This window comes from Alosa sapidissima, chromosome 2 (assembly GCF_018492685.1).
Source record: "Alosa sapidissima isolate fAloSap1 chromosome 2, fAloSap1.pri, whole genome shotgun sequence".
In the NCBI taxonomy this organism is placed as follows: Eukaryota; Metazoa; Chordata; class Actinopteri; order Clupeiformes; family Clupeidae; genus Alosa; species Alosa sapidissima.
The window spans coordinates 33,942,839-34,008,194 of record NC_055958.1 but is presented as its reverse complement, the minus strand read 5'-3'; the positions used below and the strand labels follow the sequence as shown (position 1 = coordinate 34,008,194).

The 65,356-nt window shown below is 42.8% G+C and overlaps 3 protein-coding genes across 6 annotated transcripts; 1 reads left to right on the top strand and 2 right to left on the bottom strand.

Moving 5' to 3' along the window:
* Positions 1-5,583: 5,583 nt before the first annotated feature.
* On the bottom strand, positions 5,584-23,832 carry LOC121692947 (UDP-glucuronosyltransferase 1-6-like). 2 transcript variants are annotated; one of them, XM_042072017.1, is made up of 5 exons: positions 22,950-23,832; positions 9,491-9,622; positions 8,107-8,194; positions 7,730-7,949; positions 5,584-7,611 (listed from the first exon to the last, which is right to left on the bottom strand). In XM_042072017.1, exons 1-5 carry the CDS (start codon positions 23,817-23,819, stop codon positions 7,326-7,328), a joined length of 1,596 nt encoding a protein of 531 aa, XP_041927951.1. In that variant the 5' UTR covers positions 23,820-23,832; the 3' UTR covers positions 5,584-7,325. The 2 variants fall into 2 exon arrangements, with proteins under 2 accessions (XP_041927951.1, XP_041927960.1); XM_042072026.1 differs by lacking the exon at positions 22,950-23,832 and adding an exon at positions 16,639-16,826.
* Positions 23,833-27,540: 3,708 nt separating this feature from the next.
* On the bottom strand, positions 27,541-28,620 carry LOC121697164 (UDP-glucuronosyltransferase 1A1-like). The gene has a single exon (XM_042078536.1). It carries the CDS (start codon positions 28,618-28,620, stop codon positions 27,682-27,684), a length of 939 nt encoding a protein of 312 aa, XP_041934470.1. The 3' UTR covers positions 27,541-27,681.
* A 5,719-nt stretch (positions 28,621-34,339) lies between these two features.
* Positions 34,340-44,503, top strand: LOC121693252 (carboxypeptidase O-like). Of its 3 annotated transcripts, none has more exons than XM_042072578.1 (9): positions 34,340-34,558; positions 35,317-35,377; positions 36,268-36,369; positions 39,186-39,293; positions 39,487-39,603; positions 40,604-40,697; positions 42,275-42,477; positions 43,063-43,147; positions 43,980-44,503. In XM_042072578.1, the coding sequence occupies exons 2-9, from the start codon at positions 35,369-35,371 to the stop codon at positions 44,255-44,257; spliced, it is 996 nt and encodes a 331-aa protein (XP_041928512.1). In that variant the 5' UTR covers positions 34,340-34,558; positions 35,317-35,368; the 3' UTR covers positions 44,258-44,503. The 3 variants fall into 3 exon arrangements, with proteins under 3 accessions (XP_041928512.1, XP_041928504.1, XP_041928494.1); XM_042072570.1 differs by lacking the exon at positions 34,340-34,558 and adding an exon at positions 34,565-34,784 and having other exon boundaries at positions 43,066-43,147; XM_042072560.1 differs by lacking the exon at positions 34,340-34,558 and adding an exon at positions 34,565-34,784.
* Positions 44,504-65,356: the final 20,853 nt, after the last annotated feature.

Genomic DNA, 65,356 nt, shown 5'->3' with positions numbered 1-65,356 from the left:
CAAGTGTAGTAATGTGTGTTCAAAAGAGTGTGTGCCGTATAGGATCTGTGATGTGATCAGGGATGTAGTTCATTAGATGGACACTCAGTGATGTAGTTCTTTAGATGGACACTCAGTGATGTAGTTAGATGGACAATCAGTGATATAGTTCATTAGATGGACACTCAGTGATGTAGTTCTTTAGATGGACACTCAGTGATGTAGTTCTTTAGATGGACACTCAGTGATGTAGTTCATTAGATGAACACTCAGTGATGTAGTTCACTAGATGGACACTCAGTGATGTAGTTCACTAGATGGAGTTCATTAGATGGACACTCAGTGATGTAGTTCGCTAGATGGACACTCAGTGATGTAGTTCATTGATGGACACTCAGTGATGTAGTTCTTTAGATGGACACTCAGTGATGTAGTTCATTAGATGGACACTCAGTGATGACAGAGTTACAAGATGACAGTGTGGTTACTTGTGACTTATAGACACCTTGTTCTATTTTAGATTATTTGTTCACATTACTAATAAATTGTAATGTGTACATGTATCCCAAATAAGTTTATTACAGGTAGTTTTATCATGTTAAGAAGTTATTTGCACACATCACGCATGGAGCCTTTCCTGCCTACTGCTTATTTTGAACCTGAATTTCAGGATCAAAGTCTGTGTGGGGAGAGAGTCTGTGTGTAATCCACTGATCTGGGTTCAGCATGTGTCTCTGGAAGGAGACACCCACAACTGGAACTTTGAACTGAACTCCAGCAGTGAACAAGGAACTGGTCTAGCAACTAAAGTTGACCAATCAGAATGCATCTTTACCATAGTCCCTCTCTCCGACTGTCTGTCACCAGAGCAGGAAGTGAAGTTGTGTGACAGGTTGATTCTCTTGTCCTCCACTAAACGCTCTCCTGTGGAATACTTTTGAAAGAGAGAAGAATCTGAGTTTGTGACACGTCTGCTCTGACTGCTGAAAGTGAAAGTGAAGCTGGTGAACCAGAGGACAGACAGAGCAGAGAGTTTACAGTGAAGACAAAATGGAGCTTCAGCAGGGTCTGAGGTGCTCTGCAGTCTGCACAGTGAGAAACTCAAGCTCTTCTGTCTGGAGGATAAACAGCCTATGTGTGTGGTGTGTCGAGACTCAAAGAAACATAAAAGTCACAACTTCAGCCCAATAGATGAAGCAGCACTTGACTGTAAGGTAAGGATCTTACTCTGATAAATGATACAGTTCTAGTACTCTAGATGAACAACAACAAATCTTGATATTTACCCTGGACATAAAGTAATACAGTGAGCCTATCCAGTGTGGATGATTCATGGCAGGAGGTACTGCAGTTCCTTTAATATAACAGTAGATGGCGGTGTCTGCTGTTTTGTGTGTTGGGCGTTGTGGGCTTTTCCCCTGTGGGCTGGTTCCTCTGTGCTCAACACTCCCACTCTGACTCTCACTGAGAATACAGCAGTAAACTTAAGGAAGCCCTCAAATCCCTCCAAATCACCACTTCCACTCCCAATGTCTCTTATAGTCATAGTCATTACCAATAACAAAGTGAGTTTTTTTTGGTACACTTTGTAGAACAGTGACACCTTCACTTGAATGACCTTGCAGCTATGGGAGTACCTGCAACCATAAAGGGGGCTTCACGGCATGCACTTCACTCGCCACTAGGTTGCTCAGCACAGCGGCTGACCAGTTCTTGCGCACGCAAGCCATTGAAAATAATATGTTCCATAGTGCAGCGCTGCCGTTTGCACGTGCAATGTGAATCCCGCTTGAAGAGTACACAGATAAGTACAGATAAGTAAGATGAGGCCGCCAGGATGGAGTGCTCTAAGGAGGAGTATAGACACAGAGGAACCAATGAGAGAGAGAGACAACGAAAGAAAGAGAGAGAGAACGAGAAAGATTCTCACAGCACATAACAGGGACACATTCACCCTAACATCCTATAGTGCACACAGTTACCCACAAGCCCATGTTGTAACATTTAATCCCATGAGCACATTTAAGGATGCTATGACAGAAGGTGCACCAATTCTACTGCAGTGTAGCTGGTGATATCAGGCTGCTGTATCTTCCCCTGATGGGTGTTCTGTGATTGGTGGCTGTACTGTTGAGGTCTGATAGCTTGGGGGTGGTGAGGCCAGTTATTTTTGCAATGTGGGTTGGCTGCAGTTAGCATACTGAAGCAGCAGGGGGAGCAGTAGAGGAGAATGGGTTGGATATGCTCTGGTACAGCAGTAGCAGGTGACAGGGGGGCAACAGAAAGGGCTTTGAGTTTGAGACGGAAGAGAGTCACTGTGGGCAGTGTTTATGGGTGTCAGTGAGGAGTTGATCAAAACTCAGTTTATTGTCCAGGGTGAGGTGTCTGGGGTATTTGAAACACCATTTCAGCAGATTGGTTATGAATGCAGGTGGGGTTGTGGGTGATGCAGATTGGTTATGAATGCAGGTGGGGTTGTGGGTGATGTTATGGGCTGGTCTGTGTTTTCTGGGGGTGTTGATGAGGAGTTCTTTGCTTGGTTGGAGTTGGACAAGTGAGAGCCTTGACACACATCCAAACCTCCTCATCATATGCACACTGACCCTTCTTCACTACAGGTAGAGTGTGTTTGATACCACATCATTAGTTCATGCCATTGGCATCCTGCTACATGTAACCATAATCAATAAAGTGATCATCAAGGAACAAGATAGATAGATCTGATCAACATTGGTGCAGTGCTATATAAAGACATACTACATTGTGTGTGTGTGTGTGTGTGTGTGTGTGTGTGTGTGTGTGTGTGTCAAGTCAAGTCAAGTCAAGTTTATTTATATAGCGCATTTCATACACAGAGGTCATTCAATGTGCTTTACATAAACAAAACCAAACAATAATAACAAATAAAAAGCATAGAAAGGCAATATAGTCAAAGAATAGTTAAAAGGTAAAGATTATAATAAAAAGAAAACATAAAACACAAGGTAAAATAATTTAAAAATAAAGGATAATTAGTAAGCAAAAAACAAAGGCAAAAGTAGTAAAAGATAAAGTAGAATAATTATCAAGGCAGATTCAGAATTTGTAACTCGGCACAGTTAGCAGAAAGCATCTGAGAACAGTTTGGTCTTAAGTCTAGATTTAAAACTGGCTACAGTTGGGGCCTTTTTGATGTCATCCGAAAGTTGATTCCACAGCTGAGCCGCATAGCAGCTAAAAGCTGCTTCACCATGTTTAGTTCTAAAAGTAGGTTTTACTAGCAGGTTTTTCACCTGGGACCTGAGAGGACGAGGTGTGTACTGCTGAAGCATGTCTGACAGGTATTTAGGTCCTGCTCCATTTACTGATTTATAAACAAGCAATAGAGCTTTAAAGTCAGTTCTGTGACTTACTGGAAGCCAGTGCAAGGACTTAAGAATTGGAGTAATGTGGTCAGTTCTTTTAGTTTTTGTTAGAATCCTAGCTGCTGCATTTTGTATCATCTGAAGCTGTTTAATAGTCTTTTTTAGGAAGGCCTGTGAACAGTCCATTGCAGTAATCAACCCTGCTGGAGATAAATGCATGAATGAGTTTTTCTAAGTCATATTTTGACATCAACCCTCTGAGTCTGGCAATATTTTTGAGGTGGTAAAAAGCTGATTTAGTTGTCGCTTTCATGTGGCTGTTGAAATTTAGATCACTGATACAATACACTGATCACCTCAATTAATACACCAAGATTTTTAACTGTATCCTTTGCCTTCAACCCTTTTGTGTCAAGGAGAGTGGCAACCCTAAGTCTTTCCTCCTTTTTACCAAATATAATTACTTCAGTTTTTTCTTTGTTCAGCTGAAGAAAATGTTGAGACATCCAGGTGTTGATTTGTTCTATACACTGACACATAGATTCAAGAGGACCATAGTCGTTTGGTGACAGAGCTAAGTAAATTTGTGTCATCTGCATAGCTATGATATGAAATCAAGTTATTTTGGATGATTTGTCCAAGTGGGAGCATATAGAGGTTGAATAATAGTGGCCCTAAGATCGACCCCTGGGGAACACCACAGGTCAAGGACGTTGGTGTTGAGGTACAGTTTCCGATGGCAACAATGAAGCTCCTTTCTTGTAGATATGATTTTAGCCAGCTGATAACTATGCATGTAAATCCAACCCAGTGTTCTAGTCTGTGTAGGCTAGTTCAATCCCTGACCAGTATAGGAAAAGTGGGTGGGGGAAGTGGTTGAGCACTGCTCTCCCATGCCCACATCCACGGCTGAAGAATCCTTGAGCAAGGCACCTAACCCCTCACTGCTCCCCGAGTGCCGCTTAGCAAGGCAGCTCACTGTTCCATGTTATTGTGTTTCACCTCACTGTGTGTTCATTGTGTGCTTCACTAATTCACAGATGGGATAAATGCAGAGACCAAATTCCTTGTATACGCAAGTATACTTGGCCTATAAACATGATTTACATTTACATGACACCTTACATTATCCAAATTCTGTCTTTGGGTTGACCTTTAATAATTCTATGAAAGGTGTCATATCTAAGAACGACCACACACGTTTAAAATGGGCATTACATTCCAAAATCAAAACATTTAAGAGCATTACTCTGGCAGTCCAAAGGTTGCAATTCTATTAGCTTTGTGATTGGTAAATAGGTGGAGGGTGGTGCAGCAGCCCAAAGCACAAACTCAAAATATAAACAGTATTTGCAGGCTGCAAATGAAAGTTTGAAATGTACGTAAATATCCTGGCTGTACCATTGTTGTCAGTGAAGCCAGTATTTGAAAATAACATGTTTCTTTAATCTCTGATGTCATATCATGGTCATTTTGATTTAGTGCCTTTACAGCACGTTTAATTATGTATTAAATGCAAACTACCTATTGAAGCTATAATTTCCCCTCTGAAACTAGATGATGAACATGAAATGTAAACATGAATGTCAAGAAGCTTAATGTTAATTTTGTCAAACACAAATGTTAAAATGTTGTACACTTTGATGAACATTAACTGAAAGAACATTAACTGAAAGAGGTAGCAAGTTACATTTAAAGCAACTTACATTATGTCAATTTAATATGACATTTTCCCTGGAGCAACTTGGGGTTAGGTGCCTTGCTCAAGGGCAGAACAGCGAAGGCCAAGAAGTGAACTACATGCAACTATGCTAGCCCATCTCCTTAGCCACTACGCTACCCCCCCCCCCCCCCCCTCCCTCCCTCATGGTATTGAGACAAATTTAGAAAACACATAAAAACTGTATATGTATATGTGTGTGTGTCTGCGTGTCAGTGAGTGCTAGTGTATGTGATGACACCCCCATTATTCCAGTAACACCCTCCTCTCCTGTGAGTACACTCCTGTACAGCTGTGATCCCTTCATACTGATGACTAAAGAACATTTCACTGTTACTACTTCTCCTGCCATTACACCTGGTAACACCCAGTAGCGTGCAGTGACCATACATTTTGGTAGGGCAGAAAGCTTGTCTGACTTTTTTTTTTTAAAAAAAGCTAAATGCAAAGTTTAAAAAAATGAGAATGAAAGAGTCAAAATGTTCCTAGGTTATGATGATTTACCTGAAATGCATTTGATCAGAAAAGAGATCAATGGGATGATGACAAAACCAATTTAATATCAAGATTTACACAAGAGGTAGAATAGGCTGTTGTCCCAGTTACAGTGGCTAAGATTCAGACGTCCGCGCAGCCAAGTAACCACTGGCTCATGGGTAACATAGTCAGTTTCAATGTCATATCTTGTGGACGTTTTCTTCATTTAAAGCACAATCACACTATGAAGTGTTCTGATGTTGTACTTTACCAGACAGCTCACATATATTAGTCTTTACCCATTGGCAACTCTGATTAAAGCCCCCCTTAGTAGGATGATTTCCCCCCTCTGCTGGAGAAGTTGTGCATTATGCTTTTTCAAACTGTGGAAAAAAAGTAACAATAAAGCACAAGGATTTGTTTACAAGCTAGCGAAACTGATAGCATAAGTTCGGCAGAACAATGTGGATGTTACAAGGTAAGAAACACGATTTAAAACAAGTTTCTTATTTCTCACTTCTCTTAACGGGACGGTAGTCAGATGTCCCAATGTTGCAATTCTGGTTTTCCGCCTGGGACGCTAGGGGAAGCGGGGAAAGTCACCATTTTTTTACCAGAACAGGTCATTTAACCATCCAAATGATTTCTAAACGGCTTTGTTAAGTTGAAATAGTTGCCAAGTTCCACAACTACTAAAGTATAGTTGGACTTTCCCATAGAGTTTCACTTTCAAATATATTTTTTTGATAATACATCAGGCTGCAATAAGGCGATAGGCGGTGTTAACCTGTAAATAAGTCTGTTTCCTCTGCCAGTGCTATTCTACGTTGGCGCATTGCATTCACATCACAAAAAAAAAAAATCAGGTAATCTTATGACATATTATCTCATAATTACGAGATAATTATCTCATAATAACGAGATAATTATCTCGTAATTACGTAATTACGAGATAATTATGATGACACATTTCCAATTCTGCCCCCACTTGTGTGTGGCAATGACATGGTCTAGCTAGCTACATTAGAGATGATAGACCTATCAGCTTCCCAAGAGAAAGTCTGAAGCTGAAGTTCCTTTCAAACCTTTACTTAGGATTCACTAAGCAGACCAACAGAGTATATCTCAGTTGATTCCTTCGATGTTTTGTTTAAGAGCAATCATGTTGACTAGAATTTCAAGTTACAGAAACTAATGTGTTAGCTTATGGCTAATGTATATGAGAAATCCCATAGATCATGCTAACGGTTAGCATAATCGATAAAAGTAAATATTTAGAGCCAACTTCAGTCCATTTACGAAAGGGTAACATAAGACGAATTCTTTGTTTACAACTGACTATTTTCTCTCAATATAATATGTGTAGGAAAATATGTGACTGTTTAACTCATCAATGCCACTTGAACAAGTAGCCTAGCTGCACAAAATAAACAATAGGCGTGCGTGTGACAAAGTGGATACGCCCTATGCGTAGTAGGCCTAGTACCTCCTGTCAACGTGCACATTGTATTGCCTTTGGCCGTTGTTGGCGATTTGACAGGCTTATTTTTCATGCCACTTAAAGACATGTTAATCTCTCAAAGTACGAAAGTCATTCAAAGCAGGAAATCAGTAGGAAATATGTGCTTGTTTTTATTGAAAGGCTGTTTAGATCCTCAGCACTGATCCTATCCTTATCTCATATCAGATAGTTATCTCGTAATTATGAGAGAGCCTGATTTTTTGTGTGTGTGATGTGAATGCAATGCGCCACTGTACTATTCACCTTCAAGTAAAACAAACAAACAAACAAAACTACTTCTCAACTATGCTCTCTTATTTTTGTGTTGTTTCCCGTTTCCTGTGCACTTCCTAAAGCAGAACATACAAGATTTAATGGTGACAAGAACAACAGTGAGTATGGCGGCTGTAAGCAACGCGATCACATCAAGGCTGTGGTACTGGACCCAGTTCAGCTCGTGGGCAGTGGATCGCAAGTGGTCCGCTCCTTTGTGTCTCATTACAAACTCGGTCCAGAAGACGGCCAGGTCAAGAGGTTCAATCGGACGGTCCTTGTGCACAGCTGACAGCTTCATCATAGTTGCCTTGTAACTAGAGAATTCAGGGAAATAGTGCTTTTTATACAATGTCATATCATATCAATCCATCAAACGGAGAATTAAGAGGCTTCAGTAAATGGCAATTTACAATCAAACGCATCATACTGTACCTCTTGTCACCAATGACTTTGTTGAGTGTTTCCAACACTTTGGCTGTGGTCACATCAGCAATGGTCAAAGACTCCGCAACACCACGCGCAACCATGCGCTGGGCGTTGTCACCCTGGTCCCCAAACAGTGGGATCGTCACCATGGGAACACCGCTATATATACCCTCGTAGATGCCATGGGACCCTCCATGTGTGATGAAAGCCTTCACCTTCGGGTGACCTGAATTCACAGACACAAAATGGTTGCTCAACAAGCAAAATAGAATATGACACCATAGACTAACATTGTACGGGTCAAAATAACACATTGTTTTATTTATTTATTTCAACAGCAAAGCTTTTTTCAAACAGACAGAACTGCATTGCATAGAACAAACCTAAAAGGTCATTTTGAGGCAACCACTTCATGAGTTTGACATTCTTGGGGGCATTCTCAGGCACGGGTCCAGTGTACCTCCACAAAACCTGGAAGGAAGACGACAGAACTCAAACCATCTAAAGACACAAACGCCCTCTTTAGGGAACAGTTTGTGCTGTTTGATTGTCATACAGCACATCTCTATTCTTATAAATAACATTGTGACACAAATGAACACCAAAGACATTTACTGTCATTAGTGGGGACAGAATATCTTCAACAAACTTGTGTTCTGGATAAATTAAAAAATGTTCAAGTTACAGCATGTTTAGAACTGTGTGTTTACAAATAACTATGTGTTCCCCATGTGTGACCTGCGTGTGTCAAACTTGTGTTCTGGATAAATTATTTATCATGTGTTCCCCATGTGTGACCTGCGTGTGTCTGCATTGTGAGCCGAGTTTCAGTGAATGTCTTTCCTTTTGTTGCATTCCTGATGTATGTACCCTTCAGGCGCGCCTGCAGGTGTACGTCCATACGCACTGTGCGTACCATCAGGCTACTCAACAGCAAGAGGAAATTTCCCTTGTGTGTGCATTCACACCAAATTGGCCCACCATACCTTCCCAACTATGGACCGTATCCCATTAGCTGCATGCCATCAGGCTGCAATTTACAATTTTCTATTACATAAAGTTAGTGAAAACGTTGTCAAAATTAACGCGCACACATTTTGTTTGAGCAGGAGAGAGAGAATACGCACGCAGGCATGCAACTAGGCAACTTGTTGTTTTCTTTTACTCGGCTATATATATATATATGGTTATCAGCACACAATGATGAGCTCCATCATGGATATCACAAGTTTAAACAACGAAAACAGAAAGGATGGATGCAGCAAAGCTAGAGGAGTTATTCCAGATGGGCAAGAACAGGCAATTGCTTGTCAGAACGTTAGACTGCATTAGACAGCTGTTTAAAGTCAGACGTCACGGTAAGCTAGAACAAAACTAAAGGTAACTTTAGCCTGTATAGGGCTTTATCAAGTTGTCCAAACGAATAGGTCATTGTATACGTTGTTGTATTATTACATGTGAATGTTGCTGTGCTATGTAGGCTACTATTTTGCTGACCAATGCACGGACCTAAAACCGGGAAACGGACAAATATTGTCCATGCGTAATTAATTTTTTTTTGTGATGGGTGTGCGTACCATACCATTAATTCCTGCAGGCGCCCCTGGTACCCTTTATCCCATCCTGTGCCAACCTACAGCCAGTCAGTGTCAGCATGTGTTTGAATGTTTGTGTACGTCAATAAACACAAACTACAGTACATTAAAGCTAGCAGACTAGGTGAACCCAAAACAATGATCAAAAGTAAATCTGCTAAATGCCCCTCACCCTCTGTGGAATCCGCCGGAATGCCTCGAAGAACACTCGGGCCTTCTCTTCTGGCATCTGGGACACCATTGAGCCCAGGGTGAAGATCACAAAGCCGTGCTCTCCAGATCCATTCACAAACTCCTCCACCTCCTGAGAGGAAAACACAACACAGATACTGTTCACAAAACCCAGATCCATTCACAAACTCACAAACCCCACACATTCCTCCACCTCCTGAAATTAAAACACAATACATATACTCTTCTCCAGACCCATTCACAATGTTCTGCACCTCCTGAAATGAAAACACAACACAGATATTTTTCACGAGCCACAGGTTGCATTGGGGAATAGAATGACCCGTTTACCAACAATTCCACACAATGTCCTAGATATAGCACAACATGCATTGACAAGATATGCACATTTAACACTACAATACATTAAGAAAGGAGGCCCTCTTGGACATTTGATAATGCAAATATCTAATACTGTACTGCGAGTCAAACATACCAGCCCAAAAGAAAAATATTTCTCTGCAACGTGTAGGGTTGTGCTGGATTATACAACGGCATTGAGCGTGATTCAGCCAATCATAATCAAGGATCGGAAGTGTCTGTTTTAGAACTTTTGTTTGGCTCTATGGTTAAAAACCACTTGTCAAAGGCAAGGCTGAGCATTTCTCTTGGCACTGTTAATCCCTCTATTTAGACCATGTTGGACATCAGTGGATACTCGATGTTAAAGTCCCTCATGACCTAACAGCTCCCCGTAGGTGAGCTCTTTCTCCAGATAACAATTCAACAACTCGTCAAGGGCGTACACAAACATACACAAAAACATGCATGCTCATTAATGAAGGAAGCTTTATTACTCAAGTCCATGAATACACACATAAGACAAGACAGATAACATACACAGAATATATATAGACTTTCTTCAAAAAAATCCTGAAGACCCAGCTCTTCAGAGAACATCTCCACCCGTCTAGAACTGACACTTAACTGTTTAAAATCAGCACTCACTGATGCACTTATTCTTACTGTACTCTACCTTTTCTTAAAATTGTCCTATAATTGTTGAGAGAATTGCTGTATAGACTTAAACTGTTTACCATGTTGTTAGTCGCTTTGGTTAAAAATGGTGTTTTATGCCCCCAATGTCGTCTTCCAGGCAGCGCTGCCACTGCTGACTTAAAGGCACCTAACCCTTACCCTAACCTTAACCCATGCTTAACCCTAATGCTTTCCAGGCAGCGCTGCTTTGAAGACAACGTTGGGGGCATAAAATACCAAGAAACAAAATGTGTCAGCCAAATGTAATGTAATGTACTAAAAATAAAAAATAAAACAGTTCACATATTTCAGCCAGTACACCCTCTGGATGAGTAGCTCAAAATGGGATTTGAGAGTGCCACAATACCATTTACAGATCCCTCCAGACGTTGCATAAATGTAAACATTACATTTCTTAAAAGCGGTTTGAATGTGCTCACTCCTGCAGTGGCAAACATTTGACTGGGCCTCACCTCTATGGAAACTTTTAGGAGGATTCTCATGGCATCATTGTACGCAACTTGCAGATTCTGCATGCTGTTTTTGTAGATTGACTACAGATGGGCCGTGTAAAGTGGTGTGTAGTATGCTTTAAATTAAGCCACTTTTACTTGTGTAAAACAGAAGCTGAAATTGCGTGCTATCGTGTTGGCCTGAACATATAACTTACAACGTTGTCTGTATACATATATTCATCATCCATTTGATCGGTTTTAAGATGACCAAGGTATTTAATATTTTTTACAGTCCTCAAAACTGTTGCCAAATACAGGAATACAGGAAAATTGAGGCATTCTTCCTGCTTGATTCTACATATTTACTGTGAACAGGTAGCCTGGGTTTTCCCATGCTACCTTACGCGCGTGATTTTATTCACGCTGCTAGGCAGCCTGGATTCTATGGACTTCGTTTTCACCTCAACGAAGGAACCAATCACAGAACGGAGGGAGGGCAGCAAGATGATGACGACACACCAAAGCCGTTATGAGCTACGTACAGACGCATTTGATAGACATTCGTAGCGCCCAACAAACGGCTCTGGGCATTCGTAAACCACGTTTCAAATACGAGAAAATGAATGCCTAGTTCCCAGACGCCATCTCAATGAGATGAGGTCTGACGTTAGCCAGGCTAGGCATTATAAATCATATTTTATGTGACCTGTACAAAATTCCTGTGGGAAATTAGTCCTCTGCATTTGATCCATCCGGTAGTGTACACACGTACATACACACAGTTGGAGCAGTGAACTCACCAGGAGCGCGCACACACACATACACACACGTACACACACACCTGGAGCAGTAGGCATCACTTCATCCGTCACCCGGGGAACATTTGGGGGTTAGGGGCCTTGCTCAAAGGCACCTCATGTGGCGATTCACTCTCCTCTCCCACATGAGATGGTGGTGGATTTCCGCAGGTCTAAGCCCACTCTGCTACCAGTCTCCATTAATGGGGTCAATGTGGAGGTGGTAAGCACCTACAAGTATCTGGGTCTCCACCTGGACAATAAACTGGACTGGTCAGCCAACACTGATGCACTCTACACGAAAGGACAGAGCAGGCAGTACTTCCTGAGGAGGCTGCGGTCCTTCAATGTGTGCAGCAAGCTCCTCAGGATGTTCTACCAGTCTGTTGTGGCCAGCGCCCTCTTCTATGCAGTGGTATGCTGGGGAGGAAGCACAAAGAAGAAGGATGCTGGGCGACTTGACAGGCTGGTAAGGAAGGCTGGCTCTGTAGTGGGAGCTGAACTGGAGTGCATCACTTCAATATCTGACAAAAGGACCCTGAACAAACTGATCAACATCTTGGACAATGAATGTCATCCACTCTACAGCACTATTAAAAAGCAAAAAAGGTTGATCAGCTGGAGACTTCGCTCACTGCCATGCACAACTGAAAGGCTGAGGAAGTCATTTGTCCCCAGGGCCATTGAACTGTTCAATGCCTCACTAATGGGAAGAGGAGAGATAGACTTCTCTGCTTAGTCTGTCTGCCTCTCCACCCTCTCCATATTTGACTGCCCACTACTGCTTTACTACTGTTTTACTAATGTCCACAGCCTAATGTTTTCACTACTGTTTTACTGCTACACTGTTTTTCATGCTATATTAGCACACATAATCAATGGCTGCGGTCAGGCTTCTGCTACAATACTGAATGAATGAATGGCTACAACCCTATTACCTCAACCTGTTCTTGCACTGACAGTTTTTTTTATATTACCTTGTCAACATTATACTTTACTCTCCTATTTGTCCATATTATTTATGCTGGTCTCTAGACCTTATTCTTGCACTGTTGGACTAATGTTGGACTACTTTTTCCACCTTCACCATGACACTCACTCTCTTGAGCACCTTGCCAGGCAAACATAACTAAAGGACTATGGTTGGACTACTTTTTGCACCTTCACCATGACACTCACTCCTTTTAGCACCTTACCAGTCCTGGCCCTGTCACTACAAGCGTCTTATGCTTGATCACCCTCAAGCACATTGGACTTTTTAAATGTAATTTATATAGTATATTTAGTATTTAGTTTTGTTAGTTTTCTTATCTTTCTTACCTTCTACTGTCTTTATTGTACAGTGGAGTTTGGTTATATGTTTATACTTATACTTATGTTTACCATTTCTGCTGTAAGTGCATGTTGTGTGTGATGTCTGTATGCTACTGAGACCCTTGAATTTCCCCTTGGGGATCAATAAAGTATCTATCTATCTATCTATATCTATCTATCGACTCTTACCCTTCAGGGGTCAAACCGACCAGTCTACAATCACAAGTCTGATTCCCTAACCCAGAGGTTCTCAACCTTTTCGGGGCTAAAGCACACCAAAGATCAAACCAAAACATCAATGCACACCGTCTTATGGTTACTGATTGTCACACACATTATTATCTAGGCTATCTAAGTATGTCACACACATTATTATCTAGGCAATAACAGGAGTGTTCATTCTCATGCCCATATGTTTCTCTATACAATGTGTTCATGAGCTGAGACCACAGTAATAGGCATATGCTCACATGATGTTGATTAAGCTTCTTAATCAAGAAGCTGTCATTTATTTATTTTAAAAAGCCCTCTAGCCTATTTCATGAGTCTGTATGAATCAGTGGTCCCCAAACTACGGCCCGCCACCTCATTTTGGGTGGCCCCCCAAAACATGTCTGTGGTATATAGCATCTGGCCCACACGATAGTACGACATCGTCAAACTATAACCTCCGTAATTTCCCCCATTCATTCTCTATGGCGAGTCTTAACAGTACACGTGTAATACTCTTTTTGTCCACTGGTGGTTTTGGCGCTGTTTCACATTTACCATCGAAAACGGAACTAGATGTACCGCAGAGCGGTACAAAATATGACCGCCGCCCAGTCCAGCACATTTTTTCCACAAAAATAAGTCACGCTGAAAGGCATATATGATTCTAACTGTCTCACTGAATATCTGCTAGACAACAAGTATCTGGTATCTGCTAGACAACAAGTACCAAAACATGATTAGTTCATAGATTTCACATGTAATATACATTTTATACAACCCCACCCCCATCTTGCCTGTTCATAATTCTGAGAAATTCTTGAATTGTGTGCATGTGTGCGTGTACATGTTTATGTTTATGTGTGTGTGGGTGTGTGTGCGTGCATGTGTGTGTTTGCCTGTTTATGTGCCTGTGTGTGTGCATGTGCATGCATATATATGTCTACTGTGTGAGTATGTGTCATATGTAGGATTACTGTGAATGTATGTGTGTGCGTGTGTATCTGTTTATGCACATGTGTGCATATGGAATGGGTTTGGGAGGCAAACATACGCAAAAAATTGGTCATCCTAGGCCCTACGGTTCTCAAGATATTCACAGAAAACTGTGTCTGCCCTACCCTCCTTTCGGGGGGTCCAGTCCAGCGGGGGGGCTACAGATCAAAACGAAAACAGGAGGTTCCATGCTATCCATATGGGGTTACATGCCCACTAAGTTTCGTGTACCCCGGTCTTTCAGTGTCCCGGGAATCCTTGACGGAAATTTGGGCATGCGAAAAAGAAAAAAAACCTATATGACTGCCGCTTCGCTGCGCGGCGGTCATAATAAGATGTAGGCTTACCTACAAACAATGTAAGAGGCCTATGCTGACTGCATCAGTGCTCAAAGTATTCTAAACGTTTATCAAATGAATTGTTAACTAGATGTACCGCAGAGCGGTACAAAATATGACCGCCGCCCAGTCCAGCACATTTTTTCCACAAAAATAAATCACGCTGAAAGGCCTATATGATTCTAACTGTCTCACTAAATTGCATTATCCACACTCAATTCTCACTGATATCTGCTAGACAACAAGTACCAAAACACATGTACAATTCATTTTATACAACCCCACCTCCATCTTGCCTGTTCATAATTCTGAGAAATTCTTGAATTGTGTGCATGTGTGCATGTACATGTTTATGTTATGTGTGTGTGTGTGTGTGTGTGTGTGCGTGCTTGTGTGTGTGCCTGCGTATGTGCCTGTGCATGCAAGCGTACATATGTCTACTGTGTGAGTATGTGTCACACGTATGATTACTGTGAATGTATGTATATGTGTGTGTGTGTATCTGTTTGTGCACATGTGTGCACATGAAATGGGTTAACATCACCCCTGGAGGCAAACATACGGAAAAAAATGGTCATCCTAGTCCCTACAGTTCTCAAGATATTCACAGAGAACTGTGTCTGCCCTACCCTCCTTTCGGGGGGTCCAGTCCAGCGGGGGGGCTACAGATCAAAACGAAAAACAACGGTTCCATGCTATCCATGTGGGGTTACATGCCCACCAAGTTTTGTGTACCCCGGTCTTTCAGTGTCCCGGGAATCCTTGTTGGTGTACGTCACTAAATGTACACATACATTATTTTATTGTAAGGCCCCCCATGAACGAAAGTACACAAAACTTGGCATGCATTCGGAGGGTGTCATAATGATCCTACACTTTTAATTCCGTGCAGTTTTGACCTTGTCAGCCAGAGATATACCTAATTTTTTGCTTTTTAATTTTTAACTAGGTGGCGCTATACATGAAATAAGTGGTAATGGGATGGGTTGACATGCCCCCTTAAGACCAACATACATAAAAAAGGTGGACCTCCTAGGCCCTACGGTTCTCGAAATATTCACAGAAAACTGTCTCCGGCCACCTACAGGCCAGTTGGTGTATAGTAACATAAATTAATTTATTGTGTGGCCCCCCATGAACGGAATTCCACGAAACTTGGCGTGCATACAGAGGGTGTCATAATGATCCTACACCTCCAATTTTGTGCAGTTTTGACTATGTTAGGTCACAGATACCTGCGATTGCAACACCTCATTTTTACTTTTTTGTGTTTAACTAGGTGGCGCTATACATGAAATGAGTGGTTATGGAGTGGGTTGACATGGCCCCTTGAGATCAACATACAAAAAAAAATGGTCCTCCTAAACGGTTCTCGAGATATTCACAGAAAACTGTGTCTGCCCTACCCTCCTTTCGGGGGGTCCAGTCCAACGGGGGGGCTACAGATCAAAACGAAAAACGATGGTTCCATGCTATCCATGTGGGGTTACATTCCCACAAAGTTTCGTGTACCCCGGTCTTTCAGTGTCCCGGGAATCATTGACGGAAATTTGGGCATGCGAAAAAAAAAAAAAAAAAAAAAAAATATGACTAAACCTATATGACCGCCGCTTCGCTGCACGGCGATCATAATAACTAACTAACTTCTATTCAAGTCATATTTCTGGGACTTCCTGGGATAATTATTTCTATTTTTTATTCACTTGTTCAAATTTTCTTCCAAATTCACAATTCACAAAGTTCTCATCAGGTGAGTGAAAGTTTGAATGGTGGTCATTCGAACATGAAGTGCTGTTTTTGCCAGCAGTTCATAAAACTCTCATAGAACTTTAAATTATTTGTAGGATATTGCTTGTTCACAACTTGAGTAGCAGTAGAGGCATCAGTGATCATGTATTGGCGCAGGTATTCCTCTACGTCCATGTCAAAGCTTTCATTGGAATGTGGTACAGAATAGGTCAGAGTGGTGGTGTGCTCGGAGGGGCCCAAGCTGAGACTGACCTCTGGGATCACGACCACCACCTGGTGACCTCTCCTCCCCAGTTCCTCCACCAGAGGTTTCATTTCTCTCCAGGGACTGCCGTCTACTGGCATCACCAACAGCTTCCCACCCTGAACCGAGCCCAGGCACAGGAGAGTGATCAGCAGCGCGATGACAGCCCGCCTCATGGATGTATGCACAGCAGCCATGGACAAGTCCCCAATGACTAAGAAATACCGTGTGCTTACTTTGTCTGCTGTGAGCTGGACTTTGTATCCTTTCTGATTAATCATCACACAACAGTGATGACAGCCAGCCATATAAGAAGAGAATTGCTCTTTAGTTTGTATGCCATGGTTGACCTCCCAAGAAGTTCAGGGGCACCAAACTCTGAAGTTACCAAGTTTACTCTCTTACCTACATATGTCAACATCAACATTGCAATTAACTTGCAATGTTGCTGTCCCCTTGCCCGGATTTCTGGCCTGTGCATCCTAGCGACCCACTACTTGCCCTATGACACTTCCTAATCCCTATGGACAATTAATTTCCAACACTGGACTATTTGAACTTCCTGACACTAAATGGGATTCATGCATCATCATACTGGTTATGTAACCATCCTACCTCTTTGTAACACATACTTCAGGTGGCTTTAAACAGCATGTTCTATTCTCTACACTTACTGTAACTAACTCTATTCACTTGTACAGACCTTACTGCCCTGTAACTGACCCTAGGCAGATGAGTTGTGGATCTGCCCGAGGTTTCTTCGTATATGTATCTCCAATTCCAGGGAGTTTTTCCTCGCCCCTGTTACTCATGGGCTCTCCTTGAATGTTTAATACTCTGTAAAGCGCCATGAGATGTGTAATGTTTTGGCGCTCTATAAGTGAAATTAAATTATTGGAGGCACTCCAACTTTCAACAACTGAACGGAGTATAATGGAGTATTGGGCGCTTTGGAAACTTAATAGTGAATGTAGCGATGTCTAAACAACAGAAAAGCTCATCCAAACGCATCCAAGATAGGGAAAGACTTTGACCACAAGAAAAGGTGCGATATTTTGAGAAATTACGGTTTATTGGTGGTGCAGATCCCTACGAGTTGGGTGAGGGAGACGCAGTACCAAATCCAACCACAAGCGCCTCCTTTCCTCTGATAACTTCTGGCATTCCTCCCTGGTTTTTAATGACTTTTGGAAGTCGAAAATAATCCAAATGTTTTACTCTATCTGACCTATTGGTACAACCTAAAACACAGCAATAATTAACCATTTTCCTTGACGACGTACAGAATCGACTTAAGTGCCTGTGCTTTGTTGTGATGTGGAGTATCTCTAATATGGCGACTTACAGTCTGATGATGCGTCGTGAAAACCCTCAATTGGTTAACAGTGTCGGGGGTGGAATTTCAATGTTAAAACAATGTCACAACAACGGCAGCCCCTCAAGTAATTGTATATCTATACATATAACATGACATTTATAGTCATGTTCTGCGACAATGCCAACGATTAGTTGCAATGTCGACTTTAATATTAGGTAAGAGGATTTACAACATTGAAACACTGTCGCAACAACGTCAGTCCATGACTGGCTGTTTGCAACTGCAGCAGCGATTGTCAATAATGCAACAATTTGGGTTTTATTAAGTGATAGGCCTACCTTATACCTGCATTTGTTTGTAAGACAAGGATACCCCTCACAGCCTCTTATGACAAGAGGATTTACAACATTGAAACACGGTCACGCTAACGGGAGTCCACCGACTGGCTGCATCAATGACTATATGCACACAATCATGATAGGCCTATGTAGCCTCGCTATATTAATTTAATCAGCATGGCACAGTGGGCATAATTCCAACAGTTGACAAATGGGCTATAATAAGAAAAATAAACCTGTAACTCACCCATTACAGCAAAGTTCAGCGAAGTTACTCACGATTGCTTCCTAGCAAAAGATTAGATCAGTGATATTTAACCGGGGGTTCGCGACCCCTAGGGGGTCCACGGAGGTACTGCAGGTGGTCCGCCAAATTATTTCATCTGAAGCATTGTTTTTCCTCTTCAGAAAAAATAAAAACGTCCTATTGGCTACATAAACATAAACAGAAAGTAGAAAAGATGCTTTCTATTTGTTTATAAAATATCATATCAGGGACATTCCAGGATTTTGGTACATTTCAGGGGTGGCCACTTCTGAAAAATTGATCTTCAAATTGATCATTTTTAGTCATATATTTATTAACTACAGGTAATAGACTATCAAAAAGTTTGATTCGTCAAGCTCAGGTATCGAAGCAGTTTTTTTACATTAGATGCTTATGTTGGTATGCAACTTACAGTAACAGGGTTGCAAATCTAGGCTAAGTTGTGGTTTACCCCAGGAACAGGTGCTAAGTGCTAACTGTAAAATTTAGCTATGTATACAAGATCAGGGACAAACATGGTTATATAAGTATATAAAGTAAATTTTGACTCTACTCAATATTAGTCGTACAATATGAGTAACAGAGATGCGTTCACTGAGTGAAGTTTATTAGCAGATGCAATTTTGTGCAAAAAAACGTAGCCTGCTACTGTACTTAACCAAGGAACCAAATTAAACACGCCAGCGAGGTAGCTCGCCCCTACCTTCAGTAGCCTATTCCCAGATAAATTCCACGCAGTGTTTCGTTTTTGTTTGTGATACAGGCAATGCTTTCAAGCCCTGTGTTGCTAAAATACCTAGGCTGTGAAACTAAGGTCTAGCTAGCCTATTGGTGGGTTTAATTGAATTTGAGTAACAGGATACGCAACCATTTACATCTGGAGATAGTTTGTAATTCCTGTAGAGCTCATCAAAATTATAGAAATGATACAAGACACTTATCTCCTACAGTATAATCCAAGATAGATTTTCTTCAAGTTTTTGAGCATTTATTTTACCAAATGACATGGAAAACATAATTCATTTCATCCACATATTCTTATGCACCATGAACGTTCAAAGAAATTATGCCGGAATTGTTTCAAGGCAAACACTGAAGTGTAGCATTCGGGTTATGCTCGCATAGCACACCAATTCAAAAGTAGCCTATGTGTTTTCTGTCGGCTACGTGTCCAGCTACTGTAGGCCTATAAATTAACAGAATATCAAACCGTTTTCAGTAGCCTACCACTGTTGCAGATATCACATAGGTACCCCTTACATGTTTGTACAATGTTGCATATTCCAACATAAGGAAGCAGTTAAGAAACTTCTAACTCCCTGTCTTAAACCAACGTGATAACAGCTTCAAACAAGCGGCCGCAGCAATCGTTGATGTTTTTTTTAAAAACCCCGGCTTCTTCAACAGGGTGCGCTATTGTCATCGTGTAAAGCCCGCCTCAAGGGTTCTGATTGGTGCCTAGATCTAGGAAAATTGGAAATAGGCTAGAATGGGTTCTTGGAATTGGTCCTTTAATTTAGGCACAGGTGGGCTCTAATCAAGTTGTAGAAGCATCTCAAGGACCATTGATAGAAGTAGGATGCACCAGAGCTCAATTTCAAGTGTTCAACAAAGGGTCTGTATACTTATTTTTTATAAATTTACACTCCAGTGTTGGAGCATTGTGTGTAGATTGATGAGAAAAAAAAAATTGAATCCATTTCAAGATGAGTCTGAAATATAACAAAATGTGGAAAACTTGAAAGGGTCTGAATACTTTCCGGTTGCACTGTATATATGGATGGATGGATGGAGCCTAGTTGTAGGCTTAGGCCTAATGTTTAATGTGAAATAAAATAAGTAGCCTAAAAGGCAACATTTGAAATGAGGAGAAATCAGGGAATTGGGGAGAAAAACTGAGTAGCCTTGACTAATCTTAACGTGTACTTAAAATACAATTTCAGCTGAGACAAGGATGGATATTCCACAGCTGGTTCCTTGAACCCATCAATCAGCAAGTTCAATTTAATTTTTTTTATGTTGACCCGAAATCCTGGAAACCCAGGAACATCACATTGTTGGACGTAGGCCTAACTAGATTGTGGTGGATTATAATTATATTATATAATACGTTTCTTGTACAAAATGCTATTCTGTTTTTACCTGGGTAAGGCCACTGCACATCCAAATGCATAGTAGCCTACTGCCGTTTCCTCAGCCGATTTCGCAAGGCCCACCAGTCCGCCCCAGCTCAAGCCGGTCCGGGCTTTCTACTAACTGACAGGCAGGTCTTACTGCAGGCCTCCTAGTTCCTCAATCATCCTCAACTGTTCAGCGCCAGGTAGTTACATGCATCGTATTCGCACACAAGATTTTCAGAATCCCCATTTGCCCCATTTCAAAATTACCATCCGCCATCGTTGTTACTTATCAGCTTTGGCCTATAGGACACTGACTGGATCTGCTCCTAGTTATTTTAATTCAATAATCAAGCCTTACATCCCCAACCGCCCACTGCGGTCTTCTGATGAGCGCCTGTTATGTCGACCAGTCATAAAAACTAGGTCTAATTCCAGACTCTATTCCTCAGTGGTTCCATGTTGGTGGAATGAGTTGCCCAGTGCTCTCCGTTCCTGTGGTAGTTTTGGGTCGTTTAAGAGGGGTCTAAAGACATTCCTATTCAACATGTACTTGTATAATATTGTTTTATTTTCATTAGGCTGTTAATTAATTTGACATTATTGTTTATTATTGATATTCTCCTTAATGTAGTCTCACCATGTCATTGTTTTTATATTATTGATTGAATGAACATTATTGTTTTATTATTGCCTTTCCCCTCATTTTCATTGCTTATTTTTTATCAGGCTATTGATTGAATTGATATTGTTGTTTATTATTACTATTCTCCTTATTATATTTGACCAACATTCTAATCTGTTCCCTGTTCAATTTTAAATATTATGTTGTTTTGTATGTATGTGTCGCTTTGGACAAAGGCGTCTGCCAAATCCATAACCATCAGCTTTCTCCACAAAGCGAGAGCCTAGCCTGTTAGCTTAGCTTAAACAAAAAGATGGTAGTCATATCTTTTAGTATCTACAAGTTAAGTCCCACCCACTTATCTGTAATAGGTCTGTAGCATGAGTAGGTCCCACCCCCTGGAAATATGAGGAAGGAGTGTTTGTGTCTCACCCCCTCTACAAAGATATGGGACTTCCTGCTTTCAATGATGCAAAATGACGATTTTTACATCATTGAAAGCAGGAACTGCAACATTGAAATCCGTATTTCTCCCGTCACAGGGGAAAATGAGGGAATGATGCACGACCATTCAAAAGCACGACTGGGCTCCTAACGATATAAAGCTTAATGCAAATGGGTGAAGTGTCCCTTTAAGGTCAGAGGTTAGGGGTGGGGCTATGTCATCATAAAATTGTCAATGAGGCACCCAATTTAACATAGTTATTTACCCAGAAGCTCTAGTCGGTTACCGTAGCTGAACTGCTGAAAACGCAGAAAAACGCAGTACTGTGACAACACACTGTAATCTAGTCACAACGCAAGAACTTCAATACAGTGGCATAATGGAAACAGGAATTCTGGCAGAAGTAAATTGGGTGCTTTACCGACTCTACGTCTACACGGCAAAAGTTAGCCAGCACCACTTCGGGATTTCCCCCTTCCCAATCCGATGGCTGCCATTACTACAGTTGATGTAAACCCTCTGGGCAGAAATAAAGGTCTACAACCGGACCCCGACGCGCAGCGGAGGGGTCTTGTTCCGCCCTGAAGGGACTTATTTTCACAGTAATGACCGGTGTTCTAAACATTATCCCGCTTATTATATGGCTACTTGCCAAAAACGAAATAATAAACTCCCCACGATATGACTTTAGCCTACATAACCTAGCCTATTTGTTACCGTTCATCGTGGCATTTGCTGAGAAACAAATAGTTCGCAACACACGCTGCTGAACTTGAATCAAACATTCTTTAGAACACAGCTGATCAACCGTCTGCTTTCACGTTTGAATGAAGTTCCAGTCCTTGCGTAGTGATATGAAAGACGTATCGTAAGCACAAAACCCGTTGCCATTGACAGCGGTAATTATATGTTTGCAGCGGTAATTACATGATACTGTATATCTTACCGCTAGAACTTTGGGAAATCCCATTCAAGTCAATGGAGCGTTCTACTAGCATTGTGAAGAGCCGTATAATAATCTAGGTTAGCTGACGAGTGACTCTCAGTGATGGTGATGTCCGTGCACCACGTTTTGTTAACATAAATGTCCCCACCCATGGTCTTAATGGAGTCAGCAGCTGTTCTAATGCATCTCTGATACATTAAATTATGTACACATAAAAATGGCCTGAAACTAATGGGCCATCACCAGACCAAGTCAAACTTACCTGTGGTAGCGGTTTTGGCTTTGTAGACATAATCCCACCAATCATGATCATGTTGGGCATCAGAGGCATGGGGAACTCATAGGTAAAGTCAAACCGAACAAGCCAAAGTGCTGCGTTGCTCGCCAGCTCCACAATGGACGTGTCCCTCTGCAGGATATCAGAGGCCACCTTGTTTGCATGAATGTGGAGACGACTGCAGGCCGCAGGCTCCAGTAAGGACCTCAGCAGGTTGACGGTCCTCTCCCACAAGGTCATGCGATTGCTGTAGAGTGTGTAGCGTAGAGGCAGGTATGAAACAGGGTGAGGACATCTTGTAGCAATAATGTCAAGGGGACAAGGATAAGGACCACTCATGTAGATAGACGGAATGTCCAGATAAGCCCCAACGATGATTCCAACAGGCCAAAAAGGGTCAATGAGGAGAGCATCAAACTCATAGTCCCGTAAGGTCTGGATCAGCTCCTTGTTGTACAGCATGCTTTCACAAGCCATCATGGTGTAATTACTCAGCATTTGCAGGGTGTCCCAGTAATTCCTAAACCTTGCCACAGCAGTGGAGACATCAGTGTTTATTAATTGGAGCAGATCTTCGTCTAAGCCTGCGTCAAAGCTTTCCTGGGTGTATGGTACGGGAAAGGTCAGGGTGGTGGTGTGCTCAGAGGGGCCCAAGCTGAGACTGACCTCTGGGATCACGACCACCACCTCGTTACCTCTCCTCCCCAGTTCCTCCACCAGGGGCTTCATGCCTCTCCAGGGACTGCCGTCCGTTGGGATCACTAACAGCTTCCCACCCTGAGCAGAGCCCAGGCACAGGAGAGCGATCAGCAGCGCGATGACAGCCCGCATCATGGATGTCAGCACAGCAGCCATGGAGGAGTCTCAAATGAAATACAAATGCCATTTGCTCCCCTTTCAGTGAGCTGGACTTTGTATCTTTTCTGGTTAAACATTACACAACAGTGTTGACAGCCAGCCACAAAGGTAAAGGGCTATACATCAGGGCATTGTACAACAGGGAAATGTATTATCTGATCAAACACCACATACATTCTAAGCCATCTGCTTGTCCAAATTGATATGAACCCATCCAAATATTAAATTAAATAATTTATTATGTCTAATTGTGGAGGCAGAATGCCCAAACCAATGACAGGGCTAACATTCAACAGTAGTTGTTGTGTCTAGTTTTGATTAACTGATTCAAACTCAGAAGAATTTCGACAAAGCACAAGGATACTGCAGAAGGTGTAGGCTTTCATGCATTCCTGTACCCTGGAAATCCAGAGTTCTCGCGAGAGCACAATCGAATTGTCTCTCCGAGACACTCTGGCAATGAGCAATGATGCAAGTTACTTTTCCCCCTTGCATTCCGGGGAACCAGCTAAACTGATGACAAGACAGCGCTGCAACGTTGGTGTCTAGTGTTATCCAATTGTGTGTAGTGATATTTTTAAATGCATGATTGTTGCCACCCAAGGGCGTAGGTTTGGTCCGAGCTTTGGAAACCCCCCCCCCCCCCCCCCCCCCGCAAAGAAAAGCCACTCCGCTCTTTCACCAGCCACTATAGATATATAAAATGATTAAAATGTGCTACTGTCCAACTACTATCCATGATTAAAATGTGCTACTGTCCAACTTGATCTAACTATAGCCTACATAATCTGATTTTAATATGTACAGATATATAGGCTATATTTAACATTTAACATTTTTCTATTTGGTCTGTTATGAAATCATGCATTGACCCATTTAAGCACAGCTCAGTTTTAAGACACTTAAATACATGCATGCTTAGCATTTTGTGAAAAGAAATCATTAAGGCTACATTGACAAACTCTTAACCGTGAGCTGCCGGTATATTCTCTGATTCTAATAATTACAGATATCTAGGCGATGTAAGCACAGCTCAGTTTTAAGAAATGCTTAAAGCCGAAAGACCATGTTGAATTTTGCTACAATTTATTTCAAAACCGGATTACTCTGGAACAGCTAACTATACACGGGAATGCATTACACCTTTGTGTTCGGTAAGGTCTGCTGTTTATGCTGATATATGGTTTGCCATGTGTTGCGTGAAGAGTGTGTAGGCCTACGATATTCCACCGAGACAAATGGATGTGGAGATGGGCGCAGATAATAATTATTAAATCTCTTGAAGTTATTTTTCTCGCAAACTGTTGATCACAGAACATAGTGGCTAGCTCCGTTTAAAAGCTGAGAAAAGGCTCTATCACGTGACACATTAGATGAGTAGCCTACTTCTCGAGGAGTTCAACCGAGAAGAATGGGTGAATTTGGACGCACTTCATATGCCTTAGTGAAGTGAAGCTGAAACGCTGCGCCATGCTGCGCAGAAGACTGCGGCTCAGTGGTAGTTACACTGCAAAAAACTGCTTATCTAATAAAATCTAACCAAGATTATTAGTCTTATATCAAGATAAAATTAACTAGTTTGTATTGTTTTCAGTATACAGAGACTTACCTAGAGCTTTCTCGTGAAATCATTTGACTTAATTTAAGAAAAGTTTGACTTATTTTAAGACATCTCATCCTGAAAACAAGCAAATTTTTCTGCCAGTGCGTTAAGCAAATTTGTCCTAAAAACAAGCAAATTTGTCTGCCAGTGCGTTAAGTAAATTTGTCTTGATAAGACTCCTTAAAATAAGTCAAAGTCTTCCTAAATTAAGTCAAAATGATCTTTCGAGAGGGCACTAGGTAAGTCTTTTCATACTAAAAACAATACCAAATAGATGTTTTGATCTTATTATAAGATTAATAACACTTGGTTAGATTTCATTTTTTGCAGTGTATGTAACGTAAGCGTAATTTACATTTAGGCTACTGCACATTACAAGATCTGTACGAGATGATCCGCAGCATTGAAGTAAGAAATTATTTAACTCTTTGTGTAGCGCATGTGAGCGCTTTTTTCCCCATTTCAACCTGAATATTGGTGGGGACATTTCAGTCGTAATTTGACATTGGTGTGGACACGTCCTTCGGTCCCCACGCAAATCTACGCCACCCCTAGAGTTGGGCCATTACATTGTTCGTGGCCAGACCCTAATCTTTCTAGATTACCAGGGTCTGGATTTTCCAGGCTACCATTCCTAAGCATTGGTTCATGAAGCACGCTAGCTGTACCCTGTTCAGTGTTGGGGAGTAATGGAATACATGTACTGGCGTTACTTATTCAGAATACAAATTATGAGTAACTGTAGTCTGTTATAGTTACATTTTAAATAGTTGGTATTTAAAATACAGTTACATTGTTGAAATCAATGGATTACATGAAGATACTTCTGTTTCACAACTTTATTCACTCTCTAAATAAATGAAGGCAACTCCATGCATTCCCCAGAAGCCCCTGAAAGCAATCTATGATGAAATTGTTTCACATGTTTAAATCCAAGCCCTGCTGTCTTGCACTAGTCTCACATTGCACCCGTCAAAACGCAGCCAGCACGCATTATGGACGCGCCATAGACCCCGAAATGAAATTATGTTTGCACAGCTAATTAGGAGTAAAGTAAGTGCAGGTAACTCCTGTTCCTCACTGATCATAGTTGTTGATGTCTGTTCAAAGGATATATTCCCAAGTATTAATAGCTTATTTCGGCCAATCAGTTACACAGTTTGCTAATTAATAAACAAAGCCTAGTGTGTTAGACCTACAATAAAACCCATCTCTAAAATAGGCACTGCATTCTGAATTTTTCATTCTAACTTAAAATATCTTAATGGCTTTTTTTTATAATTAGATCTACATTTAAGTTTCAAAATGAATTATGCTTAGGCCTTCATTTTATTTAATCCCTGCTGAGCAGCTGCTCCTATGGGCCACCCATGTCTTGGCTCCGAGCCTATTTGTGTCAGTTAGGCCAGTCTTCAGTTTTTGTCACATAATAAAGACACTACATATTGGAGGAAGTTACAGTTTTTTTCACTAAAAGCGTTTGTCCAACCAGTTGTCACATTTTCAAAACTCTAAACACAATTACCACAGCATCGGCCTTTTGTGGCCATACCATTCACACATTTCATGTTGTTTTCACACAATATGCAGTCAGTGAACACATTTCCACAATGCTTACATTTACTTACAGTTTTTTTACAACTGTTTAAACACATTTTCAAAACTCTGTGTCTATTTTTCAAAACTCCACACACAAAACCAACAATTGCTCACACAAAATGCAAAATGCCTCAAATCTCCAGCAAAATGACAGGTCTATAGAAAAATGTTTTACTGTACATAAAGTCGACTTTTTGTAGAACATTCCTTTCAAAGTATTTGCATTGGTTCTGAAATCCTCTAGGGCCAGATTGAAAGGCTCCATACCTACTGTACATAGAGTACTAAGGCAATGACCAGATGGTTTTCCGTAGAGTAATGAGTGTTTACACATGTGAAGAGAGAGAGTGAAGCACTGGTGATTTAGTGTGGCATTTTGATTGGTTGTGTTTGAAAAATGAAATCAAGTTGCTTCCTGTTCTGTGTTGTGTGTGGTGTTTTGCAAAATGTGTTGTAGTCGATTGAAAACTGAGTCAAACACTGAGAATTAGTGTATGGTTTTGCAGATTTGGTGTGGGGTTATGATGTTTGGAAGACATGTTTAGAAAATTGTGTGACAAGCAAAGATTTAGTGTGTAAGCATTTGAAAAAAACTGTAACAGACAAGCTATCGGACAAACGTGCCATAATGGTCAAAAGCACACACGCATGCACGGATTACTGGGAAACAGTAGGGTGGAGGCCTACTAAAATTCGGAAAAAAATCAATTGAAATAACCTCAAAACAAGGGGTAGGGGTTTAGGCTTTTCTGCTTTCATCCCACCAATTGCAATCATGTTGGGCATCAGAGGCAAGGCGAACTCAAAGGTGAAGTCAAAGGTCATCAGCCACAGTGCTGCGTTACTCGCCAGCTCCACAATGGATGTGTCCCTCTGCAGGATATCAGAGGCCACCTTGTCTGCATGACTGTAAAGACGACTGCAGGCCACAGGCTCCAGTAAGGACCTCAGCAGGTTGACGGCCCTCTCCCACAAGGTCATGCGATTGCTGTAGTGTGTTAAACGCCGTGGCAGGTATGAAACAGGGTGAGGACATCTCGTGGATGTAATGTCGAGGTGACAATGGAGAGATGATTGGATGTAGATTGACGGAATGTCCAGATACGCCCCAACGATTACTCCAACAGGCCAAAACGGGTCGGTGAGGAGAGCATCAAAGTCATAGTCCCGTAAGGTCAGCATCAGCTCCTTGTTGTACAGCATGCTTTCACAGGTCCTCATGGCAACATGACTCAGCATGGTTATGGTGATCCAGTAGTTCTTTAACTTTGCCACAGCAGTGGAGACATCTGTGGTCATTAAACGGTTCAGGGATTTTTCCTGCTCCTTAGTCATATTCCCTTTGGTATAGGGCACAGGAAAGGTCAGGGTGGTGGTGTGGTCAGAAGGGCCCATGCTGAGACTGGCCTCTGGGATCACGACCACCACCTGGTGACCTCTCCTCCCCAGTTCCTCCACTAGGGTCTTCATGCCGGTCCAATGGCTGCCGTCTGCTGGTATCACTAACAGCCTCCCACCCTTAGCAGAGTCCAGGCACAGGAGGGCGATTAGCAGCCCAGGGAGGGCACTCCAGACGGACTTCAGTGCAGCAGCCATGGCTAAGTCAGATTGGCGTGCAACTGTGGCAGGTCAAGAAGACTTTCTATGCTAGGCTTCTGGGGAGAGACTCATGGTGACTCAGGATTTCCTCACTGACTCACAATCATACTTACTGTGAGGTGTGTTTACCTTTCACCAGACTGGACTGGGCGTCTTATCAGATTAATCACCAGGTAACAAGGGCACAAGAAACACGTTGGGAAAATGGAACAAAGGCTATATTGTTATTTAATTTCTACTTCTGAAAGGGGAGGGCAGTTTGGTGGATTTCTATGACTTAACGAATGCATGTATGGTTTTTATAAACTTTGACATTACTGCAATTATTATGAGACTTCAAGGCCTGTACACATCTTAAACAGACCAGACCAGCAGTCAAGAAGTGGGGTGAAGGAGTTCACAGTGACACCTGGCTGGATGGTCGAGGAGGTGAAGGAGTTCACAGTGACACCTGGCTAGATAGTCGAGGAGGTGAAGGAGTTCACAGTGACACCTGGCTAGATGGTCGAGGAGGTGAAGGAGTTCACAGTGACACCTGGCTAGATAGTCGAGGAGGTGAAGGAGTTCACAGTGACACCTGGCTAGATGGTCGAGAGCGAGAGGATGATGTAATTGGATGATGTAATGGTGGTAACAGCAAGGCCAAGTAACAGGTGGCAAGATATGAAGCCCTGTTACAACTGGAAAAAAACAGAATCTGGGAAAAACCCAGAAGAAGACAGTTGATGAGACAATGGGTTCCACCAATAGTCGTAACCCTGGTGGATGCTGATTGGCCAACAAGTGTCTTTCGAGAGTGGCGAGAGGAGAGAGCCCAAGGTTAAGGAGTATAAAAGATAGGCCGCAGCCATCTTTTAGTCAGATGTCATCGGGGGGCCCCACCTGATGACATCTCACATCACCCTATTGCTTGACACCTGGTCTGGACATCGTTTAGGCTGGACTATCACTGCAATACGGTGAATAAAGATCAACAGTCTTCAGAGATCTCCTGTCTGCATTGTCTCCTTCGGACGCCTTGTCCCAGAGTGCTAATTAATAAGTCGTTAAGTGATAAATTGTTCATTGGATTCGGAAATGGACCGTTTTTTCCACGACAGCAGCACAATGCGCTCGTCACGGAGGATGAGAATTGCGTTGGCCGCTTACGTTTTAACGCGTATCGACAATAGGACAGGCTGGTAATATTATGAGAAACCACGATTAATCTGACTCCATGAAAAATAAGAACTCGATATTGAACTAGATGTACCGCAGAGCAGTATAAAATATGACCGCCGCCCAGTCCAGCACATTTTTTCCACAAAAATAAGTTACGTTTGTCAAATTGTGTTCATTTCCTACTTTGTTCCTTTTTTTGTGTTTGTAATAGTGTTGCAGGGTGCACCGATACTACAAAAGTATCGCAATACCCTGAAATTAAAAATGGCACGATACCTAATTTTATTAGTATCGATACTTTTAAGAATGACCGTGTTCTTTTGAACTAACATGCGTGGGTGCAAGGCATGCTTTTAGTGCCTCCTCCCCTAAAACCTGTGCGTCATTTCTCCTCACACACGTATGCGCAGCTGTCGTGCCATAAACAGCGAGACATTACTGCTAGTTTAAGTGCTGTTGTAACACATAATAATATGCTAATATCAAGTTGATTTGGTCACTTGCATCTTTCAAGTTTGTGTTGCTAACCTACCTAGGCTATGTGATTTGGGGGGTTTAACGTCATTTAGAAATAGGCTACGCAACCATGGCAAACTTTTACATCTGGAGAGAGCTCCTTGCTAACTATCCCGCTAGCTCAAGTCATGTCTGTCATTCATGGAATGGTCACTAAAAATCATTAATGAACATTGCAAGACACTCTTCTATGATCCCAGAAAGATTTTCTTCGACTTGTTGATATTTTGAACATTTATTTTATCTAATGACATAGAAAACATAATGAATTGCATCCACATATCCAACAACTAGTATGCACAACTATTATTCACTAGCCTAAAACCGTGAGGCTGAAGGTTACTCTCACGTATTTCTTAAAAAAAGTGACTCAATTACACCTATACACAACCAATGTGCATTCAATTAGCCCTACACACCACATTAAAGAATATGCCTAAGTGTAATACTTTAAAAATCAATATGAAGTATACAAATTACATTTTTTTTAGCCACTGATAATTATGCAGATTAAAATATATCCAAAATATATCAAATAGAAACATATGACATAAGCCATTATTTTCTGTATGTGTTTGTGTGTGTGTGGAGAGTCCAGCAGAATCTAGGATGGCCACTGGTGTGGTGATCACACTATATTCAATATTACTGATGACATGGGTGGGGGCCCCCAAATCAAATACATTTTTTGAAAAGTATCGAAATCGCAATTGTTGACCTGGTATCGGTATCGAAACAACAATTTTGGTGTCGTGACAACACTAGTTTGTAATTGAGTGTGTGCAGTGTGTGGTTGTTTTTGTGTATTATGTGTGCTTCTGTGTGTGTTTATTGAGTGTGTGTGCCTGCATGTCAGTTAGTTTTTTTGTGTGTGTTTTTGTTTTGTTTGTGTGTGTGTTATATGTAGGTGTGTTTGTATGTGTGGGTGCATGTGTGTGAGGGTGTGTTTGTGTGTTTATGTGTTTGTGTGCGTGTTTGTGCGTGTCATGTGTGTGCGCATGTGTAGTGTGCTATTCAACCACTTTACCAATAACCTAGCCCATCTGTTACAATAATGCATACATAACTGGTTCCTTCCTTCTAAATACTGTATGGGGCTAGTGAATCACCATAATTTAACAATGTTAACAAACATCAAATGTAAAGTATACTTATGCTGAGTAAAAAGGGGTAGGCTGGGTGAGAAGGGTTAACCCTTTAGGCGCCAGAGGTTTTTTTCCGAAACGATCAATTTTGACATCTTCATTTCAAAAGGCTATATCTTAAAAGTGATAAGAGATAGAGACTTTCTGTAAATTAGAGAAATATTAAGGATGACCCAAAGTTTATGTAGAGATTAAATGTTTATATCTAATTTGCATATAATGACGTCATATGGTGGCGGCCATCTTGGATTATAAAATTTTCATGAAAAGTCGCATGTTTGAATGGTAAAATGCACCACTTCTTTCCCCCCAAAATGTCCCTCACCTTCTGTATGCTATATTGCACAATACTGAATGCTCAGGTAAATAGTAAGTAGTGAACAAACTGTGTAAATCATTACTAATAAATGGCAGAAACAAACCAAATGCATGTAGCGGTAGACTGGCCTTTTGCTGTAGAGATTTTCCATTTACTACATACAGTAGGCACTCTGATTCCATGTATGGGGCACATATATATTATTCAGATGACACACAAACACAAGTAGACAAGACCTGTTTAGTTCAAAAGCTCATTTGCCACGGCAAGGCACAGATCAGGAGTGAGATGACGAGACAAGACAAGAGACAATGTTAGTATTTTTTTTTTGTTGTTGTTTTTGTTGATGTTTTTTTGTTTTTTTTCTTAGCTGACAAAGACACACACATCACAAGGACATGAACACACAAAAAGGAACACATAGTGTACTGTATGTCCTAAATGATCAGGGAAGTAGATAGCAAATCAACCGTGTAAATCATTACTAAATGGCTGACATTTTTTTTTTATGTAGCAGGCCTTTTGCTGTAGAGATAATGACTCCCTATCCCTATCCATACAGGGCCGGCATTCCCATCATCTTGTGATAGACTATGCATGACCTAATGTGTGTGTGTGTGTGTGGGAGAGGGAGAGAGCGTGTCACCACCTCCACCATGCGAGCAGCATGGCCAGATCTGCCTCGCGCGCGCCGAGTGGAGAGAATTTGCGCAGCTCGGACTAGGCCTACTGTCATTCTCATTGCGACTCCCCACACTGCCACTACGTTCCCCCCTAACTGTCCTATGAGCACTTCGACCTCGTCTAACATACCCAGTGGCATTAGACAAAGGCTTCACCACGTTACTGTCGCCGCGATTGTGGAGAGGCACACGTTCATAAGACAGAAGCTAGCGCTATGGACATTATGCTACCTCCATTATGCTACCTCCAGCCTCGTTCGCCACACCACTAACACCCTGCTAACTTCCCGATGAACACTCCGAACCCGTGAAACATTATTCCCACCAGTGACATTGGGCAAACGATTCAACGTTTGTGCTTGGTGTAAGCTAAACTATGGAGTAAACTCTCACTTTGTCCAGCTGCATCATTGCAAGGCAGGGACGCATCTGAAGCCTCACTAAACGAATCACCGTCATTTTCTGAAGGCAGATATTCCCCTTCAGAATCAGGGTCCGCGGAATAGAAGACCCAACACTTCATTTCAGGTAAACTTTTTTGATGCCATTAGACGATAATCTAATGCAAATACTCGCTGACGACAATATCGCTCTGACAAAGTGGCTCACACGCACACTAGCTCCGGTATTTCACGCACTGATTCAATGCGCTGTAGCTAGAAAGTTTTGTTTAAAGCGTGCCCTTTTTTCGACTCGGGGATGACGTATGACATGTCTGCCATCTAGTGGAGTGGAAGTTGAACGAAATATGACACCCTATTTGACTAAATCGGACGTTTTATTCAGTACGCATCTTGTCGACTATAGTCGACTGTGGCGCCTAGAGGGTTAAAGGAGAATTCCGGTGTGATATTGACCTAAAGTGTGTTGAAACATGATAAGGGATCAGATTCCAAAAATAATTCAGTGGAAATGCATGGATTCCAGTTGCTGCTACTGGAAGAAACTGGAATCCATGCATTTCCACTGAATTATTTTTGGAATCTGATCCCTTATCATACCTGTTCATTCTTACTCGTCGCTCGACTTATCGTGACTAAATTCAAGATGGCTGCAAACGCTAAACTTCATGAAGATACTGTCTGTATAAATCGTCTTGTAAGTAAACTACCAGTGCTTTTTCAAAGTTCTCAATGTCTCGTTTAAAATGTCAGGGCCCTCGGAAGTCTACCAATGAAGTGTGGAGATACATTGAGCCTCGTAAATGGTGTAAAACAGTGATTTATTTGCATGGCTAGCCCGATGCCGAAGCACCACCATTGAAAAAGCTGTTGATAGCATCGGCTAACTAGCGCCAGATGTTGGAGTGCAGGGGACAAGCCGAGATGGGCTATGAGACATACGTTCACACTCGGTATCATGTTTCAACACACTTTAGGTCAATATCACACCGGAATTCTCCTTTAACTATGGAGTGGACCCAGGCAGATCCAGGTAACTGCTACCTGAATGTGCTACCTCCTATCTCTCCTGTCTTCCGGGGCACATGTGGTAAGTTTGGTGGTGTGGATCACAAATTGGCTGGTGTAGCCAGCGTTAGACGAATGCTCCCACAAGTAAAGTATGCTATGTTGCGTTCACCTGTGCTGTCTGGTCAAAGCATGTATAAATGCTATTATACACAGTATTGACAGGTGTGTTGACTCACCTGTGAACATAACGTTCACATTGTGGGACAGCGGCTTCTGTGCATGTGTGTGTGTGTTTGTTGGGAGTGTGTGTGTACATGTGTGTGCAGTGAAGGTAATCTTCCATTACCGTGATCAGGGTGGTTGCACGCCTCTGGCTTGGCGGTGTCCCCAGCGATCGGCAGAAAGGTTACCCCAGCCTCCAGTCCCACTGCGAAAAAGCTAAGTATCCATTGTAGCATAACAATACTGGTTAATGCAAAGTGATTCACCCTGATGAGATTGTGCCAACCACAGTTCTCTCTCTCTGTTTCTCTCTCTATTTCTTTCTTTTTGCAAATACACGTCTATTTGTGCATATCTTTTCGAGTATGTACAAACCTTTTAGAGACAATTCTACCCCCATATAAGCAGGCCTGTGATGTTTCACAAGACAGATGCAGGCAGACAGGTGTCATGATAAGCGATACTCACGAGTTCTGGGTAAGGAGGAAGGGTAGTAACCTTCGTCCCTTTAAAGTGTGTAATCTAAGGTGATCTAATCTAAGTTTACGATCTTACCTGACTATACTACTACGAAACAAGTGTGACTTTCTGACTTGTGACTTAAATGTGCTTTGGTCGTGATGTGGAAAGACAACATGATGATCACTGTTGGGTTGGCTTTTCTGATTCTGTGCATGCAGAACATAGACTGCACCTCAGACAAGTGAGCCACCGTGCTAATATTCAATGTGTTTTTTTCCCCAGAAGGCATTGATTTTGCATTAATGTAAAAGTATTGACCTTTTGTCCCTTATAGGTATGGTGTATAGGAGTTCTTCAGACTTGAATGTTGTTGTTTATGATGATGATGATGTTCTTGAGGAGTTTGACAATGTTTTATGTGGTATGACTGTTGCTTTGGTCAGTACAAATACATTCACAGCATTCCAATATAACTTTGTGGATTATATTAGAAATATGTAACCCATGTATTATTTATACCAGAGGTTTTTGTCATTTTGTGTATGGAATGGTATACTATACATGGCATTAATGTTGTGTAGCCTAAACACTGTTTTTTTTTATTGAGAACTGATAAAAAGTAGACAGCTGTGCAACACTGTTGTATTCAGCGCCCTTTGCCCTGCCTTTTGTCCTTTGTCTCATGTCATTGAAAGTTGAGTTGACTTGGTTGACAATGGTTGTCTGTGTGTGGACAAATCTTAGTTTTTCTCATGTCATATTGTATTCTATAGGCTTACACAGGATGGAATCACTTGGAATTATAACTACACCAGATACCATCCAATGTCAGAGGTGAGTGGATATTATAATCTTGAAAGCCTTTTCCACAGCTGTCTTCAAGGCTTTACACCTTTTTAACTAAGAATTGCATAGACTAGTAAGCTCAGGCACAATATTTAGAATATATTTTTATTCCATTCCTGCAGAAATAAGGGAAGTCAAATTTCTCAAAATTACCTATTACACATACATGTGATATAGACAACCCAAGCACTGGCATCAATATGCTTCCAAAGATGCCTTGAGTTAGGCCGTGTCCATGTTACTGGGTATTTTAAATAACAGATTTTTTCTCCTTGGCATTGCAAAATAACTACATCCACACGGATACATAGAAACAGCCGTTGAAGGCTGTCAAGAACACGTCAACCAAACAGAAAAGGGAAAACATCACATCACAATCCAAAATCTCTGTTTTCAAAATGCATAAATAAATATCAGTTTTTAAAAATGCCCAGCTACATGTGGACATGGCCTTAGTCATAGATGTTCTATTGGTCACCCCCACAAGTCATGAGAAAGTTGTGAAGTTAAAGGTGCAGTCAGCGATTGCGCATAATGTCGCAACTTGTTTATGTTTATATTTAAATTTCTTAGCGGACTCTTTTGTCCAAAACTTACATTATAATTTAATCAACTCCCAAACAAAACCCACCAGGGAGGTAGCTCACCCCTCCCTTCAATATTCCTATAGAAACTCTACAAGTTTTCAGAGCTTGGGCTGCCTACAGCGACCATTTTTTTTTACTGTATACTCATGGGATGGCAAGGTAGCAGATTGTGAGAAGATTTCCGCGGAATGTGATAAAAAATGCTATGGGCTTGAAAAAAATGCTATGGGCTCGAAACTGCGTACAATCGCTGACCTCACCTTTAAAATCCCCCCCTCTTCGTCCCCTCAGATCTCTGATTGGATGGAACGTGTGGCGTCAGAGAATCCAGAGCTGGTGTCCTCCTCTGTGTACGGAGAGACCTTTGAGGGCAGGAACATCACATTCCTCAAGGTAAGATGTTTGTTCCTGTTCCAGACATTCCTCCTGTGTCTGATTAATTTCCCCTCATGGTTTCCATCTCGGCTTGGGATATTCCCAGTATTCAGAGGTGTAAAATCAAAGTCCTGTTAGACAAGCACCCCCACTTGGCGGCCATCTTGCAATCCACTTTGGGCAGTTATCGGGCAGTTATTTTCCTTTTCAAGTGAATGGAGAGGCGTACAGAAAGGGGCAGGATATATGTAGGCTACAGTAGACCAGGGGGTCCCAAATGTTTCCACGGCAAGGCCCCCCAAATACCACTAGGTTCTGGCTAAGGTCCCCCACCTTTTGTAAGATGTCTTATTAAACCAATCGGCAATACTATGGCAAATGTAAAAAATAAATTAAGCTCATCCTCTATCCATTTAGCCACACGTACTTCAGCTTGATGAAAGCTGTCACTACACTGTTATTCACATTTAGCCACGGCCCCGTTTAAACTCACTCCCGCACAACAAGACCAATCAAGTCCATTTGCCTCAGTGTATTCATCCAAAACTTGAAAAATATCTCTCCCTTTGGCTATACTTTCAAAAAGGTGTCAATTTTAGCAGAACTAGCCAGTTAAGGGACTGTTTACCTAAATTTACCTTTGGTTTACTTTTAGTTTACCGTATAGCCTAACTTTAAACAGTGTGCATGCTTAACATAGTACAGCACTTGTGCTTCATTCATCCACACATCCAGCTCCTAACGTTTTGACAAGCATTTCTACCAATTGACCTTGTTCCTGCCCATCTCTAGGCCAACTTGGAGTGAATATACAAACTGGGGAAATTCTTTGTCTACTCGTAGCTGAGTAGCCTGATGGTAGGCAGGTGTGCACATAGACATACGGCCGAACACTGCAAGTGTCAATGAATCATGCTCTCACAACAACCACGCCGTTAACATCACTCTAAGTTCGCATTCAAGAAAGCAAAACGATGATTTGAAGACATCTGTTTTGCTGGAAGGGCAAGGGGGGTAACAACAGGACAACACAGAGATAACATAAGAGACCTCGAGCAGATCCACGACTCAAGGGCCTGACCCATCTGCCTAGGGTCAAATACAGGACAGTAAGGTCTGTATACATGACAAATGCATATGATAGTCAGGTGTAGAGAATAGGACATGGTGTTTAAAGCCACCTGAGGTGAAAGTTACAAGAGGTGGGATGATTACATATCCGGTATGATAATGCATTAATCCTAATTTAGTGACAGAAAGTTCAAATAGTCCAGCATTGGAATTGCAGGGGAAAAGGAGTTGTCAAGGGTCATGTGGTGGGTCGGCAGTACGGGCCAGGAATCCGGGCAGAGTCGTCATAGGCAGGTGGTGGGTCGCTAGGCTGTACGGGCCAGGAATCCAGGAAGGGGGACAGTAATAGGGCAGTCAAAAGGATGGGACTTCAGGTGAGAGAGGTGAGAGGAGGGCCAAGCACACGGATGGCTGATGACTGGTGATGATATACCTCACAAGTGAGGTAAGGGGGGAAAAAAAGAGATATAGAGTGGGTTAGTATTACTGAAAATCAAAATGGTTAATGTCAATAAGTAATCAGTGGTACTATATATTGTTACAGTATATCATAGTGAGAATATGCAAGAGAGGGAGAGTTTAGAGAGAGAGAGAAGGGGAGGGGGGGGGGGGGGGGGGGGGGGTTGTACGGCGTGGCACATGAAAAGTCCATGACAGCACTATGCTATAGCAGACATCCCAACTTGCAAAAAGTAATTTCAGGGAGGCATCACGAAGCCCCCCCCCCCCCCCCCCCCAAAAAAAAAAAAAAATACTGACAATAATGTCAGTACAACAAATAAGGAAGGCCTATAGATAGAAATTGTGAAAATAAAATATGTAGATTTTGGTAGTTTGGTCTTTTCATGTAGCCTTGGCAACTAGCCATCTAGTAGGCTATAGGCCTGAATAATATGCACATGAATTGACACTTGTTAAACTCACCTCAACATGTCTTTTGCAATCATTTAACCAGCTGTGGGCAATGCTAAAGTCACTGTTTACAAACAGTGCAGCGTGCAAGACTAGGTCCATCATTATGTTTTACTCTTATGAGACAAGGGTAGCCTACACTTTGAAATGGGTCTTACATTTTCCTTTTTTTGAGGCACTTACTCTACCATGACACTCCTGTTTCTACTGAACTGATTAATTAAGTTCGGGAGAAAAGACATAAAAGCCCGCCTATACTGAAAACTGATTGGTTGATTTAGCGAAACAGGCCAATCAGGATGCTCTCTGTCTTTGATGCGCTCAGACACACACGCACCACCTCTCTCTCTCTCTCTCTCCCCTCGTGTGCGCGCTACACTCAGATGCATACCCGGTCTCGCATGCGCGCTCTTGATCTATCACTCTAGATTCCGGGAGATTTTATCTAATTTGCGGGCGTCAGGGAGCCGCTATCAATATGCGGGAGACTCCCGGAACTTCCGGGAGACTTGGGATGTCTGCTATAGCAGCATAACTAAGGCATGGTGAGGGGTAGTCGACACCAGCGCAGGTATGATCAGTGACCACCATCGCACACGTGACTGGGGTGCCAGTCACACGTGGACTCAGCAGGGTGGTCCATTCCAAAAATCCCTGAGGTGGGTGAAGTTCCACACCCCAACATACCTAACATAAATACACCGTAAATATGTGGCAGGACTTTTACTACTTAATGGTAAATAGGCTTGGTTGTTAATTGGCCGCTCTGGGAAATCCCCTGACTGTAGCACTAAGAGTTTAACATCTCTCATGTGTATCTGAAATTGAAAGTATAATGCTTGCTGTGTCAGATTGGCCTAGGCTCAGAGGGAAGGGAGAAGAAAGCCATCTGGATGGACTGTGGCATCCACGCTAGAGAGTGGATCGCTCCTGCCTTCTGCCAGTGGTTTGTTAAAGAGGTAAAACATCGCTACAATGTGGAGATCCTAAGGGAAATTAACAAAAAATGTATTTCTAGATATTCAAAAATACACAAAAAAAGTTGAAGTGTCTGGCGTGAACCAGCAATTTTTGGCCCTATTTATAATGTCAGTGCAGCTGTTTCTTTTTCTTCCAAAGCCAAGACAGAGTTTTCTTTTTTGACATGTTCAGATCTTACAACGGTACCAGACAGATGAGAAGCTGAATGAGATGCTGAAGAACATGGACTTCTACGTGACTCCTGTTCTGAACATTGATGGCTACATGTTCAGCTGGTTTAATGAGAGTGTGAGTGTGAATTCATCATTTTTATGTTCACATTGTGTTTTCACCATTCTCTGTTATATACTGTATGTTTTAGTCCAAACCAGCAATGACTGGAAGGTAAAGTTTTGGGCCCTGTAACTTGAAGCACCTGTTGGCTGCTCGAAGACCATACGTATATCGTAAGCCTACTGTAAACAAAAATACACTTGTAAAATGATTTGTAAGTCTACGTGTAACATAACTCAAGACATAACTGCTTTAGAATACACATAACGTAGCAGCACTATGCTAGCCTAGAAATCTAGACACACCCTAGCGGCAGCAAATTACATTTGCTGCCAGGGCTAGTCTAGCAACTCTCCGTTGGCTTGTGAGCTCGAAAAATTAAACTTCTATCAGGCCAATCAAATCGTGTATAGAGTCGTTAGGTGGGCTTAACATAATGATTGATGGCAGAGTTGCAACAAAAGATTCTAGAATTCTTTGGTTGCAACGGTTTGGCTTGAATTCCCTGCTACTTGAAAACAAAGAAGATGGATGTTGCTGTTGGTGAACAATGTGACACGAGTTAAGCTTTTTTTAAGTTGGCAAAAGTTTGAACTAGCCAACTAGCTCCGCTGGTGGGAAACGCATGGGACTCTTAATGCTGTCCTATTGCGTGCAGAGGGAATTTGAAAGACAACCGATTATCCCGCCCCTCGGACTGAGCACTGCAAACGGTGAGTGCCTAGACCCTACATTTTAATGTGGGTCTGGCTCGTCAGGCTAGCACTATGCATGTTCTGGTTTAAAACTGTTAGCTCTGTACAGGCATTCAAAACCTTCCTTTCCCTTTGCTGCTGCTAGAAACTTGCTAACATGCGAGAGAGAGAGAGAGAGAGAGAGAGAGAGAGAGAGAGAGAGAGATAATAATCTCTAATCAGGAAAATAGGATTTTTTTTTATGTTCCTACCCAAAAAACAGAACTGAATGCTGCATGCATATCCGGATGCCTTTGAAAGGGTATTTGACTGTTCATTAGACTCGACTGTGGAGGAAGTCCAGGTCAATTCCACCAGAGGGCTGTTGGTGCCATGGCGTGGATCTCAACAGGAACTTCAATGCATACTGGGGCAGTGAGTTTCAGCATGACTTAGAGAGAAAAGGACACCCCCATATGCCCATTCTGCCATTACATTAAAACAATTCTGCCAGAAATGCACTGATTAGAAGTTCTCTTTTCATACAATGCGTTTATGTCATTATGTCAGAGAATGTTGTCCATCATTCGTCTCCATGGTTTAAAAAAAATGCCCCATGTAGGGACTAGAGACAGTGTACTGACTAATCTCGTAAATAGGTTCAACAGGAATAACGGACAAACAAAATGACTGCATTTTTATTTTAAGTTAAGCTGTCCATGGTGACACTTTACAAAAAGGGTACACAATTTAGCAATAGTTAAGTATAAGTTAAGCATTAACAAACACGTAATTCATCATTATTAAGTATGTTTTCAGCATTACTTAAGGATTGACAATGCACACATTAGGAATTCATAATTTATAACAATGTAAAACACACTGATACCCAGGGCACCTGCAAGAATGAATGCTATGGTATGCACACCTATCTACAGACACCTGCAGCAGTCCCGGCGGCATGGGGGGGCTTTGGGGGGCCAGGCCCGTCCTGGAAGTCATCCGTGCCTGCCCTGAACGAGCTTGGCTGCTCCAACCAACCCCAATCCCATAGATTGATTTTGAACACTTATTAAATGTAGGCCTAGCCTATACGTTTGTCAATCTAGCAAGTAGCAAATAAAACTGGTAAAATCTGTATTATTCCGTAGCTAATCAATCAGGAACATTAGGTAAGCCCATCACCTAAATGGAGAGGAGGTTACGTGGCGCAGTCTACTTCACTTCTGCACTAACCCCTGTCATCCGATGACAAATACAGCTTATCGGCTCGCAGGTAGGCTATATCTCATATCGTAGTTAGTAGAAGTATGCCTAGTAGTTTCTGGGTTTGTTTGATAGCGTTAACCTTTACAGTTTTTTTCTTCTGACCTAGTCGGAGAACAGGGAGCTTACCACTCCAGGGCCGAAGTTATCCGTAACTTCGGGGCTAACTCCCTAACACTCTATCTGAAAGTGGTTAGCAAATGAACGAGGATTTTGGTTTTATCTGCGGATTTATTTTTGCATTATTTTGAATATGACTAGCTCCAGTCTCAACAGCACGTCTACTTTTTCCACACGCATCTCAGTTCTAACACACATAGGCCTATCCCCTCTCGCTTTCTCTCTCTCCATCCCTGCGCACAGGGCTCTCTTAAAGGAGCTGCACCATTTTACAACAATTGCATCTACATTTTCATATTGGAATGTTTTGTCAAGTGTAAGCTTAAACTACCGTGATCAATTTAAGTTCCAGTCCCCCCCCTGGAAAGGTGTAATGCCCGTCCGTGAATTTGTGTCTGCCGCCGGGTCTGACCTGCAGGCACGTCCGCTGATAACACCTACTAAATAATGTGGAAAAGCACATTTGTTAATCCTTAAGTAATGTTGAAAACATACTTAATAATGATGAATTAAGTGTTTGTTAATGCTTAACTAATACTTCACTAATGCAAAAATGTTGTACCCCTATTGTAAAGTGTCATTCTAAATGTGAATATCCATCCCTGTGTTGCTTCCCCGTGCCCCAGCTGTGGGGGTGTCCAGAGACTGCTGTCAGAACACGTACTGTGGTTCTGGACCCGTGTCGGAGAAAGAGGCCGAGGCTGTGACGCAGTTTGTGGGCAGCAGGGTGGACCAGATCCTCTGCTTCCTCACCATCCACTCTGCAGGGCAGCTGCTGCTTATGCCTTATGGACACCCACAAATCTCAGCACCCAACTATGATGAGCTGGTGAGACAACAACACACACATACACACACACCCACATATACCCCCCCCCCCCCCCCCCACCAACTTAACCGGACAGTTGGAACTCCGAACCTAGCCAGCTCTTACACTTCTCCCCTCCTAGCATTTTGCACGGACATTATGCAAATGAGCTCATGTCTCAACGAAGTGAAGAACATGCAGAGATTTTGTTCATGTGCGTGTTCAACCACGTTCAACCTGTTCAACCCCACAGAGATTCTGTTCATGAGCGTCGATGTCGTTCACACATACTGTAATGTCCACATAATGTCCACATGTAAGCATCATATCTAATGCATAGTGCGGAGGACATGTCTGAAAACACAAACATGCACACACACACACACACACATGCACACACACATACACATGCACATACAGTACACAGACATACACACACACACACACATGCACATATACAGACATACACTCACATATACACTATAGTGTAAGTGCAGTGTGTGCACACACACACACACACACACTCACACACACACATGCCCACACACAGACATACACTCACATATACACTATAGTGTAAGTGCAGTGTGTGTGCTTCCTCCACAGAAGGCTGTGGGTCAGGCTGCTGCTGCAGCCATGAAGGCCGTACACGGGATGGTCTACCGAGTGGGAACCTCTCCTGAGATACTCTGTAAGGGACTGGCCTCATGTCTGTCTGTTGGTCAAACTGTCTGAATTCATGTCTGACTGTAATTGTGTATGTTAAGCATGTTTTCAATCTGACTATGTGTTACTCTATGTCTGTCTGTGTGTGTGTCTCTGTCTCCATGTTGTTTGTCTGTCTGTCTATTAAAATATAATTTTTTGATTGTCTCTCTATCTGTCAATCTTTTGTACAACTATTCACTCTACATCTATCTATGATCTCCTATATCCCTGTGTGTGTGTGTGTGTGTGTGTGTGTGTGTGTGTGTGTGTGTGTGTGTGTGTGTGAGAAAGCCCACAGCATTCACCACATCTCTCCCTACCACCTCCTCCTCTGTCCTGGTCTCCAGACGCTGTCTGTCTGTATCCTCCCTGCCTGTCTATCTGCCTGTCTGCCTGCCTGTCTGTCTGTCTGTCTGTCTGTCTGCGTGTCTGCTTGCCCATGCTGTTGTCTGTGCGTCTGTCTATCTCTGTGTGTATCTCTCTGTCTGTCTGTCTGTGTGCCTCTCTGTCTGTCTGTCTGTGTGCCTCTCTGTCTGTCTCTGTGTTTATCTCTCTGTCTGTCTGTCTGTCTGTCTGTCTATCATAATGCCTGTCTATCTGTCTGTGTGTCTTAATGCCGACTGTCTGTCTGTCTATCATAATGCCTGTCTGTCTCTCTGTCTGTCTTAATGGCTGTCTGTCTGTGTGTCTGTCTATCATAATGTCTGTCTGTCTCCTTTTTGTCTGTCTGTGTGTCTATCTATCATAATGCCTCTCTGTCCATCTGTCCATTGTAATGCCTTAATGTTTTTCTCCTCCCTTCTCCTGGTGTCCAGACGCTAACTCGGGTTCCTCGCGCGACTGGGCTCGTCTGATAGGGATCCCCTTCTCCTACACCTTTGAGCTGAGGGACACGGGCGAGTTCGGCCACCTCCTCCCCGAGAACCAGATCCAGCCGGCCTGCGAGGAGGCCTTTGAGGGAGCCCGCACCATCATCACCTACGTCCACGACAAGGCCTTCCACAACCGCACTGAGATCGGAGCCGTCGGTGCAACCAGGGCCTTCTGGGCCACCGTACTGGCATCCTGCCTTGCCACCATGTACCTGTTATGAGGGAAACACAAAGATGGGAACAGCCTGGGTGCAGATGAAGAGATGTACTGTGTATTATACAGATAGCTGGACTGACTGATCAGATAGCGATGATGCTGTTTGACTGACCACTGTCTCTGTGTTTTGCCTGTACTGTCTCTCTCCATTCATACATTAAATAAGTATGAACAAATGCTGGGAGATGTTATGGATGAGATTATAACGTGGTGCATATGCTAAATAAAATTGTAAAACATTTCATTCACATTCTGATCCTGATTGGATTGTTTTAACCTTAAAAGAATTGTAAGAATTGTATAGTATTTCAGGACATACAATGCAATTGTAAATACTATAAGACTACTATATAGGCCTTAATGTCATAGATGTATCATACCATATATAACTACTAGAAATCCTATAATTATTTTTTTGCAAGAGAAAGTGGGAACACAATAATCATTATATTTGTTATTTTTCTTATCAACAAAATGTTCCATTGTCAACAAATATGGATGAAAGTATAATAGATCCCAGCCCAACAGCACCTCTCAGTGGACAGCCTGAGGAACCATTCGTCTCTACGAGACCGTCTTGTAGTGTTGCCAACAACAACGTGGTTATTGCCATGATTAGGGACGTGTTCATTTTAGGGGGCAGGGGCTTAAGGGGTAAAAGAGGGCACTTGTCATAATTGTGGATGGGTAATTAATGTGGCAGGAAGGATGGCGGCAGAACGCACATCAACAAAGTCTAAAAGTCTAATCTCCCAACCTCATTTAGCCTAGTTTTAATATTTTATTTTTTTTACAGGAAGCTGTGTGCATACAAGAATATACATTTCCTATTTTAGCACCCCGGAAAAAGGGGTACTTTTCCTCTCCTGGAAAAAGAGGCAGGGCCTCAGTTCCCCTTTGATGTCTGTGTACACGTGCCTGATTGTGGTAATCTTAGACAGCGGGGGAATACTATACTTTAAGTGCGTTGTTAGTTCTACAGGTGGACTTTTGGGATATAGTTGTGAATGTATGTATTCATAGAGAGTGGCTAACAATAAGGTGTTTGTGTGGACTTAAGTCTGTAGCACAAGAAGAGGAATTCCCAACAAGCAAGATTAGGATACTCTTGTGCAAAGTTGGTCGAAGTTGGAGACTACCACGCAAGGAATAAACTACTTTGTGTTGTGACCCCACGTGTATTGACGTGCGTAACATTACCTGCACTTTCGTATCGATGTGGGGAAACCGTCGTCTGACTTTAGCTGGGCTGGAATTTCTGTTTCTGTTCTTGCAAAATGTAGAATGAATGCATATCAGATAAGTGAGTTGGCTTGCACATTGTTGATGTTTTTATTGTTATAGTATGTACCGATTTTGAATGCATTTATTTCATATTTCTACCATTACAAAAGTAACTGTACTTCTTCAAGTGTCAAAACGGCATCATTTTTTGATTGTCTCTCTATCTGTCAATCTGTTGTACAACTATTCACTCTACATCTATCTATGATCTCCTATATCCCTGTGTGTGTCTGTGTGTGTGTGTCTGTGTGTGTGTGAGAATTGACCACATCACAGCATTCACCACATCTCTCCCCACCACCTCCTCCTCCTCTGTCCTGGTCTCCAGATGCTGTCTGTCTATCATAATGCCTGTCTGTCTATCATAATGCCTGCCTGTCTCTCTGTCTGTCTTAATGGCTGTCTGTCTCCTCTTTGTCTGTCTGTCTGTCTATCGTAATGCCTCTCTGTCCATCTGTCCATTGTAATGCCTTAATGTTTTTCTCCTCCCTTCTCCTGGTGTCCAGACGCTAACTCGGGTTCCTCGCGCGACTGGGCTCGTCTGATAGGGATCCCCTTCTCCTACACCTTTGAGCTGAGGGACACGGGCGAGTTCGGCCACCTCCTCCCCGAGGACCAGATCCAGCCGGCCTGTGAGGAGGCCTTTGAGGGAGTCCGCACCATCATCACCTACGTCCACGACAAGGCCTTCCACAACCGCACCCTGACAGAAGGGTCAAGAGGAGGAAAGAGAGGAGGGAAGATGAGGGGAAGTAGATAAGTACAGAGGAAATGCAAGACAAAGACAGAAGTATAACATATATTTGGAGGCAGATATGAGCAAATGCAATAAGTTCACTCATATGAATATTTTGTTATTCAGACCATATGATCTGATGGGAAATATGAAAAATATGGAATAAAGCAAACATTGAAATATTGCCAGAACAAAATTAAGATTTAATAGATCAAATGCTGTGTCCATTGTACTACTGATCTGAAATGGTATCTGTGGGAAATCAAACTGCTCCTGAGGTCTCTGACAATGAATGGGTTCTCATGTGATTTACGTCCTCCTAGATATGCATGTGTTGTACATCATTGTCCTCAACAGAATCCTTAGCTTTCAATGAGCTCATGTTTATTACAACTGACTGAATCAGACATGAACAACCCAGTCAAATAGACTAAAGATGTGTAAACATCAGGACCTCAGCATGTGCCTAGCTCTCATCTCCCAAGATGTGGAATCACTCTGTCACTAGGGGGCGCTGTTGTCCCTTTCAATGTCAAGCTGAATACAGATTCATCAAAGTGGTTTGTTAGTCATGTTGGCACTGCAAAAAGAAAACACAACAATTGCCTTCAGGTGTCATTGTGATCCTACTCAGCACGACACAATGCCCTCAGTCACAAAGTAATTTCAGACCACAATACAAGGGGCAGGGCACTTCAGTCTGGTTATATGTAATTCTCTACTGGAAGACATTTATGTTATGAGGTTAAGTTGTTGGCTGTGTTCCAGTAATTTGCCTATGACCATTTTTTTCTCAATTTGAACCTCATACCTTTAGAGTTACTTAGGTTTACATTACAGAGAGAGAGAGAGATTTTTTTCCATTCCATTGTGGATTAGCCATAGAATTTTAGAACTTTGATATGGTGGTATTATGATAATGTATTTTGGCATACAAATTTGAAAAACACATTGATGTTGTTGCAGTAATTTGGTCATTTGGAAAACAGGTCACGGCACCGACAGTTCTACAAGTGCAACTGCTTCCGCAATAACCACGAGCAGGAGTTAGTCATGTTCTGACAGCATTGGTCTTCCAGAACAATCCATGCATACTAACCATGAGGGGCTTTGTTCTTGGTGTCAAGGGTTGCTATGCGCTGCAAACATTCCTACTTTCTCACACAGGCATGTAGCTGAGGTGTCAGCTTAGTGGTGCTGCTGAGTAAGGCTAAAAACAAAAAAATGTCCACATTTTTGCAAAATGTCCAAATTGATCATTAAGACTTGCGGTGTGTGAATGTAGAGAGCTATGAGGTAAGGACTCAGGCAGATATGAGGTGTCAGCTTAATGATGCTGCGTAAGTCAGTTATGAGGTGAGGACTCAGTATGAGGTTGTGCTGAGTGAGTCAGTTATGAGGTGAGGAATTAGTGTGCTGAGTAAGTCAGTTATGAGGTGAGGACCCACAGATTCAAGGATTCACATGAACTGCTTCATTTGTTTCTAAAACAAACAAACCATATATCACACATCCATATCTTGCCCTCATGCTGTTTTTCCTCATTCTTTCTGAAATCAGGAGAAACACTTGCACATGACAATCCTCTTCCTTTCTTTTTCCCATGAAGTTACATTGCAGCTTTAAGTCTTGATCTTTTTAGCACTACCATGGATTTCTCCCATTGTTTTTCCTCAATCTAAATTTACTGTAGTAAGTATAAGTATATATACTCTTTTGATCCCGTGAGGGAAATTGTGTCTCTGCATTTATCCCAATCCGTGAATTAGTGAAACACACTCAGCACACAGTGAACACACAGTGAGGTGAACACACACTAATCCCGGCACAGTGAGCTGCCTGCAACAGCGGCGCTCGGGGAGCAGTGAGGGGTTAGGTGCCTTGCTCAAGTGCACTTCAGCCGTGCTTACTGGTCGGGTTCGAACCAGCAATCCTCCGGTTACAAGTCCGAAGCGCTAACCAGTAGGCCACGGCTGCCTCTGTAGTTTGTACTTTCAAGGTACAAAATGCACCTTTAATGTATTTATCTTTCCACTAGGGGGACCTCTTGCACTATGTAAATGTATCTGGTCTCTCTCCCCTGTACTGACTTGTCTCTCTCTCTCTCTCTCTCTCTCTCTCTCTCTCTCTCTCTCTCTCTCTCTCTCTCTCTCTCTCTCTCTCTCTCTCTCTCTCTCTCTCTCTCTCTCTCTCGAGTGTGTCTGGGTGTGGTCCTCAGACGGAGGCTTTGTTTATGGCCTTGTTCCTGAGTCTGAGGTCAAAGTCTCATCCCGACCCACGTATCACTGGGCCCGCTGTGTGTCCTGTCTGGCCGGTACTCTTATGACCTGCCTGATGGGGGTCAACTGTGGACACACCTCAGCGGAGCTACAGTACCCACACAGCCTACCGTGCTCCAAATCTGTACTGGGTGTCAGACCAGGAGAGGGTTCTATAAAAAGGTTCTGACCAGGAGAAGGTTCTAAAATAAAATGGATTCATCGAAGACACCCTGAGTTACTGTAAACAAATCCAAGTGGTGTCATGGCAACCCAATTAAAGGCCTGAGTGATTGGGACACTGGTATTCCTGGTGTGGAATTCAATTAGCGGCCATCGTTAGTGTCACAGTTCTTAAGCTGGCTGTAATGATGGATATTTATGATGGATGGGGAAATATCATTGTGTTTGTTTGTACTCCAATATAAAGTCATTTAGTGTTCTTATAGGCACCTGACTACTGGTACAACCCTTGTTTAACTCATTGTTTTTTTTATATATATTTTATTCTTTTTTATTTCTTCTCCCTCCCTTTTTCTGATTCTTTCTTAGCAGTCTACTAAACGCTCTGAAAATATGCTTAAGTGACTGTGGAGATTGTCAGTGCAGCAGCATCTGTGTGTGTGTGTGTGTGTGTGTGTGTGTGTGTGTGTGTGTAGACTGCTGTGATTTATAACTGTGTGTTGTCTGCATAATGACCTCTCGGAGTCGCCCCTTCTCTGTCACCCACTCCCATGATCCCACGATCCCACAAAACCTGCTCAATACAGATGATCGGCCCCTGACTGATGAGCGTAATCAATACCCCCCTCCGCTCTGGCTGGCTGATCGGGGGCCGTGTGGGCAGCGCCCAGGGCCGATCAATGATGTGGTCATCATGCAGAGCTGGTGGCTGAGACTGCGTCAGTGCAGCCACACACAGACGTCTGTCTTAGGCTAATTTCTGGAACGTTCCTAAGGGTGGAGGAAACGCACTGTAAAACGCTTCGCTCAGTTGGACACACAAAGGCTGGGAGCTACCGATGTTTTATAGGCTATTAGTGGATTAGTAGTAGCATATACTCACATGGCTGATCCTCACTCAAACAGCTCCTTTCAACTTCTTTACCTTCTCTGATTGTAGACTGCAAATTTATTTGGAGGAATATAGGAATTTTAACAGGTTTATCAAGTGACTGTGTTATCAGATTTATGAACGTTTTTCCTGAATCTTTTGGAGGGCTCCTCAGAACCAGGTGGGAAGCTACTGGTAGCTGGCGAGCTACCTGTTGGAGACTCCTGATATAAGCTATGTTGTACGCGCCCACTCAGGGTGTTCTGTTATAGTGGGATATATGACATGAATGAACTGGAATGCCTTTCATTTAGCTTCCATTTGAAGGTTCTGTTACAGAATTACCAGGTCGACATTCCATAGAATAACCAACCAAACCAACATGTTTTTGGTATTTTTGTATCTCAGTCAATGCATTATTGCAAATCACCACACAGCATGGTCTCAACACACTCTTCAAAAATAACAACCAATCAAACAATCTAATTTTAAATAGTGTGTATACCTCTCTCCACGCTAACTAATGATGGGAGAGGTTTACTTCCATTTAGTCGGGACGATTGGTCCTGTTTTTCCCACTTTGGAGGATGTGTTATTAATTTAATAAATGTGATAAATTACTGGAGCTCTGAGCTCCACCAAGGAGGTCTCAGGGAAAAGGGGGAGGAGAGAGAGATGGTAAAAATCTGTCAGATACACTAATTAAATTTCTCTCCTCCATTTCCGCCCTGAGTGTTGGGTAAGATCTTAATTAGGGGAAATGGATAAAACAGAGGAAGAAAGAGAGAGGGTGACAATGTGAGGTGTAGAAAAAGAAAACTCTCCAGCCCTAACAAGACCCATCGGGTCCACATTTGTAATCAGGCTCTGTGTGTGTGCATTTGTGTGTGTGTGTGTGTGTGTTTGTGTGAATGGTATTCCTTTTAAATGTACTTGAATGTGTTTCAAAACCTTTGAACCTTTGAATAGTTTAGCAGAAAGTCATTACAACAGAAACAGCACCCAAAGTTTTCTTTTTGCTTTCCACCTGTCAGGAGGAACATCTACTGTACATTACACTACAAACCTCTACATTACAACATTCTGCATCCTGGCTGTCAAGGACACACACACACAACTGAAAGGCCTGTGTGTACTGGTTTGCATGCTGAGATACCACCAATCATTCCTATTTAAGTATAAGTATATACTGTATACTTTTTTGATTTAACCCAATCTGCATTTAACCCAATCGGTGAATTAGTGAAACACAAACAGCACACAGTGAACACAGTGAGGTGAAGCACACACTAATCCCAGCGCAGTGAGCTGCCTGCTACAACGGCGGCGCTCGGGCAGCAGTGAGGGGTTAGGTGCCTTGCTTAAGGGCACTTCAGCCGCGGCCCACTGGTCGGTTACAAGTCCAGGTTACAAGTCCAGAGTGCTAAGCAGTGGGCCACGGCTGCCCCAATTAATCACAACATTTAATCACATTTAAATGTTCCCCCATTTAATCACAACATTTTGAACACCTGCTAATACGAACACCAACCATCTCTCTGCCCATGTGGCCGCTGTTCATCACTCTTTTCTGTGACTTCAGACTTGGCACCACTGGCTCATACATGTTGATGAACTGCATCTAACTGTTATAGACATTATGGCCAGTCACTCAGTGAAGGGCCACAGAACTCCCCTGCTCTGTCTGACTGGTTGATGATTAGTCATGTCTGATTGTCAGTAAAGACAGGATCTCTTGGATCCTCACAGCCCTCTGCTCTCCCTCTCTTTGACCCATTCTGCTGCTTTCTGACAAATTGCCAGAGTTGAACGTTTTATCTCTCTCTTTCTCTCTCGCTCTCTCTGTATCTTTTACTCTCTTTCATCCTCTCTCTCTCTCTCTCTTTCATTCCCTCTCCTTCTCTGTCTTTCTCTCCTTCCTGCAACTCCTGTTTTCCTGAACCCAGAGAGGCGTTTCTGTTGGCCAGCGATTTACAGCCAAGTCTGATCGTGGCGTGGCTCGGTGGTAAATCAGTTGTGGTCAGCGTCGGGGTCTGTGTTGTTGGCGGCGGCGGCGGTGGCCGTGATGGCGTCAGGTCTGGGCCTCTCTCCCAACTCTCCCGCTGTGTGGCTCTCTCTGTGGCTACTTACTGTCAGAGCTCCGGCTGAAATATCTTCGTCCAAATATTTCCCTTGGCAGCAGTCCCTTGAAAAAAAAAAAGATCTTTCACCCAAGTGCTTCTTAATGAGCGAGAAATCAGCTCAGGTGCTGACTAATTCACCCTCTTTGGCTTTTATAGTCATCTTTCTTCTCACTTCTTGTCTTTTCTTTTCTTTTAGTGAGGCCAGGAAGGAGTCCTGCTGAGTCTCTCTCTCTCTGTGTGTGTGTGTGTGTGTGTGTGTGCAGACCCTTTGATGGTGATACACAGTTCCTGTTTTTAATCAAACAAGAAGGAGGGAGAAGTGTTCTCATCATGTCTGTGTGCACATGGCTGGTCTGGTTTTGTGATTCTGGGGCCAGTTCAAATAGCTTTGCTTAAACAACCTCTGCTTTGATACAGACAGCGTAAAGAGATCTTATCTAAGTTCCTCAATCACATAGAAGGGAATGTTCTCTGGTTACTAACTGCTCAACCCTTAATGTTGATTTCTGAGACATATCAGAAGGCAGTCTGAATTTGACTCTACGTAGCACATGTGCAAGTGTTTATACAATACACACATTATACATGGAGAATATATTTTATTTCTTGTTGTCTGATCAATGTAAAATGTATTATAATTTATGATACCACGGTGATAGACATTATCATCATCATCATCAACATCAACTTTTTTTATCTTATGTTATGTTGTACAGTATGTACAGTATGTACAGTAAATCGACATTACTCGTCTTGCCACAAGATGGTAATATTCTCTCTATCTCTCTCTCTCTCTGTCTCTCTCTCTCTCGCTCCTCCTCCTCCTCTTCTTCTGTTTGTTTTTTCTTGTCTCTCTGCTGACTGCTGCCGGGCTCTTCAGGACAGATCCAAAACTCCGCCAACCGAGCTCATTCATCTAGTTCATCATCCAGCTAAACTCCAAAGCCCATAATGACCAGCCTGTGAGGAGATATGTTCCACTGGAGAAGCTCACCACTGACTTCCCATTGGAGAACGAGGCCAGACTGGAACTCCCCTGAATGTTCCGGAACTGATTTATCTGCGGTTCCATTCTGGCTGGTCTAGACTAGAGCCTCATAGATAGATATCTCTCTACAGGACTGTGGCCTAGACAGGCTTACATGAGAATGTTCCGATGTCAGAACTGAGTGTGTCCATACACACATGGACAGACATACAACGCACGTGTTCTTTTAGCTGACTAGTGGAAGCATTTGGAATTGATCACATTTTGGCTAAACATTAGCAGTCCATATTTCTTGATGTGTAGCTGCACCAACACTAGCCTACAGAAGAAACAGTGCTAGCAGCATAGCAAAGAGTTCTGTTACAGTTATAAGAAGCCTACACTGTTGCCTGGCATTATTATCTTGGATTAGAGGGGACACAGTCAAGGTTGAATATGTTCACAATAGAAAATCTTTCTTTCTTATGGCTTAGACGCTGATAAATGGTTCAAACGTAGTAGAGCCAATGGCTCATAGGTAATAGGGGCTACTGTAACTCATGTTTATCTAAAATGTTGCCCGCCCCCTTTTTTTCTCCCCTCACACACACACACACACACACACACACACACACACACACACACTCAGATTTCGCTAAGTATGACTGCATCACACCTTTCCTTTGCTGTGTGCTTGGGTGTGGAGTGTGAGAGAGTGTGAAGGAGTGAAAGAGTGAAAGAGAGAGAGAGAGTTTGTGTGTGTGTGTGTGTGTGTGTGAAAGTCAACGCCTCTCCCGCTTAATGAATACTGTTATGAAACCAGGGAGAGAAAGAGCTGATTTGAGCTGCTTCACACAAACCTCTCTCTGCCTATGCCTCTACTGCAACCACAGGTGTGTGTGTGTGTCAGTGTGTGTGTGTCTGTGTGTGCGTGCGTGCACAAGTGTGTGTGTCTCTGAGTTTATAGTGCACAGGCCCTCAGTTGTGCATGGTTTCAGTTTTATGTTACAGTGTTTGTCTGTTAGCTACAGTCAGTTATGAAGTGATATTCCAGTCATATTTCAGCAGCATATTTACAGCAGTGTGTGTGTGTGTGTGTGTGTGTGTATGTATGTATGTGTGTGTGTGCTCACTCCTCCATGCGTGACTCTCACGCCTGTACAGGTGTCGCTGTAATAACACTCCTCTTCTCCTCTTCTCCTCTCCTCCCCTCTCCTCTCCTCTCTCTCTCCTCTTCTCCTCCCCTCCTTTTCTCTCTCTCTTCCTCCATCCTGTCAACACATCGGCTGGCAGGAGAGACTGTGATGCGGCGGCGCTGTCAGCACCAGCAGAAGCTCATCATTTTCCCATCATGCCTCTCACATGTAGGCTCTATTTATGTCTCTGTGCGTGGAGCAGGTGATCTCTCTCTCTCTCTATCTCTATCTCTCTTTCTTTCTCTGTCTCTTTCTTTCTCTGTCTCTGTGCATAGAGAAGTTGAGTTCTCTCTCTATCTCCCTCTCTCTCTCTGTCTCTGTGCGTGGAGAGCATGTGTGTGTGTGTGTATTGGTGATATACTCTTTTATGCAGCGTGCTTTAGGTCCTAGGTGTGAGAACTAATAGATTATTCTCCTCCCTTCACATACACACACACATACAGAGAGAGAGAGAGAGAGAGAGAGAGAGAGAGAGAGTGTGTGAGGCCAAGACAACAGCAGCCATGGCCTCTCCTCCAGGTTGATTGGCGCACATCACACTGTGTAACTGTGACTCAGCCGATAGAATATGCATCGAAACATGTATCGTCTGTTCACTGTGTCAATTATGCAGAGTTGCTTGCCATCCATCTCTCTCTCTTCTCTCTATCTCTCTCCTTTTCTCTGTCCTTTTCTCTTTTTCTTTCTGTTCATTTTGTTCCCCACCACGTGGACACAAGGAAGCTGGTGTATGTGTGTGTGTCTGTGTGTGTCTTCTGTTTGAGGGCCGGCTGTCCTGTTGTTGTCACCTCAACTGTGTGCAACTGTGTGCATGCATGTGTATGTGTGTTTGTGCGTGTGTGTGTGTGTTTGTGTGTGTGTGTGTATTTGTGTGTGTATGCGTGTGTGTGTTTGCATGTGTGTGTGTGTGTGTGTGTGTGTGTGTGTGAGAGAGAGAGAGAGCTGTCTTCATCTGGCTAGTCTTTGACGCCCGCACAGATTGAGGCTCAGACTGGGAGGACATTAACATATTCATACACTCTCCTTTTTCACAGCCTTCTTTCCCTCCATCCCTCCCTCCCTCCATCCCTCTCTCTCTCTCTCTCTCTCTCTCTCTCTCTCTCATGCCCGTGTCTGTCTGCTACTCTCTCGGTCTGTCCCAGCACCTCCCCGTCTGGCCTCTCTCTCTCTCTCTCTCTCTCTCTCTCTCCCCATCTTTCATTGCCTCCACTTCACTGGTCTTTTTTCCTCACTAGATCTTCTCTCTTCCCCCTCTCATAACTTCCACTCTCTCTCTCTTTTTCTCTCTCCTTCCATAATTATTGCTTCCCCCTCTCTCATCTTCTTTCCTTTCTCTTGGATTCTCTCCCCCCTACCCCCCCCCCCTCTCTCTCTATTCCCCCCTCTCTCTCTATCCCCCTCTCTCTCTCTCCTTGCACATTTTAATCAGTATTTCACTTTTTTGGTCCCTCTCCATGTCTCCTTCTCTGCCATTCTCATTCCTCCCCTCATATTATATTCATCCCTCCATTTTATATCCCTCTCTTTCCCTATTCTGTCTTTCATTTTCTCATTTTACATATCTCTCTCTCTTTCTGTCCAATTCAGATTCATTGGCGTAGTTGTTCCAAAGCAGTGATGGAGAAGCACACATTTTAATGCCTATTTTTCTTTTTAAATCGATTATTGTCTTTCTCTTTCTCTCCGTCTCCTTTTATACCTGACTTGCCCTGTCTCAATTCATATCTCTGATTCTTTCTATCTCTCTCCCTCCCTCTCTCCCTCCCTCTCTCCCTCCTTCCCTCCCTCCTCAGCTCTATTACTGCGATGGCGGAACACTGAGTTAAGATATCATCTGTGCTGGGCTCTCCATGTAATCAGAGGCCCTGGCCACAGAAATGGGATCGCTCTCCCCATAACTAATTCCTTGCCCTGATTGGAGAAGAGCCTGAGCTGAGAATTGAAATCAGCTAAAGGGCACAAGAGTAGTAGTCTAGTCTGGAGAGTAGTAGTCTGGAGAGTAGTAGTCTGGTCTGGAGAGTAGTAGTCTGGAGAGTAGTAGTCTAGTCTGGAGAGTAGTAGTCTGGAGAGTAGTAGTCTGGTCTGGAGAGTAGTAGTCTGGAGAGTAGTAGTCTGGTCTGGAGAGTAGTACTGTAGTCTGGTCTGGAGAGTAGTAGTCTGGAGAGTAGTAGTCTGGAGAGTAGTAGTCTAGTCTGGAGAGTAGTAGTCTGGAGAGTAGTAGTCTAGTCTGGAGAGTAGTAGTCTGGAGAGTAGTAGTCTGGTCTGGAGAGTAGTAGTCTAGTCTGGAGAGTAGTAGTCTGGAGAGTAGTAGTCTGGTCTGGAGAGTAGTAGTCTGGAGAGTAGTAGTCTGGTCTGGAGAGTAGTACTGTAGTCTGGTCTGGAGAGTAGTAGTCTGGAGAGTAGTAGTCTGGAGAGTAGTAGTCTAGTCTGGAGAGTAGTAGTCTGGTCTGGAGAGTAGTAGTCTGGAGAGTAGTAGTCTGGTCTGGAGAGTAGTAGTCTGGAGAGTAGTAGTCTGGTCTGGAGAGTAGTAACCTGATTTGGAGAATCCACTGTAGGTGATGCTGAGACCAGACTCATGTCATTGCGTGTGATCCAGGCCAGATGTGTGTCATATGGTAGCCTGGCTAACGCCAAATCCCATCTCATAGACATTCATTTTCTCGTATTTGAAACGTGGTTTACGAATGCCCAGAGCGTTTATTGGGTGCTACGAATGTCTATCAAATGCGTCTGTACGTAGCTCATAACGGCTTCGGTGTGTCGTCATCGTCTTGCTGCCCCCCCTCGTTCTGTGATTGGTTCCTTTGTTGAGGTGAAAACGAAGTCCATGGAATCCAGGCTGCCTAGCTGCGTGAATAAAATCGCGCGTAAGGCAGCATGGGAAAACCCAGGCTAGTCATATAGTGTGTGTGTGTGTGTGTTACTCAACATTCCCCTACTCAGAACATGATAAAGGTAGTTGGAAGGCAACATTTTATTTTGAAATCCAGGAAGACAGACAGATAGATGGCAGAGAGCAACAGAGGCCTAGAAAACATCTTAGAGAGCAACAGAGGCCCAGAAAATATCTCAGAGAAATAGAGGCCCAGAAAATATCTCAGAGAGCTGGTGTTGGACTGATAACCATTAACAGTTCAGAGAGCTGTTCAGCCCTGCCTGGGCCAACAGGATGGAAGTGGACTACAGTATGGAGTAAGAGCCATGGAGCCTGGCCATCTCAAAGAACAGACAGTCACCCTGACCAGGGACGTGCACAGGGGGGTTGCTCAGGTTTCCCGGGCAACTGCCCATATTCCCTTCTCGACTCATGTTGCCCTTCCGAGGGGGAAGAAAAATGAATAAATAAATCGTACAATGAATGCAGAATTTCACAGAAATGTATCACATCAATTATTTTATTCAAAATGGTTAAATGCCTAAATCCTATCACTATTTTGGGTATTGTTTGAAGCCAAGATGCCTACTGAAAAGAGGCGGATTGGAGAGTGAGAGACAACTCAGGGAGGCAGCAAAGGGCAGCACATCACTGCAGGGTTGGCTGCGAAAAAGCCAACCAGCAGGTGAGACAGAGACTTTACACTCAGTAGTTAAGGTGATTGAGTGCTGTATTTCAGTGTTTTACTTCTTAGTGTATATACATAAGAGAGAGTGTGTGTGTGTGTGTCTGTGTGTGTGTGTGTCTGTGTCTCTTCTTAGGCCTGGCACAGTTGATTTGTAAGTCCGAGATCCTGTGCCGGTTTAAATTGGCTCAACAGGCCTCCGCGGCAAGACTGCTCACACTCACACTCTCTCTGGTCGAGCTCTCGCTCCTGAAAGCCAGTGCGGAAAATGCCAAGATCCGAGTTAATTACCGAGCCGAGTGTGTCTGGCAGCGGAGTCAAATTAGAGTTAGCGGTGCAATCTCAAAGAGCATCACTGTTAGCATTTCTTTTAAATCCAAGTTTCACCATCGCTGGAGATGTATGGGGACGGGGACGCATCATTTTGGTAGTCTGAGACAACGTCCCCCCCGCACAAAATGGCACCCTGAAGATGCTAAATCACCCGCGAGCCGCCACAGACGTGATCTATTCGCCCTGGATTAAGACAGAGAGCCGCGGAGTCCCTGTCTGCTTTCAGAGCGCAGATTAGCATTCCAGGCAAATGAGAGAGAGAGAAAGAGAGAGAGACATAGCGAGGGCTACAAAATAGAGAAAAGAGAGCGAGAGAGAAGGATGATGGAGGGAGAGATTGAGAGATGGCATGCGTGAGGGAGCATGTCTGTAATTCCCTGCAAAAGGCTGCCTGGTGCCTGGGTTTTCCTAGGCTGTTTAGCTGTGCCATTTTGGTGATGTATTTGCACATCTTTGGCCTGAGAAAGCACACTTTGGGGGGCTATGTGTTTGTGTGTGTGTTTGTGTGTGTGTTTGTGTGTGTGTGTTGTGTGTGTGTGTGTGTTTGAGGGTGGGACTCATCCAACATCTAAACCAGCCATCATCCATCCATCCACACACCCCTCCCTCCCTCCCTTCCTCACCCTAGGCTGTCATTTGTTATCGACCTCCTACTCTTTTCCACCTCCAGTGTTCATCCCTCTCTCTCTCTCCATCTCTCTCTCTTTCTCTCTGTTTCTGACACTATCTCTTTCAATCTTACTCTGGCACTTTTCCCTCTCTTTAATTCTTTCTCTCTCTCTCTCTCTGCCGTTCACGCTGCAATCATTAGTCCTTATGGATGAGTCGTCTGACATTTCCGAAGGCGTGCATAACTTAAACAAATCGCCTGCGCCTCATGCGAGCTCGCGTGTGAGCGAGCGCTGGCGTTTCGCCGGGACAAATGGCCCACCCTGGCAGCGCGGTCTGCGGCGGGCTCCGTCCGGAACACTCTGTCTTCCTGGCGCGGCGCGTTGCGATGGCAGGCGGCACTTCCGAGAGTCGTGATGGGCGCTGTCTGTCTCGACTCCTGACACACAGAGGACCCAGAGTGCATGATCGATTGTCTTGTTGGGTTTTTCAACATGCCAACCTCCGCTTTTCATGTGTGTGTGTGTGTGTGTGTGTGTGTGTGTGTGTGTGTGAGAGTGTGTGTGTGTGTGTGTCTATATCTGTGAGTGTGCTGTTTGGATAACATCTCATTACAGTGTTTTAATTTCAGCCGCCTCATTCATTAAAGTGGCAAAGCAGGGGAGTAATTAGAGACTACAGGGTGGGCCCCCCCCCCCCAACACCCCTCCCCACACACACACACACACACACACGCTCCTTTAATACACCTCAATGCCAGCAACAATCTCCACCAGCACATATTAAAAAATGGAAAAGATGAAGATAGCGGCAGGCACACAATCACTCCATTATCCTCTGGGTTTGTTTAATAAAGAAAGAAAGTCTGCGAGTCTGGGGAGTTGTCTTGACGGTTATTGTTAAAAGTTTAACTTTCTGTTTTATCTTCCGCCAGCTCCTGCATTAACTCTTTATCTCAAATCACAGCGAGGTGGTTTTTCATTTAGCAGACAGTCTTTTATTCACAGTGACTCACAGTGCATGTCAGATGTATCTTTAATCAGGGAGTGTGCAACCCTGCGGAAGTAAACCTGTCACCTCACTCTTATGTAACAGAGCTTTTCCCAGGCAGGCAGATACATACAGACCAGGGGGTCAAGAGCGTGCAGATTAGCTTCGGCATGTTAGCATACGCCATTTTCAAGTATGGTGCCGCATGGAGCTTTTGGAACCAGCTCCGTGCACGAAAGTCCGTGTTGGGCACGAGCTCTCATGCGCGTACATGTTGGTGGGCGGGTACCTATCCGGCGGCTACAGCAAAACGTTATTCAATGCGTATTTCTTGAGGAGCCTATGAGAAGACGTGTATATTATGGTTATTTCTGCATCATATGACAAATAAAGAAAATTGTATTGATCTTGTTTCGTTGTTGTTTGTCCCGAACAAAAATAGCCTAAACATGATTAAAGACAATGAATTTCACTTCACAATGAATGAATTTCACAATGAACAGCGGCATAAAGCCCTTGTCTCGTTACACCATGGGTCTCCAACACGTTCCTCTCAAGCTACCCATAGCCGCCCCCTTTTGAGCTTGCCAGAGGCTGAAGCACTAGGCTACTACATTTAAACACAATTGTTGCCGCGAGGCATTCCAGCCTACGAATGTAATAAAAAGTAAACCATGCATAATTAAAAAATAACTCAAGACGTGATGCACTTGACGTGAGAGGTTCGTTTTTGTCGCCCTCCTGCCCCAGCAGCCCTAAAATCTTTAATTTTAACGAAATAAACCACTGCTACCACTGCTATTTGTATTTTTTTTACTACCAACCATGTCTGAAACTGGAGGGAACACGAACCAGCGTGAAACTAAAAGAAAAAAGCGTCCCGATAAGAACATACAGTTGGCTGATCCTAGCGCTGTTGATGGCGACTGTGAGGAGGATAGCGTGGCTAGCACAATAGCTCAAAATGTTACCGAGAAGATTAGTGCCTTGATGGAACAGAAATTCAGTTAGAGTTACAGTCTTCCCTGCACGGCATGGATAGCCGCATTGAGGAAAATACTAATAGGATAACAGATGCAGAGTCTCGCATCTCAGAGTGCGACGACCGTACAAGTTCTCTGGAGAGTAAAGTTGCCGGGCTTGAGCAACAAGTTAAGTCCCTAACCGATCGATCTGAAGACCTAGAAAACCGTATATATTGTTGACGGGACAACTTACGCATCATCGGCCTACGGGAAGGTACAGAGGGCACACAGGGAGTTAGATAGATAGATAGATAGATAGATAGATAGATAGATAGATAGATAGATAGATACTTTATTGATCCTCAAGGGGAAATTCAAGGGTATCAGTAGCATACAGACATAACACACAACATGCACTTACAACAGAAATGGTAAACATTAGTATAGTATAAACATATAACTAAACTCCACTGTACAATAAAGACAGTAGAAGATAAGATAAGAAACTAACAAAACTAAATACTAAATACACTATATAAGTTAAATTAAGAAAGTCCAATGTGCTTGAGGGTGATCAAGCATAAGACGCTTGTAGTGACAGGGCCAGGACTGGTAAGGTGCTAAAGGGAGTGTCATGGTGAAGGTGCAAACAGTAGTCCAACCATAGTCCTTAGTTGTGTGTGCCTGGCAAGGTGCTCAAGAGAGTGGGTGTCATGGTGAAGGTGCAAAAAGTAGTCCAACATTAGTCCAACAGTGCAACAGTAAGGTCTAGAGACCAGCATAAATAATATAGACAAATAGGAGAGTAAAGTGTAATGTAGACAAGGTAAAATAAAAAACTATTTCAGTGCAAGAACAGGTTGAGGTAACAGTGTAGCAGTAAAACAGTAGTGAAAACATTAGGCTGTGTACAATAGTAGAACAGTAGTAAAACAGTAGTAAGCAGTAGTGGGCAGTCAGTACTCAACAAACATGGACATGGAGAGGGTGGAGAGGCAGACTAAGACTTCCTCAGCCTTTCAGTTGTGCATGGCAGTGAGCGAAGTCTCCAGCTGATCAAGCTCTTTTGCTTTTTGATAGTTCAATTTTTTGAATCATGGCTGCCTGACATACTTGGCTTGGACACTAAGCATGGCCTTATAAAGATTGATAGAGCTCACAGAGCCCTAGGACCACGGAAGAAAAACTAAGTCAGGCCCGTTATAGTGAAATTGCACAACGACGTTGATAAGCAGAAGATCCTAGCAGCAGTGAGGGAAAAGGACGAAATCTATCAGGGAGACAAAGTTTACATTCGCCAAGACTTGTCACTTCGAGTGAGAGAGGCTCGACGTCAGTTCAACGCCACATGCGCTCAACTTATCCAGAAAGGCATACGATTCCAAATGCGTTACCCTGCCACCTTATGCTTCACCGCCAAGGGCGAAAACCACTCCTTCGAGTCTCCCAAAGATGCGGATGAATTTCTGACCAGGTTTAAATCCGACTGACTGTGAAATTAGTCTACTTATTGCAGAACTGTCCTGCCCTTGTGTTATTCTTTTTCTAAGCTAGCCCATAAGGGAATCATTTTATTTGATGGTCTATCTTGTTTGTGAATTTACGTTCAAAGACTGCTATCTTTTTGTTTTGGTAGCCTATTCATTCTTTTCCCCATTATGGGCTATGGATTCGAGTCTGACCGATTTAATGGTTACAAACTCCTATACAAAGTCTGAAGTTTTTCTATTTCTGCTTACATTTACAAGCCGTCTACTATGGTGCTATCTGCGCCGATACCAGGATAAAGACGATGGACTTGGTTGAATCGTATTGGGACTGCCTCAGTTTTTTTTTTTTTTTTAATTGGTTTTCAATGCTTGAGTTCCAGTTGGCCGATGGGGTTGGGAGGGGGTAGTGGGAAATGTGCATTGGTGGAGGAATGGAATTGCCTTCTGCTTGTGTCTTCTCACTTAATGGCAGGGAGATAACTCTCAGCTTCACTTGTCCCATGACTTTGAATGCCATTCTATGGCTGTTTTTTCTTTGTGTTCTGGATGGGGTTTGTTCTTTTTTGGGATGTGTTCCATCGTTTGGGGATGGAACTTTGAAGACAGCTTTATTTACTGTTTCATTTCTTTGTTTTTTTGTGGATTACACTTTTGCTTTTAGGCTATACCTGACAGCTTTAACTTATCTACTTATGGTTACTTACTTCTCAGATGTCAATTTTACTGTACTCTACCCGCATTTAATTAATGAGTGACATAAAAATAATCTCTCTTAATGTAAAGGGCATTAACCATGTCATCAAACGGCAGAAAATACTTTCCTTTCTAAAAAAGGAGAAATGTCAGATAGCACTCCTTCAAGAGACTCACTTGTCTGATCTAGAACATTTGAAATTGAGAAGGGGCTGGGTGGGACAGGTATTCTACTCTTCATATAACTCCAGAAGTAGAGGGGTCGCTATTCTCTTACATCGCAGCTTGCCTTTTACCCTTGATAAGACAATAACTGACAAAGAAGGCCGCTATGTTCTCCTGTCAGGCTATCTCTTTGGTGAACATGTTGGTTTTGGTTGTATATACGCCCCTACCACATATGAAGCATCCTTTTTTCCAAGGCTTCTCTCAGACCTAGCTGTACTTTCCTCTTCTTACTTGATAATAGGGGGAGACTTTAACTGTGTAATTAATCCTAACATTGATGTCTCACCTCCCTGTTCAGCTCTATCAAGGAAGAGCTCCAAACTGCTTGAGTTAATTAAGGATTTGGATCTTTATGATATCTGGAGAACACTGCACCCTTTAGATAAAGATTACACTTTTTTTTCTAACCCTCACCAAGTTTTTTATAGGATAGACTACTTTTTCTTATCAAAGTCAGTACTACATAGGATAGTGTATTGCACAATTGGTATACAGTTTATTTCTGATCATTCTCCTATTGCTCTAATAATCTCACCACCTTATAGGGACCCAACCTGTAGATGCTGGCGACTGAATCCTGTCTTACAAAGTAAACAATGCTTTATTGACTATATTAATGGGGAAATTGGACATTTTCTTGCTGAAAATAAGACACCTGACATTAGTCCCTCTATTCTGTGGGAATCTGTCAAGGCATATTTACGCGGGGCCATTATATCCTACACTTCAGCACAAAAGAAGGATGCCATTAAGAAATAATTGGAACTTGAGAAAATTGTACTTGACCTTGAGGGCCAGCTCAAACTCTCATACAGCGCCTCCTTGGCCAAACAGTTAGGCGCCGCTCTGCTCTAAATCAGCTGTTAACACACAAAGCAGAGACACAGATATTCTTTGCAAAACACAGGCTACTTGAATCAGGTAATAAACCTGGCCGGCTACTTGCTCGGCTTGCACGTAGTAAAACGGAGCCAAATCTGATCCCATCTCTAACAGATAAATATGGGACTAGACATTTAATTGCCATCTTTATCTGATGAACAAAAAGCAGAACTAAATAGGCCAATTGGTAAAGAAGAAGTTCTGGAAACTATCAGTGACCTTCAGGGAGGTAAAGCTCCTGGCCCTGATGGCTTTGGTCCTGACTTTTATAAGACTTTTAGTAAGGTGTTAGTCGACCCCTTAACTGATATGTTTTTGGATTCTTTTGACAAAGGCTGTCTCCCCCTTACTTTAAACCTTGCTCATATATCTGTTATCCTGAAAAAGGGCAAACCAGCTGCAGGGCAAAATGTGGATCCTATAGGCCTATTAGTTTAATTTCAGTTGATAGTAAAACACTTTCCAAGCTTCAGGCTAGACGTTTGGAGGATTTGCTCCCAATGCTTATTAACCCTGATCAAACAGGTTTTATTCGTGGACGATATTCTCTCAGTAATGTAAGGAGGTTACTAAATATTGTTCAGCTTACAACTCAGAAAAAACAGAAGGCTTTTGCCATCTCCATTGACGCTGAAAAGGCCTTTGACAGAGTCAAATGGTCCTACTTTTTTGATATACTGCAGAGGTTTAGTTTGGGTGAGGTCTTTCTTAAATGGACCAGAACAATATATCACTCACCTAAAGCTGTGGTCATAACCAATGGCCTACGGTCTGATTCTTTCTCAGTGGCTAGAGGTGTTCGCCAAGGATGCCCACTTAGCCCACTACTTTTTGCTTTGGCTTTAGAACCACTAGCAGAGCATATACGTTTACATACTGATGTGAGAGGTATAAGGCTAGGTACAAGGGAACATAAAATCGCCCTGTATGCCGATGACATTCTTTTGTTTGTAGTATCCCCTGAACTGTCCATTCCAGCTATTATGAATACATTAGATGAGTTCAGCACTATATCTGGTTATAAAATTAATTTTGATAAGTCAGAAGCCATGCCACTTGGGCCTTTAAATATTACTGATGTCTTGGACGATTTTCCCTTTAGGTGGTCAGTATCTGGTTTTACATACTTGGGAGTTAAGATTTCCCCAGATTTGAGGGAGTTGTGGAAACTTAATTTTGCCCCAATTTGTGCTGCAGTCAAGAGAGATCTTGAGCGTTGGCATAATCTACCACTGTCGCTGTTTGGTCGAATCAGCCTCATTAAGATGAATGCCCTGCCCCGACTATTATATCCCTTGCAAATGCTACCTATATATCTAACAAAGAAGGTCAATAAAGACCTACAAAGGGCAATCTCAAAGTTTATTTGGCAGGGCAAGAGGCCTAGACAGAGATTTAAGCTGTTACAAGTACCTGCTGATATGGAAGGCCTGTCTGTACCTAATATGATGTTCTATAATTGGGCCTGCCATGCCCGGCATCTTTGGTTATGGCTTCATACATATACATTAGGAATGAGACATGTGTTGACTCCTGGGCTTGTTTCCCGCATTGCCCATGGAGCCTGGTTACCTGTGTGTATAGCCAATATTAAACCTGAGATAAAACTTAATCCTATCATTTACAGTAGTGTCAGAGTGTGGCATGATATAATTAAGTTTTTAGGGAGGAAGAATGTCAAATCCTTAGGCTACTGTCTCCCATTACTCATAACCCTGATTTCCCAGCGGGTATT

Excerpts from the sequence above, each read along its gene's own strand:
- LOC121693252 (XM_042072560.1), top strand. The coding sequence starts at position 34,702 with ATGTGGAAAGACAACATGATGATCACTGTTGGGTTGGCTTTTCTGATT. Across the intron at positions 39,294-39,486 it reads GCCAGTGGTTTGTTAAAGAG|ATCTTACAACGGTACCAGAC; the intron begins GTAAAACATCGC and ends TGACATGTTCAG. Across the intron at positions 42,478-43,062 it reads CACCCAACTATGATGAGCTG|AAGGCTGTGGGTCAGGCTGC; the intron begins GTGAGACAACAA and ends CTTCCTCCACAG.
- LOC121692947 (XM_042072017.1), bottom strand. The coding sequence starts at position 23,819 with ATGGCTGCTGTGCTGACATCCATGATGCGGGCTGTCATCGCGCTGCTG. Across the intron at positions 9,623-22,949 it reads AGCCAAAACCGCTACCACAG|GAGGTGGAGGAGTTTGTGAA; the intron begins GTAAGTTTGACT and ends TTTTCCTCTCAG. Across the intron at positions 8,195-9,490 it reads TCCGGCGGATTCCACAGAGG|GTTTTGTGGAGGTACACTGG; the intron begins GTGAGGGGCATT and ends TCTTCCTTCCAG.
- LOC121697164 (XM_042078536.1), bottom strand. The coding sequence starts at position 28,620 with ATGGCTGCTGCACTGAAGTCCGTCTGGAGTGCCCTCCCTGGGCTGCTA.